General features: G+C 43.1%; 1 protein-coding gene across 1 annotated transcript; it reads left to right on the forward strand.

The window, feature by feature from the left end:
* The first annotated feature begins 1978 nt into the window (after positions 1–1978).
* Positions 1979–53480, forward strand: eif3c (eukaryotic translation initiation factor 3, subunit C). Its single transcript, XM_084323370.1, has 24 exons — positions 1979–2103; positions 3613–3730; positions 3831–3896; positions 10101–10290; positions 15652–15777; positions 16252–16303; positions 17410–17537; positions 19830–19957; positions 23550–23712; positions 24470–24573; positions 25194–25335; positions 28345–28470; positions 29594–29687; positions 32044–32231; positions 33483–33707; positions 34474–34665; positions 40586–40757; positions 41369–41528; positions 43571–43636; positions 45014–45101; positions 46020–46185; positions 49833–49877; positions 51474–51554; positions 52699–53480. Exons 2-24 carry the CDS (start codon positions 3633–3635, stop codon positions 53157–53159), a joined length of 3261 nt encoding a protein of 1086 aa, XP_084179496.1. The 5' UTR covers positions 1979–2103; positions 3613–3632; the 3' UTR covers positions 53160–53480.
* Positions 53481–72089: the final 18609 nt, after the last annotated feature.

A 72089-nucleotide genomic window follows, 5' to 3' on the forward strand; every position in this document is an offset into this window, starting at 1 on the left:
GAAGTGAAGTGCTTTGAGAAGCTAGTGAAGAGGGCTACATCTGTTCCTCCCTCCCCATCAACCTGGACCCCCTGCAATTTGCATATCGCCCCAACAGGTCCACGGAGGACGCCATAGCCCATGTGCTGCACACAGCAGCATCACACCTGGACAAGAGGCAAGGGAACTATGTGAGAATGCTGTTCATCGACTACAGCTCAGCATTCAATACCATAGTCCCCTCCAAACTCATAGCCAAGCTCAGGGACCTGGGCTTGAACTATGACCTCTGCCAGTGGGTCTTGGACTTCCTGACGGGTAGACCCCAGGTGGTGAGAGCAGGCAACTGCACCTCCTCATCCATCACGCTCAACATAGGGGCCCCCCAGGGCTGTGTTCTGAGTCCTCTCCTCTACTCCCTGTACACACATGACTGTGTGGCACAGCGGAACAATAACACAATCATCAAATTTGCTGATGACACAGTAGTGGTGGGCCTGATCTCTGCCAACGACGAGAGGGCCTACCTGGAAGAGGTAGAGAATCTGTCGCAGTGGTGTCAGGAGAACTCCCTCTCCCTGAACGTCAGCAAAACAAAAGAGATGATTGTGGACTTCAGGAGGTCGGGGGTCAGGGACTACAGCCCCCTCAGCATCTACGGGGCACCGGTTGAGAGAGTGAACAGTTTCAAGTACCTCGGAGTCCACATATCTGAAGACTTGACATGGACCACACACATTGACAGTGTTGTGAAGAAGGCACGGCAACGCCTCTACTTCCTCAGGCGCCTAAGGAAGTTCCAAGTCAGTCAGAAGATCCTTAAGAACTTCTACTCATGCACAATAGAGAGCATCCTGACTGGCAATATCACCTCCTGGTTTGGGAATAGCACCGCACAAGACCGTAGCAGACTACAGAGAGTGGCCCGTTCAGCCGAACGCACAATTGGAGGGGGGCTTCCCACTCTCCAGGACATTTACAACAAGCGGTGCATGGGTAAGGCTAAGAGAATTATCAAAGACTCCAGCCACCCAAACAACTGCCTGTTTGAACTGCTGCGGTCAGGCAAGCGATACCGGAGTCTCATGGCAAGCACAGAGAGACTCAGAAGAAGCTTCTATCCTCAGGCCATCAGAATGCTAAATGACAATAACACTATGTAACAACCATCGAATGCACTCACAGCACACACACCCACACGCACACACTCACTTTAAACAAGAAACTCACTGCAGCACCCACTTTAGAACACCTTTTCTTTTTTATCCAACAGGCGAGCCCAGCGTCTCCGCATTCGTGGCAAGCGCCTTGCCCACTACACCACGTAGCCGCAGCCCACTTTAGAACACCTAAACACACTTCATATTTATTGGTAAAGAATTTGCACTACAACCCATACCTCATTACACCTTACTGTAAATTGTACCTAAATTGTACCTCATCCCATTTCTGCTCTGTACTATAGTATATTGTATTGTAACTCAGGTACTTCTACTCTGCATTGTACATTGTATATACTGAACACTTTTGTCTACGTACTTGACTTCTATTTTATACTTGCTATACTTATTTTGTACTTATCTATTTTGTCTAGCACAGTCTCTGGAGCGTAACAGAAAGAAGCATTTTTTATAAAAGTATTCTGTACATCTGTATGACAACTAATAAAGAAACTTGAAGAAACTTGAGACTGTTTTGTTTATTATTTTATCTTACTTTATTTTTCTTCATTTACAGCACATTATCTTTGTATTTTTGTTTATTTTTTTTTATTTTTTTATTCCTTTATTATTATTTGAAATACACCAAGACATATCAATACTGTTGTGGTCTTTGTTTGTTTTTGAGAGGGTTATGTGAGCTTACACGTGTTCCGCCTCTGGGTGGCAGCACCGCGCAGAAGCCGCGCACCATCGCATCGCAGCAGCGCAGTGTGTTTGTAGATCTCCGCTGCCGGCCATCTTTATGATTCGTGAATCCCATCGTCACTTCCTTTTCCCGACGCGAGTGCCAGAAGAGAGGCTTTTGCACGCCTTTATTTGTGCCCGAAAAACAGCCAAACTGGATTATAAAGCCACCCAGAGTGAACGGATTCATCGCGGGATAGTTTTTACAAGGACATAGGTTAGTCCCGTCTGGTCGCTTAGATGTATGTTTGTTTGATTTCGGCTACGGGAGCGGTTAGAGTGTATTATGAGTCGACAAGGCCTCGGCCGCGCCATGCTAGCGGCAGCGGTCGCATGTGTCTCTGATCGAATGATGACACGAAGTGAAGTATTTAGCTTATTTTACTTTCATGTTTCATTTAATGTTTTTTTTTTATACCAAACTAACCGGTGTCTTTGGTTTAATAGACCACACTGTGTCTGTAACGTTTATGAGCCAATAGGTGATTCATCATCAAGTCATAAATGTATAGATGTAGCAGTACTGTCTATCTGTATGTCATGTATGTCATATGTCATGATGCATTGAAAATGGGGGACCCTGATGTAAAGAGGACGAAAGTCTTTCTCTGGTCTGCGTCCCCTTAACAATTGTGTGTATTGAGCCGTACTGTATTGTACCCATTCTGCAATCTGTTAAATAAAGTTTTCAATCAATCAATCAGCACTGGCCATTACTGCCGCCATCACCTGATTATATCTGATCAGCACTATTACTCAGTACTACTAATTTATATATCTTTTATACCCAGTTTAATCACCTGTACATTGTATATTACCATTGCAATTTACTGTAGTGTTAGATTTGCACTCTAGTTGGACACTAGTTGGACGCCAAACCTCTTTCCATTGTTTGTACTGTACTTTAATGTAATCTATTCAATTGCTGCCAGCTGTCATCGTTATACTTGTAATTTGGCTTAGAAGTTATAATAACTAGCTTGTTATATTAGTCTATGACATTGTATTTATGAAAGAAATGGAACAATACGCGACAACGACTTCTACCTCACAAAACAAGAAAAAACCCATCAAGACCATGCTTTTTTTAAGTACATTTATTGTCATACACTATTCTATTTTTTTTTTTACATTATATTTGTCGATTTGTTGCTTGACTGGTGTGTTCTTGATGCTGTCTGTAAGTTGACAAGTCTGAAATAAAGATAGAATAAAAGTGAACTAGCATTTACAACTTTATATAACATTAGTCCACGTCACTCCCAAGTAAATGTATTCGTTTGTTATTATAACGTGAATGTTATCTATAGCTTGACCAGGGATGCTGTGTGATGTGGTGGTTATTGTGTGGATTGTTGTTTGTTCAGAGTTTATTCTTATCAACACATTGTTGTAAAAACAATGGAACCTCCAGTGTGAGCGTCACATTGTCATTGTGTGGTGTGGGGGGGGGGGGGTGATTATGTGTGTGCGGTGATGGTTGTGTGTGTGTGGTGATGTGTATGTCATAAATGTCACTGAATGGAAAATGGGGGACCCTGATGTAAACGAGACGAAAGTCTTTCTCTGGTCTGCATCCCCTTAACAATTGTGTGTATTGAGCCGTACTGTATTGTACCCATTCTGCAATCTGTTAAATAAAGTTTTCAATCAATGATTGTCTGTGTGATGATGATGATGATTATGATGATGATGATGATGGTGATGATTGTGTTCTTCTTCACAGCTTAACAGCCCTCTTCAGAAATGTCTCGTTTCTTTGCGACCGGGTCAGACAGTGAGTCTGAGGAGTCCTCGTCTGCGGATGAGATCACTCCTAAAGCAGCCGGGGGAAACTTCAAGCAGTCAGTACCAAAGGCCTCTGCACATTCATGTTTCAGAAGTATCTCACCTCCATGTTGTCTCCTCAGAAGTATCTCACCTCCTCCATGTTGTCTCCTCCAGGTCTATGCTGCTGAGTGACGATGAGGAAGATACTAAGAGAGTGGTGCGCAGCGCCAAAGACAAGAGGTGATGCGGCACACGAGTACAAGACCTGATTAACTAACGCCTGCATATAACTCTTATAACTAACACCTGCATCTAACTCGTATAACTAACACCTGTATCTAACCCATATAACTAACACCTGCATCTAACTCATATAACTAACACCTGTATCTAACCCATATAACTAACACCTGCATCTAACCCATATAACTAACACCTGCATCTAACCCATATAACTAGAGTTGTTCCGATACCGATACCAGTATCGGAAATGCCGCCGATACTGCCTAAAATGCTGGTATCGGTATCGGCGAGTACCCTCTAATGTTGCGCTCCGATACCATGACGTAATTTATCAACAACACTGCGGACGTTGGGCTCTGTAGATACTTTATATACTCATACTTCGCTGGGTGAGCATTATAAAACAAACGTGTGCTTAATCGACCGTGAATTAAAGTGTCAATTGCCATTAACAGCAGAGCAGATACTTTCTTAAAATGCCATTGTCCCGACAGCGCTGTTGACGGGAGCTCTGATGAGTTCGCTTGGTGGCTGGTGTTATTAGCATTGAACAGCTAACCGAAAGCTAGCTTTGACGTTACCTTGGCTAAAGTTGGGGCTATTCACATAATCCAGCAATAATGGCTGCAGATCTGCAAGCAAAGTACAGCAAGTTGGCAAAGGAGTATTCCAAGTTAAATCACAATGTCACCGGCAGTAACGTTACAGTCTTTCCATATAGCGGTAGCTCATGCTAGCTAATATAGCTCACGGTAACGTTGTCATTGCACAATTGCACGTCGCGTACACAATTAATGACATGTTGCGGACAGCCATATCGGCGACAATGTTTAGCTTTTAGTGCCAAATGATAAGAGTCTGAGGCGGAGTCTCAAAAGAGAATGTTGAATATTTATTGTGCAAAAATCACAACAACAGAGCCTCTGGTACTAAACGGAGCCTTCTTGTGGAAGCAAGTGCAGCAACGAATAATGTCCGTGTGGAACTAATGTGCCAACAACCTTTCCGTGGGTGAACTCATTGGAGATAGTTTTCAATTACTGATACTAATACTAATCTATACAATCACCTGTTGTTGAATAAATAATACCATTACTTTATAGTTATTACTAAAAAACAGTATATATAAAACAGTAGCTGTATTAAAAAAAAAAACGTTTTATAATTTATATAATATTTTTTTATTTTTTTAATGTATGCACTGGTATCGGATAAGTATCGGTATCGGCCGATACCCAAAGCTTAGGTATCGGAATCGGATCGGAAAGGAAAAAATGGTATCGGAACATCTCTACATATAACTAACACCTGCATCAACCCATATAACTAACACCTGCATCTAACTCATATAACTAACACCTGCATCTAACCCATATAACTAACACCTGCATCTAACCCATATAACTAACACCTGCATATAACCCATATAACTAACACCTGCATCTAACCCATATAACTAACACCTAGGGATGGGTATCGTTAGGATTTTATCGATACTACTACTCTTATCGATACTGCTTACCCGTTCGGTACTTTATCGATACTCTTATCGGTTCTTTTTTATTTTGCAAAAAGAAAAAAAATTGTTAACAGAATCGACATTGCTTTATTATTCTTTTATATAACTATATTACTGCACATGGCTACTTTTTTTTTTATCAATTAATACAAGCAGTCAGATAAATTAACTATTTTGGGACTTTCTATTTTATTTAGAAAGTTCTTAAATCAGAATGTCCCACCCAATACCCAGCTGTTAAAAACGGTTCAATACTCCATGTTATTAGTAGAGGCTGTGACACTCGGTCATCCTTCCTCTAGCTGCTAGGGTGAAGGGACTTTGGGCTTGCTGGGACCCGGTGGTGGTAGAGGGAGGAGGGGTGGGCTGGGACACAGTGGCTGCAGCCTCAGCTTGAAGATCTTTCATCTTTCTAATATATTTGTAGCTAAACAATTAGCTAAGCAATTATATTTTATTTATTAGCCTATTGTAGTGACTACATTATGGTTCGTGTTCTCCTCTTACTGTGTTGTGTAGTGGGAGGGAACTACTGATCTGGCACCGCGGCCAGAGGGGACAGTTATTGCGGTTGCACTTGCTGTTTTGATCTTTACTGTTCTGGCGATATACATGTGCTCTTGTTCTGTATTGACTGAAGTTGTCTTGTGTATTAAACAAGCATTACGTTGCCTACGATTATTCCTTTTTCCTCCGGCACTACACTATTCATAATAATTAGTTATTAGCTTAGCTAACTCCGTATCTTGGCTTACCTGCAGTGGATGTGGATGCAGATGGAACACTGCGAGCAAAGCAGTCAAAAACGGCGCATTTCTGCAGACTAATGTTATGTTTTGACAACGGATGTTTTGACAAATTGCTTGTATTGCCACCCTTACTGGCAAATGTTTTATTGCACTTGTGGCAACGTGCAGTCGACTGTACCCAGCCTTTTGAGCGCTTTGCTCTCTCCGCCATGACGAGCGCAGAGCTCGGTCTGTGTGCTGCGCTTCAGCAGCACGGAGCCACTGACTGGCACCTCCCTTACCCGTGTGTGTATGTGTGAGCGGCTCGCGACGAGTGTGTAATAATGGCTCGCTGCGGCGCGCTTCTCGTGCAGAGACAGAGGAGAGATAGTTTGCAACGTTTAAATTCCTCGAAAAAAAAAAAAAAAATCATAGTAATAATAATTTCTAGAGTATCGATAGCAGTACCGATAACGTCGGAGCTTATAAATACTCTGTTTTTTTCTAATTTAGTACCGGTTCCCGTTTAGAACCGGGGTCCGGGGGGCATCCCTACTAACACCTGCATCTAACCCATATAACTAACACCTGCATATAACCCATATAACTAACACCTGCATCTAACCCATATAACTAACACCTGCATCTAACCCATATAACTAACACCTGCATATAACCCATATAACTAACACCTGCATCTAACCCATATAACTAACACCTGCATCTAACCCATATAACTAACACCTGCATCTAACCCATATAACTAACACCTGCATCTAACCCATATAACTAACACCTGCATCTAACCCATATAACTATGATGTACACTAATGCTGTATATACCATATATATATTTATTCTTATTGTATATATATATATATATATATATATGTGCACACATCTGTCTGTACATACCCGCATATAACTCTTTTTACATATCTGTAGATACTATATCTATCTGTACATATCCCTTACCTACTCTTACTAGTTACACTGCTGGCCAGTATGACTTACTACCATAGTGTGTCTATACCTGTATCACTGTAATACTACAACTCTGTACATACTAGGGTTGCACGGTATACCGGTATTGGTATAGTACCGCGGTACTAGAGTGTTTGAAATGATACTATACTGCGTTTGGGGGGAAAAACGGTACTTTTTTATTTATTTTATTTATTCATTTATGCATGCGAATGCCTTCCTATTGGAGCACAGCGCTGCTGTCAGTGGTGAAGTTGCGCTAGTTTACCGGAAGCAACCTTCTGGAATGAAGAACAACAAACTAGTTGGGACGGGAGCTGGCATGGCTCGTCCGGCGACTGTTGGCATCGGTGGCACGACTGCAGTGCTGATGGGGGCTGCTGTGGCGCGCAGCGTTGGTTGTCGTGGCCATCGGCAGTCGCGGTGAGGATCTTTGTTGATTGGCGTTGGCTAGCTGGCTTTGGCTAGAGTTGTGGTTCGCTAGCTGTGTGGGCTAACGTTGGCCGAGTTTACTCTGTGTGCTGGCTAGCTGGCGTTGGTCAATAAAGATCCTCACTGCAATTAGTTAGTTATCATAACCATCGGCAGTTGCAGTGGGGATCTTTGTTGATTGGCATTGGCTGGCTGGCACATTTTGCATAGGGGGAACTCGGCTGATGTTGGCTTGTGTAGCTGGCGAGCTGTAGTTCTAGTTGGGGCTGGCTAGCTGGCGTTGATCAGTGGGGATCCTCGCTGCGATTGTCGATGGTTGTGGTGGCTGACGTTGCGTGCTGCGGTGGCTCCTGTCGGTGCTGTGGTCGTGCCGTTGATGCCAACGTTCGTTGGATGGGCTATGCTAGCTCTCGTGACTACAGTTCCTTATACGAGCATTAGAAAATGTCCACAATGCTATTCGCAAGAATAGAAAATAAATTGAAAAGCCTAATAATAAGCTATACATAGCCTAAACCAGGGCTGTACGCAAAGCTTTTTCACTAGGGGCACACTTGCCCCTAAATGAGAAATTTAGGGGCAAAAAAAATTTTTTAGGGGCAAACTTTTAAATAACAATTTTACCATTATTTATATCGATTGTTTTTGATTTAAAAAAAAAAGAAAGAAAAATATTTTATATAATTATTTTTTTAATAAAATATATATATTATATAATCATACTTGTAGTTGTATTATCTGCGAGACATCGCCACCACGCAACAAGTCTAAATGCTCGCTATATGCAACCAGCTCCACTGTCTGTGTGTACTGAGTAGCCTCCAGCTACGGCCAGGATTCTCCGGAGCTGCAGCTGGGCCCTATACTGTAGCCTCCAGCTTACGGCCAGGATTTTCCGGCGCTGCAGCTGGTCCCTATTGACTATATTCAGCGTGCCCTCAGCTCGAATACGCATCGACTCAGTGTTATAAGACATTGATATCAGGACGGAGCTATCTGAACTATTTAGTTTAATGGGACGTTTAGTTTTGAACAGTAAGCTAACGCAAGCTATCATGCACTACTAGACTTACTGGAGCATTTGTTGATAGCTATCAGTAGCTAGCCGGCTGGCAGGCTCACCGAGGTCCCAGTGTTTACAACAGCCACGGGTGCGAGAGGGCTGGAGGAGCAGCAGACGCCGCAGCTCTCTCCGTGTGTCTGAGTTCAGTTCAGTTCGGCTCACTATAGGAGGTCGAACGCGTCGAAAATATGAAGCAATACTAACTTTACTTTTCTTCATAGCTAAATCAGACAGTCAGCCAGTCTATCAGAGTGAGTGCTCAGTCGATTGTTCCCGCTGATCATACCTGCTGAGTGCTCACTGCTCAGCTCGCGTGAGTGACGTCATCACACGCCTTGGATAATTTAGGAGTGAAATGCGAATCCAAGGCTTGAAAGCACTACTCGCAAGCCCGCCCCCAGATAATATTTACCAATCGCACCGGCCAATTAAAGGGGCAATTCGCGACGATATCATCGCAGTGTACAGCCCTGGCCTAAACTGCCATGCTGAAAGCTAGTAAACACAGCATCTCTATGGCTTAGTCACAAACGTGATTTATACAGAGACATTTGACAATTGCCCATTAATGGTTCATACATACTGTATAAAGACAACGGAAATCTATTTTATTTTTGTTAAACAGCCTACAATATGACATAACCTAGTTCTAGATTATGATAGGCTATATATAATCAGTCTCACTCATCAAAATGTTTTCTAGGTAACTTATGGTATCTCAAACTAATTAGGCCCTCTGCTATGACAAATGTATAATAATACAACCATACTTTTTCTACCCCTTGATTTTTTTTTAACTACAGAAGTCTGCTGCATTTGGCTCACAGACTGACTCCCCCCACTCAGAAGCAACCTAACCTCCGCTTTTTTTGAGCAGCATATTAAGTACACAAATTAGTCCAAAGATGATAAAAGGCTCAACAGGGCAGTCGCAGAGTTCATCTGTATGGACCAAGTTCCAATATATATACAGTTGAGAAAGCTGTGTTCAGAAACCTTTGCACTGTTTTGAGTGCAAAAAAAGTTCTCCAGCATTTTGAATGCCATTGCTTTTAATTAAATGTATTTATTCTTGTCATTGTTCATTGTTGTGTTTTAAAATAAAGAACAATAATGACATCTGAGAGTTTTTCCCTGATTTTGAGAAAGTATCGAAATTAATATTGGTATAGTATCGAAACTAAAATGTTGGTATCGTGACAACCCTACATACATACATCTTGATTACTCAGTAGTACTAATTTATATATGTTATACCCAGTTTAATCACCTGTACATTGTATATTACTGTTGCACTTTACTGTTACATTTGCACTCTGGTTGGATGCCAAACTTCTTTGGTTGTACTGTACTTGTGCTGCATGATGACAATACGTTTGAATCTAATCTAGATTCAAGGTTTTCCCCCGTCTGTTCATTTCAGTGTGATAGCTTTCCTACAAAAAAAAAAATCTAAACATATTTTGACGCTACAGGTTCGAGGAGCTGACCAACCTCATCAAGACCATCCGTAACGCCATGAAGATCCGAGACATGGCCAAGTGCCTGGAGGAGTTCGAGCAGCTCTGTCGGGCGTTCCTCAAGAGCAAGACTATAGTGGACAAGGAGGGCGTGCCGCCCTTCTACATCCGTCTGCTGGCCGACCTGGAGGACTACCTCAACCAGGTCAGCGCCCCGCTCCCCTCCTCCCTCCTCCTCTGACCTCAACCAGGTCAGCTCCCCTCCTCCCTCCTCCTCTGACCTCAACCAGGTCAGCTCCCCGCTCCCCTCCTCCCTCCTCCTCTGACCTCAACCAGGTCAGCTCCCCGCTCCCCTCCTCCCTCCTCATCTGACCTCAACCAGGTTAGCTCCCCTCCTCCCTCCTCATCTGACCTCAACCAGGTCAGCTCCCCGCTCCCCTCCGCCGTCATCCACCGCAAGAAACTAGTCAGGGTGTCCGCGGATCCTTAAAAAGTCTTAAAAGGTCTTAAATTTGTTTATCAATAATTAAGGCCTTAGTTTGTCTTAAAATGTCTTAAATCCATTTTCAGAGGTCTTAAAAATGTCATAGAAAGGAAAGATAAAATGCCATGTCATCTTGTTTTATTATGAAATCTGGGGGAAAACGGTTAACGGGAGATAAAGTTTGACTTTTCATTGACCGTGTTGTAGAATCACGCAGACCGAAATGGGGCGGAACCAACACAACTCCTTGTGTAATGTGTTGGCCGGGGAACCATTTCACCAACGGAGTCTAGCTAACGTTAGCAAGGCGAAGCGATAACGCTAACGTTACGTTTAGTTTAGTTTAGCATTTGCACTCGTTAATATGGGAAAGTGCCAATTTAACGAGAACTGGCTCGACAATCCACTGTTTGCGCGATGGTTGGTCCCAGTCAAAGACCATTACAAGCCCCGCTGCAACAAAAAAAAAAAGCAGTCGCGTCGCACATGCTGAGCGCTCTGCAAAAACCGCCTGCAAACTACTATTTCGCATTTATTTTCGGCCCCGCCTGCCTCCACACCAGCTGCGCCATCTCAGGTAGGACTATAACATCTGCACCAACAGAAGTCCGGATAACATTCGGCTCCACGCCAAAGCTTGAAGCTGAGGTCTTAACTTGAAAATAATCTATTCACGGATGTAAACAAGGACACGTTTGTGTTTATGTTCGATGAGAGCTTCACCCACTATGTATTTCTTCCTCCCACCCACCCCTCCTAATGTACAGTATCCTCCCATGTATGTTAGGATCTATGGGTAACAGTACTGTATATTTGTATATCGTATATGTCACAAATGTAACTGTACAGTACTATATACCTGTATGTCCCTATGCCATAAATGTCATGTATGTTGAGTATGTCATAAATGTCACTATGAATTGAAAATGGGGGACCCTGATGTAAACAAGACAAACGTCTTTCTCTGGTCTGCATCCCCTTAACAATTGTGTGTATTGAGCCGTACTGTATTGTACCCATTCTGCAATCTGTTAAACAAAGTATTCATTCATTCAACCAAAACCACAAAAACAAAACAACTGGATGAATGAATGAAAACTTTATTTAACAGATTGCAGAATGGGTACAATACAGTACGGCTCAATACACACAATTGTTAAGGGGATGCAGACCAGAGAAAGACGTGTGTCTTGTTTACATCAGGGTCCCCCATTTTCAATTATAGTGACATGACATTTATGACATACTCAACATACATGACATCATGACATTTATGGCATAGGGACATACATGACATACAGGTATACTATATAGTACTGTAGTGTTACAATTGTGACATATACGATATGCAAATATACAGTACTGTTACCCAGAGATCCTAACAGAAAATATATACATATGATGGGGAGGAGACTGTACATTAGGAGAGGGGGGGGGGGGGGGGTTGGACATTTACAGTGCCCAGTTTCTAATTGCAGCCTCCCGTAGGTGCTCTTTAAGAGCGGTTTTGAATGTGGGCAGGGGTAAAGTGGGTTTTAGGAGTGAGGTTAAGCAGTAGTCTGACCAGTTTGTTTTGTGATGTTTGTAATCTTGTTTTTAGTGCCTTTGAGGTGCTTTGGTACCATGAGGTGCAAGCATAGTCGTAGTACCCTTGAATGAGTGCTCCTGCCAGAGTCTTCAGGGTATTCTTGTTTACCAGTGAGGAGATCCGGTACAAGAATCTTGTTTGTTGGTTGACTTTTTTGATACCCTGGGGAGGGTGGTAATAGTTATGTGTTCTGACAGTGGCTGTTGCACTTGCTGCTTGGCCCCTGGTATATTTTGTATAGCTATATTTGCTATTTATGTTTGGTCACCCCTTTGTTGAAATTCATCCAATCCAATTACTCCTTTAAGTTCAAGATTTTTAAGTTTCCAAGTTATGTTTTAATAAACATCTTTGGACCAATGTGTCCCTAAACTTAAACTAATTGGTGTTGTTGCATGATTTTTGTTATTGTGAAATTGGTATTAAATTTAATTCTGAGTGGCATTAAAAAGTCTTAAAAAGCATTAAATCTGACTGGGCTAAACCTGCAGATACCCTGCTAGTGATGCACCGATGTGAAAATTGTGGCCGATACAGATAACCGATATTAATATTGCTGTTCTGGCCGATACCGATATTTACCGATGTCGACATATCTGTATAGAAAACACTTTTTTATGATAATCAAATAAAGAGCTATTTTCCAAACGCATATTTTTTTTTTCTTTTTTTTTTAAACTTATTTTCAGAAATTACTGATATTTTGAAACTATTTAAGGCCAAAACATATATATATTTTTTAATATCGGCCCTATCTTGATATCGGACCGATACCGGTGTAAAAAAACTGCCATATCGGCCGATATATCGTGCATCACTACAAGAAACGCTTGGTCGGCTAATAGTCGTGGTCGGCTAATATCAGTCGACTGATATTTAATGTAATCGACTGTAACATCTGTGTTTCCCGCGAGTCCCAATCGAAGCCCTGCTGCAGAGCAGTGACACTGTTGGGAGTTCATTCAGGATATGATGCAAGGAACATGTTCTCCAGATTCAACACATATTCTGACTCCGAGTCACGATTCAATTCCATTTTCGATTCTTTGTTAAAATGTATTCATGTTACAGAGCTCTAACTATATATATTGTACATCCTACTCCGGCTTGGTTTGGCTCAGAGAAATGTTAATTGCATGTGTGTAGTGTAACCCCCCCTCCTCTCTCTCACTCTACCATCTCCCCTCTCTCACTACCCTCTCACTCTATGCTCCCCCCTCTCTCGCTCTACGCTCCCCCCTCTCTCACTCTACGCTCCCCCCTCTCACTCTACGCTCCCTCTCGCTCTACGCTCTCCCCTCTCGCTCTACGCTCTCCCCCCCTCTCTCACTTTACGATCCCCCCTCTCTTGCTCTATGCTCTCGCTCTACGCTCCCCCCCCTCTCGCTCTACGCTGCCCCCCCCCCCCCCCCCCCCCCAGGTGCCTGAAATCTTTCCCCAATACATTTCCAGTTCCGCGTTCGCCTTCTGCGCTCTGATTGGCCACTGACGTTTCTGGTCACGCCAAACGTGTGACGGCAAGTTCTTTCGCCGGTTAAGCTTAGGCACTCTTTCGAAGTTGGTTAAGGTTAGAGTTTGTCTTAGAGCAGGGCGATAGACCGCCAGCCCTGATTCCAAACTCTAACCGTAACGAACTTCGAAAGAGTCGCCTAAGCTTAACCAGTGATAAACTAGGCGTGAGGTAGTTTGCAGGTTGTTAGAGCCGGAAATGGGCACGTCACGTGATTGGGTCCACATGTCACATGACCAGAAACGTCAGTGGCCAATCAGATCGCACCAGAAACGGCAGTGGCCAATCAGATCGCAGAACGTGAACGCGGAACTGGAAATGTATTGGGGAAAGAATAGACGCCTCCCAGGTGTGTCACTCCTACTAATTTTACCGTGTGAAAGAGAGAGGAAAGTTGGTTAATTTCCACAAACTACCAGTGAAAAAAACAGTGTTGTTGGCACGTTGGCTCAGGCTGGCTGCACTCAGGCGGCGCGATCATCCTGTTGGACAGGGAATGAAGATCTCCAGCGAACACTTCATTGCCTCGGATTATGTTGTTGGGGGTGGGAGGTTTGTCCAGAAGACCACTAATCAGCTGAAGCCTGATGCGCTTCCCTCGGTCTTCGACAGACAGACCGGCGCAGGCAGTTCAGCGTCGCAGAGCATTTAGCCTGCTGGCTACCTAGCTCCACCTAGCTCCTAGCACCACAGCGTCGGGAGCTCCAGCAGCTTGTCGATAGGCAACATTTGACTGACCCGACAGTCCATGTTTACTATGCAGCCAACTAGCAGTGTATACACCAAACCAACACCGTGACGTCAGCAACAAAATGGCGGCGCACATGTTCATAAATGGACATTACAAATAGTTTTTTCTTAGAAACGCCTTATTTTTATAACGTGATTTTTTTTCTGTGGTTTATCTAAATACTAATTTGATGCTATGACTATGTGTTTATCGCTATGCTTCATCTCCCCTTTAAGCTTAGGCGACTCTTTCGCAGTTGGTTAAGGTTAGAGTTTGGAATCAGGGCTGGCGTTCTATCGCCATGCTCTAAGACAAACTAACCTTAACCAACTTTGAAAGAGCGCCTAAGCTTAACCGTCCAAAGAACTTGCCGTCACACGATTGGGCGCACATGTCACATGACCAGAAACGTCAGTGGCCAATCAGATCACGCAAAAGGACAACTTGCTTGTGGGAAGTATACAGGCTTCCCCCCTCTCTCTCTACCATCCCATAATGTAGCCTTGCTGTTCTGTCCCTGCAGCTTTGGGTCTGAAACCATCCCATAATGTTAGGGATGCACCGAATGGGAAATTCTTGGCCGAAACTGATACCGAAAATAGAAAACAGTTGGCCAAAGGCCGAAAATGATTCATAGAATAGATTTTTTTTACCAATGTTGTGGAACATTATGATTATGGAAAAATATATGATTATGGCAAAACTTAACTTAAATAATAAATAATCACTATGGGTCCATAAAACATTTATTCAGCACTTCTGAATGCATACAGTACATTAATTCCATCTTTTCTCTGGCTGCGCAGCGGACATCTGTGCTCTACTGAGCACACCTTTCTAGTCCCCAGCTGAATGTGCTCGCTTGACTCGGCACAGTAGACGCGCGACAGACAGACAGCGTCAATGTGAGAAACACAATCCCCCCCCCCTCTCGCTTTGAATAATATGCATATTAGATCACTCAGTGATTAACCGCGACGGTAATATAGTAAATAAGGATATAAAAGCATGTTAAAGACTCATTTATTGGAGGCGTTGCGCGCAGAGTTTACATAGAAACAGCGCGACTCCCGATAGCGCAACATCATCACAACAACACGCGTTAGGTTACAGGTTGTTTCTGTTTCGGTGACATATTTTCGGTGAAAAAACTCTTTCGGCCGAAAGCCGAAAGGCCATTTTCGGCCGAAGGTTTTAGGCCACCGAAATTTCGGTGCATCCCTACATAATGTTCTTGCTGTTCTGTCCCTGCAGCTTTGGGAGGACAAGGAGGGGAAGAAGAAAATGAACAAGAACAACGCCAAGTCCCTGAGCACGCTGCGGCAGAAGATCCGCAAGCACAACCGGGACTATGAGACGGAGATCGCCTCCTATAAGGAGGTATGTAGGTGGCAGGGTCTCAACGGGGGGCCTTGAAGGGGGTTCCAGGGGGTCTCCAGAAAATGGGAGCTTTTAAAGGTGCTGAAGATAATGTTCAGCCACTAGATGTCGCACTAGAGCACCAACATTGTCATTTATCCAATCGGGCACCAAACTTCACTTAAAAACAAATAAAAGGTGCCTCTTGATCATCAAACAAGAATGAATTTCCCTATTGGGATTAATAAAGTGCAAATCTAACTTTCACCAAACATCACTTTTTGTAAAATAAAAGGTGACTCTTGGGGGGGGGGGGGGGGGGGGGGGATAAAAATAATTTCTTTTGTTTTGAAAATCGATTTTCATTCAAAGAAAATCACCCTAAATCATGAATTCGAATTAATCGATAAATCACCCAGCCCTAGCTCACCTTGACATGAAGATAATGTAGTGGAACACGGTCACGATGCTTCTGAACGTCCTTCTCTCTCTCAGAACCCACAGGAGTCTGCAGACGAGGAGGAGGAGAAGGAACCGGAGGAATCTGGTGAGTTTGATTAGTTCTTAGTACCAGGGACGTGCACAGGACTTTAGAGGGGCAGGTGCTCAAAGGCTGAAAAGGGCACTATACCTGTGTGAATTAGAACCAAGCGCGCAAGCCTGATTTTTGGGGGCCCTTTTTAGGCGGGCGCCCCCTTTTTATGTTTTTTGGGGATCAAATATTGAACTATAATAATCAGTGCAGGAACTCACTTATCCTTGAAAGACACTTTTATCACTGACTTAAAAGCCCATACATCTCCATAAATGTTCAGGGGGGAGGGAATAAGTGTTTACCCTACAGACCCCAAGAAGTGCTGTATATTCTGTATTATTTAATATAAATGCATTTTTTATTCCAATCCCGATTTGTATTTGAGATGACCAAATCCCATCGGACTTGACTTCTTCGTGTCCCTCAGTCAGTGTAATACCAGCATTCAACTGTATGCGCCACAGCAGTTTCTATCATCATCACCACCCACGCTATGCATAAAATATATAGGTCCGCGGAGAGACACGCTGAGGAGGCCGTGCAAACTGCAATGGAATATGGGGCATCTCTCTCTTTACCTAATATTTTGATTCTATCCTGAATTTCTTTGGGAAAAAATAATATATATATATATTTTTTTTAAGCGCACTTTTTTTATGACGCTCAAAAGGGCAGGTGCTCGAGCACCCCTTGGGCTCTATGTGTGCACGTGCCTGCTTAGTACAACTCTGAGTTTGATTAGTTCTTAGTACAACTCTGGTGAGTTTGGGTTTGTAGGGCTGTCGGAATGGATTTCAACATACACTTTTTAAATGAAATAAAAGTGAATTAGAATAAATGCATAAATAAATTAACATTATTGATATTAGATGATATTATCCCATTTTCCTGCAAATGTGCCTGTAATTCAAGCCAAAGTAATTGGTGTTACAAAGCACAGCCCAATACCTACGGCTGCTTCCCTGTTGGTAGCACCAATACAACAGATGAACACCCGCAGTGCCACCGGATGCTGCCGTCATGTGATTCAGTCTGAAAGGTCGGTGGCTGAACAGATCCCTGTCTCCTGCCCACCCTGACTGACCCCCCCCCCCCCCACCTGCGGTGTCCTACTGTAGGTTCGTCGTCGGACAGCGACGAGGAGGGAGACGAGGACGGAGTGTCCGCCAGTGCCTTCCTGAAGAAGAAGCCACCGCCCGAGCACATCCCGGACGCCAGCGAGTTCCTCAAGACAGCCAAGGGCTCAGTAAGTTCCTCAAGACAGCCAAGGGCTCAGTAAGTTCCTCAAGACAGCCAAGGGCTCAGTAAGTTCCTCAAGACAGCCAAGGGCTCAGTAAGTTCCTCAAGACAGCCATGGGTTCAGTAAGTTCCTCAAGACAGCCAAGGGCTCAGTAAGTTCCTCAAGACAGCCAAGGGCTCAGTAAGTTCCTCAAGACAGCCAAGGGTTCAGTAAGTTCCTCAAGACAGCCAAGGGCTCAGTAAGTTCTTCAAGACAGCCAAGGGCTCAGTAAGTTCCTCAAGACAGCCAAGGGTTCAGTAAGTTCCTCAAGACAGCCAAGGGCTCAGTAAGTTCCTCAAGACAGCCAAGGGCTCAGTAAGTTCCTCAAGACAGCCAAGGGCTCAGTAAGTTCCTCAAGTACAGCCAAGGGCTCAGTAAGTTCCTCAAGGTCAGCCAAGGGCTCAGTAAGTCAAGTTCTTCAAGACAGCCAAGGGTTCAGTAAGTTCCTCAAGTCAGCCAAGGGCTCAGTAAGTTCCTCAAGACAGCCAAGAGCTCAATAAGTCAAGTTCCTCAAGACCGCCAAGGGTTCAGTAAGTCAAGTTCTTCAAGACAGCCAAGGGTTCAGTAAGTCAAGTTCTTCAAGACAGCCAAGGGCTCAGTAAGTCATGTTCTTCAAGACAGCCAAGGGCTCAGTAAGTTCCTCAAGACAGCCAAGGGCTCAGTAAGTCAAGTTCTTCAAGACAGCCAAGGGCTCAGTAAGTCATGTTCTTCAAGACAGCCAAGGGCTCAGTAAGTCAAGTTCTTTAAGACAGCCAAGGGCTCAGTAAGTCATGTTCTTCAAGACAGCCAAGGGCTCAGTAAGTCATGTTCTTCAAGACAGCCAAGGGCTCAGTAAGTCATGTTCGTCAAGACAGCCAAGGGCTCAGGTAAGTCATGTTCTTCAAGACAGCCAAGGGTTCAGTAAGTCATGTTCTTCAAGACAGCCAAGGGCTCAGTAAGTCATGTTCTTCAAGACAGCCAAGGGTTCAGTAAGTCATGTTCTTCAAGACAGCCAAGGGCTCAGTAAGTCATGTTCTTCAAGACAGCCAAGAGCTCAGTAAGTCATGTTCTTCAAGACAGCCAAGGGCTCAGTAAGTTTAAAGTGTAATTGCTTTCGCTTGACTTGCTTTAAAGTGTAATTAGTCGAAGCATAATGTTTGGCACAGTCTGAAGAATGCCGTCTGGACTGAAGGAACCACATCATCATTCTTCTGCATGAGGCTCTTACTTCAGTGGTTCCCAAAGTGCTGTTATGGTCAAGAATTCTGACCATACGTTTCCATGTCCCCACTGATATCTCCCAACCTACACTATACTGCCCTGTCAAGGCAGACCGCAGTAACTCAAAAAAAGTCAGAATTGAGTTATGAGTGAAATTGAACTTGTCAATAAATGTTTTATCTTGTGACCAAGTTTCAGATGTTAATGTCGCTCAGTTTTGGAGATATGGGGTTTTAAAAACTGCAGTAACTACAAAATCACACTCAAAAACCAGGCAGACCGCAGTAACTTCCAAACAGTGAAAAATGGCTTTAAAGTGTTTTGACTTGCCATCCAAAATGTGTTATAGGTAGATAGATGATAGTACCCAGATTTAACATGTATTAATGAAGTAATCTTTAGGCATACAAAAATATGACATAATTATTTTAATTAACCCCCAAAAAGCAGATACTGCACTCTGCTGCACAGTTCCCTTAAATAATTATACAGGTAATGTACAGGCAAAGTGCAGTAACTTCAAATACAATGTTGTTTTCCCTCCAGCTTTCATAACTTAACCTAGCCATTTTGAAAATGAAATTTAACACCTGAATATATTGGAATGATGATGATCTAAATAAAATGGCTAGGTTAAGTTATGAAAGCTGGAGGGAAAACAACATTGTATTTGAAGTTACTGCACTTTGCCTGTACATTACCTGTATAATTATTTAATGGAACTGTGCAGCAGAGTGCAGTATCTGCTTTTTGGGGGTTAATTAAAATAATTATGTCATATTTTTGTATGCCTAAAGATTACTTCATTAATACATGTTAAATCTGGGTACTATCATCTATCTACCTATAACACATTTTGGATGGCAAGTCAAAAAACTTTAAAGCCATTTTTCTCAGTTTCACTTTTTTGAAGTTACTGCGGTCTGCCTTGACAGGGCAGTATAGATAGAGTAGACTGTTTTACAGTATCATACTAAATCATATCTACTAGCAACCAAAGTCTTCTCAGATTACGGTCCCTTTGGGCAAAACTTGATCAAATTCTTCTCTCTTTGACAGGATGAGTCGTCCTCCAGCAGCGATGAGGACGATGAAGATTGGGGCGCGGAGTCCGTGGGCAGCGGCAGCGAGAGCTCTGATGATGCGGAGGGGAAGAGCACTTCCATGGCTGTAGTCTTCCTCAAAAAGTGAGTCCCTCTCTCCATGGTCTAGACCAGTGCTTCCCAAACCTCTCCTCGAGGCACCCCAGCCGTTCCATGTATTTGTTAAATTCCACCACCAGCACACCTGATTCAACTTAGGCCTAAAAAAAATAATGGTTTGGTTCCGGTTGCCGACCGACCCTGCCGATTTAGGTGCGACCCAATTTATTTTATGAGTTAAAAAAATAATAATAATAAAAATCTTAGTCAAACCTTTAGTATTATGGATATTAAACATGCTGGCAGAGTACATGCATCCATGTTGTTGTGAACATTTTAATTAAATAAAGACATACCTATCCATAGTCGCCGTGGGAAAAAATATAATAAAATAAATTCCCTACCTACCCATGGCCTTAACTGACAACCAACGGGAACCAAACAATATTTTCTTTTATGCCTTAACAAGCCCTTTATTAGTTGAATCAGGTGTGCTGGTGGTGGAATTTAACAAATACATGGAACGGCTGGGGTGCCTCGAGGAGAGGTTTGGGAACCACTGGTCTAGATGTAAGGTGATCTCCTTGGTCTAGAAGGTGATCTCCTTGCTCTAGAATCTAGATGTAAGGTGATCTCCTTGCTCTAGAATCTAGATGTAAGGTGATCTCCTTGGTCTAGAAGGTGATCTTCATGGTCTAGATGTAAGGTGATCTCCTTGGTCTAGATTAAGGTGATTTCCTTGCTCTAGATGTAAGGTCATCTCCTTGGTCTAGAAGGTGATTTCCTTGCTCTAGATGTAAGGTCATGCATTAACCTGTTCCCCCCCACGGGGTCGGTACCGACCCCTTTTTGACATTATTATCATATATTAATATTTTTATGAGTGATGCAATAAATTTGCGTTTTTAAAATCAAACGTTTTCAAGTATTATTATCACTACTATGTCACAAATACATGTAGAATGTAAAACGTTAGGTTGGCAATAGTTTAGCAATAGGTTAAAAGTGAGTTTTTATCATTTTAAGGTTTTATTTTTCAGTCGCGTTTTTGACGCGGAACCGGAAATGGAAATGTTGAACCATGGGAATTGTAGTTTTTTTTGCGGCCATTTTGAAGATTGCCTCGCCAGCTATCTGCCAGTGTCGGAATTTCTCAGAACTACACTTCCTGTGGTCGGCTATGGACGTTCAAAGTTCGGCGTTCTGAAGAAATCATATCAATAATTGTTATGATTCGCGATAATAAGCTACAAAAGGTAACGTTTTTGACAAATATTGAAACGCAGTCAGTTTCTCCACACTATTGTAATCATGTAGGAAGAATTAGATCTGAAATTAGTTACAGAATGATTACACTGTGGGAGAAATAAAAAAGTACAGTCGATTACATTAAATATCTGTATATGTTATTACGCATGCCTGGTGATACTATATCCAAATTGAACTCGGCCATTTGAAAGATACTATATGTATATATATATATATATAAATGTGCGAATTGGCTATAATAAGGTAATGTATAAGCATATATTCTATATTCTATAATAATATTTCAAATTGCATTGGTCCGGATGGGAGAATTCAGTACTGTATATACAAAACCTTCAATTTTATCATCTTCCCTTTATTAATTTCCTTAGATCTTTTGTACACATGATCTCAAGAGGGTACTGAATTAGCTCAGTGGCAGTTTTTTAAGTTTGGTCATTATTATCATGGTTTTATTCACTGTCAAAGATGAAAAGAAAAATCATAATTCATATTTTCCTTTGTTTCATCAGAATTTAAGCTAGCCTAGTAATAGACACAATATTTCTGACACTGAGAATACATTCATTGAGGTCCATAGATGTTCCTAGATACCAAGAATATGCAAATAGCCCTTGTAGAAGTGGAGCAATATTCCATTTACCTAGGTATACATTTTATGCAGATTTTCACCTGGGGTGGAACAGGTTAAAGCATTCCGTCTCCAGACGGATTTCCGTCAATTTGATTGGGGAGATCCGTCCATTTGATTCGCAGTCTGACGGAAGTATTTGCATGATTTGTAGATGCATACAGATTGAAACAAAATTGAGCCAATCAGAGGCGCCAAATATGGAAAAGGGCTTTTTTTTCCTATCGCGCCAAGCAGTCATCATCACTCAGCGACTCGAGAGACGGGTCGCCTTTTTTGCAGCCTCACGCGTCAACTGCTTGTTTACCAACGTCACAGCCACCACGCTGCTTGCACTCGCTGCTATATACCGATTAGCTAACGTTAGCTTAATAGCGTCTGTTAAATGGAAGGAGTAAGCCGGCCACTAAAAAGAGAACCCACCGCGGGGTTCTCAGATGAAAAGGATCAGCGGGACCACCTAACAAAAAGTTTCGAGAGGAGAGGACGTTTGAAGAGACTGGCTAGGCAGCGCTACTGGGGGCTGTAGTGGTGAGTTAACTTGTTCAGTGTGCCGCAACGATGTCAAAAAGAAAAACAGAAACAACACGTTTGTCATTGTCGTGTTACTTCACAGTACAATATGTGAGTCCCCTGCTGTGGTTGTGAGTATACGTTTATTAGCTTAACTCCGTAGCAACATCACACAGGTGTATCTGTAGACAGTCTCCTCCCCACCGTATATATTCTCTCTGTCAGGATCTATGGGTAACATTACTGTATATTTGCATATCGTATATGTCACAAATGTAACAGTACTATATACCTGTAGTATGTCCCTATGCCATAAATGTCATGATGTCAATGTCATGAATGTCATAAATGTCACTGAATTGAAAATGGGGGACCCTGATGATGTAAACAAGACAAACGTCTTTCTCTGGTCTGCATCCCCTTAACAATTGTGTGTATTGAGCCATACTGTATTGTACCCATTCTGCAATCGGTTAAATATTGATTGATTGTTATAACGGATTGCAGAATGGGTACAATACAGTACAGCTCAATACACACAATTGTCAAGGGGTTGCAGACCAGAGAAAGACTTTCCTCTTTACATCAGGGTCCCCCATTTTCAATTCATCATAACATATATGACATACATGACATACAGATAGATAATACTGCTACATCTATACATTTATGACGTACCAGATTTACACAGTATTGTTTGTGATACAATAAGAGTCTAAAAAAGAGAGCATATACATTTGACGAAGAAACTGTACATTGGAGGAGGTTGGGTGGAGGGGGGGGGGGGACTGTACATTGGAGGTGGTTGGGGAGGGAAGGGTTGGGTAGGCGGGGTGGGGGGGTAACTGTACATTGGATTATCGACGAAACCGAAACAAGTAGGCTCCCTTAAAACGCCAACGCTATTAAAAAGAAATACAGTGGAGGTTAAAATAAGAATATGACTTGGCCTGAAAAAAAATTCAGTCAGGAGATTTTTTTTTGCTTTAATCCCTGTGTAAGGTGATCTCCTTGGTCTAGAAGGTGATCTTCATGTTCTGTAAGGTGACTCCTTGGTCTAGAAGGTGATTTCCTTGCTCTAGATGTAAGGTGATCTCCTTGGTCTAGAAGGTGATCTTCATGTTCTGTAAGGTGATCTCCTTGGTCTAGAAGGTGATCTCCTTGGTCTAGATGTAAGGTGATCTCCTTGGTCTAGAAGGTGATCTCATGGTTTGTCTCCCCCAGGGCCCACGAGGGAGAGAAGTCCGACAAGAGGAGGGAGGTGAAGAAGAGGAAGCCCAAGAAGGAGCATCGTCTGGAGGAGGAGGAGGGGGAGGAGGGAGGAGAGGGCGAGGGAGAGGGCGAGGGAGGCTGGGAGAAGGTGAAGGGAGGAGTGCCCCTGATGAAGGTGAGGAAGAGGAGGGTGAACAAAGTCAAAAGTCCATTTCACAGGGTCACAGTTAACCCTTTCACTGCCACACTACCGACGGTTAACCAGTGAAAGGGTTAACCTTCTGCGTATTGTCGCAGTGAAAGGGTTAACCGTTTGGTAGTGCGGCAGTGAAAGGGTTAAGGGGGTTAAATATTATCAGTGCATCATAGGATGTGGAAATCCAAATGCAACGATCGATGAAGTTAATTATATTTAAATTAATAGAAATTCTTACATGCATTAATAATTAATTAGTTGAGAAGACATGTCTAGCTTAATGAGGAAGGGGCTAAATGTCACTTGAAGGTCACTGTTTCTTTACCGTTTCTCTACCGTGTGAATATAGCCCCCTTTTCAGGGTAATTTGCTTTATGATCTAGTTTATTTACTTTGTGTATTTGATTCACTCCCTTGAGCTAGTTTCTCTTAAATCCTTGCATCTTTGAAACACGCCTCGCCAGTATTTCTGAAAATTTGTCATCTGTTGTGATTATTATCCTCCATCCATGGTGATGTCATACATTTTGATTATTATCCTCAATCCATGGTGATGTCATCCGTTCTGATTATTATCCTCAATCCATGGTGATGTCATACATTCTGATTATTATCTGCTCAGAAAACCTTCCAACGGCTCCAAAACATTGTTGTATTTATTTAATACAGTTTTCTTTCAACATCTTTCGGCGGGGACATAAATCGGTGCTGTTGCTCTTTGACTCATACCCAACAGGAGAAGCCCAAGATGTTCGCTAAAGGCACGGAGATCAACACGGTGGTGGTGGTGAAGAAGCTGAATGAGATCCTGCAGGCCAGAGGCAAGAAGGGAACAGACAGGTGAGCACTGGGTCAGAGAACGGTCTGTACTGAGCCCATGGCTGTCTTGAGGAACATGACTTACTGTGCATTACCAATGGACGGAACAAATAAACATGAAATTAAATTATCTCCTATCATCCCTCTCTCTCTCCCCTCTCATCTCTCTCCCTCTCTCTCCCCCCTCTCATTCATCTCTCTTCTCTCTCTCCCCTTCTCTCCTCCCCCTCATTCCTTTCTCTCCCTCCACCTCTCCTCTCTCTCATCCCTCTCCTCTCTCTCTCTCCCTCTCCTCTCTCTCCCCCTCCCTCTCATCTCTCCCTCCCCTCTCTCTCCCCCCTCCCTCTCTCCCTCCCCTCTCTCCCTCCCCCCTCTCTCTCCTCTCCCCTCTCCTCTCTCCCCCCTCTCATCCCTCTCCTCTCCCCCCCTCCCTCTCTCCTCTCTCCCTCCTCCCCTCCCCCCTCTCTCCTCTCCCTCCCTCTGTTCTCTCTCCCTGCCTCTCCTCTCTCCCTCTCCTCTCCCCCCTCTCCTCTCTCCCCCCCCCTCCCTCTCTCCTCTCTCTCCCTGCCTCTCCTCTCTCCCTCTCTCCCCCCTCTCCTCTCTCCCCCCCCCCCTCCCTCTCTCCTCTCTCTCCCTGACAGAGCTGCTCAGATAGAGCTGCTCCATGCGCTGGCAGCCATCTCTAATGAGAACACCCTGGGAGAAGGAATCCTGGTGAAGATCAAGTTCAACATCATCGCCTCCTTGTACGACTACAACCCCAACCTGGCTGCCTTCATGAAGGTGGGCTCCTCACACTCTGAGACACACACACACGGAGACACACACACACACAGAGACACGCACACAGAGACACTCTGAGACACACACACAGAGACGCACACAGAGACACACACGGAGACGCACACACAGACACCCTCAGAGACACACAGACACTCGGAGACACACGCACACACACAGAGACACACGCACACACACAGACACAGAGACACACACACACACACACAGAGACACTCAGAGACACACACACAGAGACACACACACACAGAGACACACAGACATTCAGAGACACACAGGTAGTTGTTATACATTAGAGCTAACGGGTATACATTAGACAAAATACAAACTGGTTGGGCAAATACTTGTTTGTTTTTGGAACATTACATTATATTAGATTGAAATGTATTGTCGTCAAACAGCACAAGTACCGTACAATGAAAATAAGTTTGGTGTCCAACCAGAGTGCAAATGTAACAGTAAAGTGCCATAGTAATACACAATGTACAGGTGATTAAACTGGGTATAAAATATATACATTGGTACTACTGAGTAATAGTGCTAATCATATGCATGTACAGAGTTGTAGTATTAATATGTACAGTGATACAGGTATAAAGACACTGGTAGTAAGTGGTACTGGTAGTATTAATATGTACAGTGATACAGGTATAAAGACACTGGTAGTAAGTGGTACTGGTAGTATTCATATGTACAGGTATAAAGACATGCATGCATAAATGAATATAAAAAAGTACCCTTTTTCCCCAAACACAGTATAGTATCATTTCAAACACTCTAGTACCGCGGTACTATACCAATACCGGTATACCGTGCAACCCTAGTATGTACAGAGTTGTAGTATTACAGTGATACAGGTATAGACACACTATGGTAGTAAGTCATACTGGTCAGCAGCGTAACTAGTAAGAGTAGGTAAGGGATATGTACAGATATAGTATCTACAGATATGTAACAACTCAAGGATTATATGCTGGTATGTACAAATGGATGTGGATAAATATATATACGGTAGGTATAGGGCTGTCTTAAAGGCCAACTTGCAGGTTAAACCCTACTCTGCAATTATGGGTAGTTTACATCATTGGTATCTAATTTAATTTTTTTTCTTCATTTGATGCCGGAAATGCCACTCAGAAAGGGTTAAAAAGGTCCATGCACGAATAACATGCACGGAGCAAGTCAAAAAGCTTATCAGACTCTAGCACGGCCGTGACGTCACTTCAGGCAACTTATGCCTTATGCCCGTCCGGGTCATAGTACTACTGGCTATATGGCGCTGGCTAACGTTAGCATTATGTCTACTGTCGTGAACCATTTTAGATCGGGGCATGTAGAGGAGTTTGGGGAACGAGTAAAATCATGTGCAGGTCCTCTTCTCAGACCTGTGGGGCAGAGCACTGCACACGCATCATGCAAGATGCACCGAGTGGGCTACTATTGTGCTAACAACATGCCGCGACGTCTATCTTGTTAGCCGGCATGAATGCCAGATTTAAAATGGTTCTCTCCTCTTTGTATACCTTTGTTCTCGCAAGTATTCTGCCAGGGAACTTATGGACACGACAATAGTAGTAGTTATAAGGTGTTTGAGCTTGTAACGTTAGTTAGCTCATAGCTATCGTGGTAGCCAGTTTCGACGAAGTGTCCTTGCAGTAGTTTGTTTGACATGGTGTCCTTGCAGTAGTTTGTTTGACGTGGTGTCCTTGCAGTAGTTTGTTTGACACGAGACATGGTAACTAGTGATGCACCGATGTGAAAATTGTGGCCGATACCGATAACCGATATTATTACATGGCGTTTTAACATTCGCAGAAATGCTTGATTGTGATTGGTCAATAGCGCTCGTCAGAGGTCCGTTATTACTCTATAACGGACCTCTGCCGAGCAATAATGACCGCTGTTCGCAATCAAGCCCACTGACACACTGCAGCAGTGCAATCAGTCCACACACCTGCCGGCGATAATAATAACTTTATTTGGGCTGACAGCGGACGGAGCCACAGAACAACTGCGTCTGCATTTGATCTCGTCTTGTCGATGGTGTAAAATGAATTGGGTATATTGTTGGTAAGTTAGCCATGTAATAAGCGGGATAATGTATAGCTATAGTCGGTCATTGTCGCAAAATAATTGACCTTCACTACGTTTAAAACACCTCGGTGAGGCGCCTCGGTATTCTAAACTCTGTCGGTCAATTATTTTGCGACAATGACCTCGTAGCTATACCATTATCCCTTACTTAATATTGCTGTTCTGGCCGATACCGATATTTACCGATGTCGATATCTCTGTATAGAAAACACTTTTTTATGATAATCAAATAAAGAGCTATTTTCCAAAACGCATTTTTATTTTTATTTTTTACTTCTGTAACTTATTTTCAGAAATTACTGATATTTTGAAACTATTTAAGGCCAAAACATGTATATAAAAAAAAAAATATATATATATATATATACCGTACTTTTCGCACTATAAGCCGCACTGGACTATAAGCCGCAGGTGTTTTAATGTTTAATTACCATATGTAATTAGCATTGGGACACAATACTGTCGGACAAATAACAAGAATTAACTCATTTACAAGTTGCATTAAGTTTACCAAATAAGGGAACAGATAAATAACATTTCAATGCAGTCAAAAAAGCAATATTTATATTTTTACATTTTCGGGTTTGGTCACGTCGAGTCACATATAAGCCGCACCGTTATATAAGCCGCAGGGTCGAAAAATGGGGGAAAAAGCCACGGCTTATAGTCCGAAAAGTACGGTATATATATATTTTTTTTTTAAATATCGGCCCTATCTTGATATCGGACCGATACCGATGTGTAAAAAAACTGCCATATCGGCAGCCGATATATCGTGCATCACTAATGGTAACCCTTGCATCTGTCCCCCCTCTCTCATCCCTCTCTCTCATCCCTCTCTCTCCTCTCTCTCTCACCCCTCTCTCTCCCTCTCATCCCTCTCTCTCTCTCCTCCCCCAGGCCGACATGTGGAAGAAGTGTCTGGAGTGTCTCGACGAGCTGCTGGACATCCTGTTCAACAACACCAACATCTTCATCGGAGAAAACATCGCAGAGGACAGCGAGAGCCTGGCCGTCTCAGACCAGGTACCATCTAGACCACCTCAGACCAGGTACCACCTAGACCACCTAGAGCCTGGCAGTCTGAGACCAGGTAGACCACCATGTAGACTGTTTCAGACCAGGTAGACTGCCTCAGACCAGGTAGACTGTCTCAGACCAGGTATACTGCCAGTTAGACTGTCTCAGACCAGGTAGACTGTCTCAGACCAGGTAGACTGTCTCAGACCAGGTAGTGTCTCAGACCAGATATACTGCCAGTTAGACTGTCTCAGACCAGGTAGACTGCCTCAGACCAGGTAGACTGTCTCAGACCAGGTATACTGCCAGTTAGACTGTCTCAGACCAGGTAGACTGCCTCAGACCAGGTAGACTGTCTCAGACCAGGTAGACTGTCAGTTAGACTGTCTCAGACCAGGTAGACTGCCTCAGACCAGGTAGACTGCCTCAGACCAGGTAGACTGCCTCAGACCAGGTAGACTGCCTCAGACCAGGTAGACTGTCAGTTACTGTCTCAGACCAGGTAGACTGTCTCAGACCAGGTAGACTGTCAGTTACTGTCTCAGACCAGGTAGACTGTCTCAGACCCGGTAGACTGCCTCAGACCCGGTAGACTGCCTCAGACCCGGTAGACTGCCTCAGACCTGGTAGACTGTCTCAGACCCGGTAGACTGCCTCAGACCTGGTAGACTGTCTCAGACCAGGTAGACTGTCTCAGACCCGGTAGACTGCCTCAGACCTGGTAGACTGTCTCAGACCAGGTAGAGTGTCTCAGACTAGGTAGACTGTCTCTGACCAGGTAGAGTGTCTCAGACCAGGTAGAGTGTCTCAGACCAGGTAGAGTGTCTCAGACCAGGTAGAGTGTCTCAGACCAGGTAGACTGTCTCAGACCAGGTAGAGTGTCTCAGACCAGGTAGACTGTCTCGGACCAGGTAGAGTGTCTCAGACCAGGTAGACTGCCTCAGACCAGGTAGAGTGTCTCAGACCAGGTAGACTGTCTCGGACCAGGTAGAGTGTCTCGGACCAGGTAGAGTGTCTCGGACCAGGTAGACTGTCTCGGACCAGGTAGAGTGTCTCAGACCAGGTAGACTGTCTCAGACCAGGTAGATGATGGGTCTCTAACTCTGCTCTGTGTTGGACGTGTGTTCAGCCCTTCAGGGTGCGCGGCTGCATCCTCACGCTGGTGGAGAGGATGGACGAGGAGTTCACCAAGATCATGCAGAACACAGACCCTCACTCTCAAGGTGAGACACAGACCCTCACTCTCAAGGTGAGACACAGACCCTCACTCTCAAGGTGAGTCACAGACCCTCACTCTCGAGGTGAGACAGAACACAGACCCTCACGCTCAAGGTCATCTGACTCATGTTTACAACCCAGTGCAGAACATTATCTGGTCTTTGGTCACAAATTACTCAAAGTTCATAATATGCTCCAAATACTGGTATGGCTCCAAAAATATACATATATATATATAATAAGCACATATATAATGTGTGTGAATCTCTTTTGAAACTAATTATTTTGATTAATATCCCTATAAATGCTGAGAAATGCCCCTTAACTCTTTGACCGCCACCCTGTTTTTCCATCTTTACTCCCTGGAGCCAGCTTTTTTGACCATTTTCACAATGTTTGCAGTAGGGCTGGGCGATATGGCCTAAATATGATATCACGATATTTTCTGACCTTTCGGCGACACGCATCACGATGTTTTTCTTTTTTTCCCCAAACAATTCATTATGAGGCTTACCAAGACAGTATTTGAGTTTGCAAGCTAACATTAAAGACAAAATAAAATACCCATGCATTTAGCATTTTTATATTATATATTAGATTTAGATTATTGGATTATTAGATTATATATTGCATATATTTAGCAATGAGATATTATATGATTTAGATATGAAATATGATGAATTGAAAATGGGGGACCCTGATGTAAACAAGACGAAAGTCTTTCTCTGGTCTGCATCCTCCAGTCCACTGTTGTTGTATTGAGCTGTACTGTATTGTACCCATGCTGCAATCTGTTAATAACGTTTTCATTCATTCAGACGGCAAACAGAATCATTTTGATTGACAGTCGAGTCTGCCAATTACGTCACACCGCTTGCACCCGCCCTGCTGTTCTTAGCACCAATCGGCAAGCGCGTATTCATTTTTTACTTCCGCCATTGGAGAGCTCAATGACAACAACAATGGTAGCGGTAGCTCCCTGCGGCCGACGTTTAGCTTTTAGCTCCGCAGGATGACTAAACGACTTGAGGCATAATGATTTTACTGCAACGGATGTTATAATAAAAGCCTTTCCATACATCTGTCTGATTGAAAACTTTATTAACAGACCGCAGAATGGGCACAACTGAGTCAGCACGGGCTGAGATATGAACGACTAATGCTTGCTATATCTAGGTCGACCTCGGACGTTGCTATGTAAATACGCGGATGTTATTGAACGTGTAACTATATAACGTTAATGCCACAAAACGAATGCCTTTGTTATCATAAGTAGTAACTTTGATGCAGTAGTGTGTGTGTGGGGCGGCGCTGTTCAAAAGTTTCAACGTGTGGACCAGATTGACGCGACACAATCCTCTTGGGCAAAACATCACGATATCCACGATACGTTTAAAAAGTGTATCGTTAATGAACTGTACCCGATATTTATATAATATCGCCCAGCCCTAGTTTGCAGACCCATCGTATATTCTAAAATCTATATTATAGCTATGGAGACGATTAGGCCTGCCGCGATAAGCAATAAATCGATTAATTGCCGCGATAATTAAAATGAATGCAATGATTTTGACGGGCGCGATTAATTGCTATTTGCGCGTTTGTTTTAATGAGGCGGAACCAGTGCCCCTTGTCAGTCACTCTCCGTGTGGGTTGGCCGCTGGCGTTACTACAGAGCACAGCACGGGAGCTCCGTGGGGCAGTAGCAACGCCACATATTTAGCTTACCTACATTTCTCAATAGTGTTGCTCCTTTTAACCAAGTAGCGTTATTTGTAGTGTAACGTTAGAATAACACAGAATAACGTTAATACAATTACATGCATCATTGTTTACAATGAACGGGTGGGGCTAGTCAAAGCACTGGAGACGGGGACAAGTTAAACATGAATTAATTTATTATAACGGGTCGTTTTCGAGTCGTGCTGCAGTGCCTACGCACCACAGCTATTCTATTATATACGGCTTTGACGCGTCCTCCTCATCGTTGATTGCCTGTAGTAGCTGCATCTAACGTTAGTAGCTAACGTTAAAACTAAAAAACACAACCAGACGAGACAAGTTGTCGGCTAGGATAATCGCAACAATACTTCCGGTCCGGTCGGTGGGCTTCAAAATAAAAGTCTTAAACTGGAAAAGACGGAGCGGTGGGCTTCAAAATAAAAGTTTTGGGAAATACATTTCTCAATTTTTTTTTTAACCGGTCGCAATAATATCGCTTATCGCGATATTTTCGGGGGCAATTAATCGCCCAGCAAAATTTGTTATCGTGGCAGGCCTAGAGACGATAGTATGGTAGCTCATTTGACGGGCACTATTTATACTCCAACTCCTCCCTCTCCCCCCCCTCCCCCCTCCTAGAGTACGTGGACAACCTGAAGGACGAGGGTCATGTGTGTGGCATCATCGACCGCCTGCTGGGCTACCTGGAGACCAAGGGCAGCACGGAGGAGGTCTGCCGCATCTACCTGCGGCGCATCATGCACACCTACTACAAGTTCGACTACAAGGCTCACCGCCGCAGCCTGGGCCTCCAGGGAGAGACTAAGGTGAGGCTGCCTTTAGAGCCTGTTAGGTTATGTTAGGTTCTGTTTACATCCCTGTTAGGTTCTGTTTAGATCCTGTTAGGTTCTGTTTAGATCCCTGTTGGATTCTGTTTAGATCCTGTTAGGTTCTGTTTACATCCCTGTTAGGTTCTGTTTAGATCCTGTTAGGTTCTGTTTAGATCCCTGTTGGATTCTGTTTAGATCCTGTTAGGTTCTGTTTAGATCCCGTTAGGTTCTGTTTAGACCCAGTTAGGTTCTGTTTAGATCCCGTTAGGTTCTGTTTACCCGTACATCCCTGTTAGGTTCTGTTTAGACCCTGTTAGGTTCCGTTTAGACCCTGTTAGGTTCCGTTTAGATCCTGTTAGGTTCTGTTTAGATCCTGTTAGGTTCTGTTTAGTTTAGATCCCGTTAGGTTCTGTTTAGATCCTGTTAGGTTCTGTTTAGTTTAGATCCTGTTAGGTTCTGTTTAGATCCTGTTAGGTTCTGTTTAGTTTAGATCCTGTTGGGTTCTGTTTAGTTTAGATCCTGTTGGGTTCTGTTTAGTTTAGATCCTGTTAGGTTCGGTTTAGTTTAGATCCTGTTAGGTTCTGTTTAGATCCCGTTAGGTTCTGTTTAGTTTAGATCCTGTTAGGTTCTGTTTAGTTTAGATCCTGTTAGGTTCTGTTTAGATCCCGTTAGGTTCTGTTTAGATCCCGTTAGGTTCCGTTTAGATCCCGTTAGGTTCTGTTTAGTTTAGATCCTGTTAGGTTCTGTTTAGTTTAGATCCTGTTAGGTTCTGTTTAGTTTAGATCCTGTTAGGTTCTGTTTAGATCCCGTTAGGTTCTGTTTAGTTTAGATCCTGTTAGGTTCTGTTTAGTTTAGATCCTGTTAGGTTCTATTTAGATCCTGTTAGGTTCTGTTTAGATCCCGTTAGGTTCTGTTTAGTTTAGATCCCGTTAGGTTCTGTTTAGTTTAGATCCTGTTAGGTTCTATTTAGATCCTGTTAGGTTCTGTTTAGATCCCATTAGGTTCTGTTTAGTTTAGATCCTGTTAGGTTCTGTTTAGATCCTGTTAGGTTCTATTTACATCCCGTTAGATTCTGTTTACATCCCGTTAGATTCTGTTTAGATCCTGTTAGGTTCTGTTTACATCCCGTTAGGTTTCAGCACTGTTTGATGAACATGTTACTCAGGTCTCTGGCTGCAGGGGTCAAGGGTCAGGTCACCGGCTACTGGTGGAGGTCGTTCTGCATGTAATATGTCTCTGTGTCTCCAGTCGGAGCAGGACCAGGAGGAGAGCGAGGGCGAGGACAGTGCCGTCATCATGGACCGCCTCTGCAAGTTCATCTACTCCAAGGACCGAACGGACCGCATCCGCACGTGCGCCATCCTCTGCCACATCTACCACCACGCGCTGCACTCGCGCTGGTACCAGGCCCGCGACCTCATGCTCATGAGCCACCTGCAGGACAACATCCAGCACGCAGACCCCCCCGTACAGGTAGGCAGTATTAGGGATTAGGGGTGGGAATCGCCAGAGACCTCACGATACGATACTATCGCGATACTTGCGTCGCAATATGATAGTGTCGCGATACTAAATATATCGCGATACGCTGAGTATTGCAGAATTTATTTTTATTTTTTATTGATTTTTTGGATCACATTTAATTTATTACCTTTTTTCAACTGCAAAGTAAAACTGTCAACATGTTTTATCTAATTTCAGTCTGTTCATCTCACTTCAATCATTTTTATTGCAGAACATGGTATTTTCTCAAGCAGACAGATGTAAACACTGTAATCTGTGTTGCATGTACCTGACAAACTGAACTGTTTGTATTAGTCATATTCCAACTTAACTGAATGTGTGTGTGGACTACTGTACTATTACAGGTATTGAAATGAACAATGCAACTTCCTTATAAAAAAAAAATAAATAAAAAATTAAAGGTTTTATTTTTTTATGAATAATTAAATATCGATACTTGGCGTCCCTGTATCGATACAGTATCGCCACGCAAAGTATCGTGATGCTACTACGTATCGATTTCCCCCCCCCCACCCCTATTAGGGATGCACCGATCCGACTTTGTAAGTCCCGATAGCTGAGAGAGATACCGATACCGATCACCCTGTTGTCAGGCAGCAGCATCACCCTGTTGTCAGGCAGCATCACCCTATTTTATTTCACGCAGTAGGTATGGGAGTTTTGAGTTATTTTCCATGTTTTCAAAGTCTCCCCCCTCTCTCCCCCCCCCCTCTAGATCCTGTACAACAGGACCATGGTGCAGCTGGGTATCTGTGCGTTCCGCCAGGGGATGATCAAAGACGCCCACAATGCCCTGCTGGACATCCAGTCGTCGGGCCGCGCCAAGGAGCTGCTGGGGCAGGGTCTCCTGATGAGGAACATGCAGGAGAGGAACGCGGAGCAGGAGAAGATCGAGAAGAGGAGACAGGTGGGGCTGCATATATAACCCTATATATATACCCTATATATACATCTACATTGAATTGAATTGAATACTTTATTTTGACACAAATCGTATGACAAAAAAAACATTTTTAAAAGACAAGACAATAACAGTGTCAATAACACAGGTCAAAAATGGATAAAACACAATAAAGCCAAGGCTTGTTTCCATTGTGGTCCATACATGGAACATAAAAAGGCACAGAAACACAAATGGACATGTACACTGACAGGACACATTCTAATTTTTTTTTTATAAAAACACCTAACCTGACAACTCATACAGTTAACTAATGTTAAAAGAAAATCCGCAAACCCTTAAAAGCAACTCATGATAAAAGATAAAAGAAATAAAAGCCAAGTTATGATAAAAGAGATAAAAAAAACATTTTAAGACCAATTTGAGTTGCTGCTGAGCCATGTTTTTAGGGCGGATTTAAATCCGAGAGGGGAGTTCAGGAGTTTTAAAAATGTTGGCAGGGCATTCCACATTACCGTAGCAGAGTAAAAAAAAAATGCATCTTTCCCCATGCATGTCCTGACTCTCGGCGGGACCAGGTCCGTGGGGCTTCCTCTTGTGGCGTGTTTGTGGACATCTCCTACTTTATTAAAATAATTGACTAGGTACTTGGGGACCGGTTCTTTTAGTACTTTAAAAACCAGTAGCATTTTAAGCTGGTGTACTCTTTCTTCAACCCTAAGCCATCCCAGCCTGCTAAAGTGGGCTGGCGTTAGGTGAGTCCTAAAGTGAAGGTTGTGCAGGAGTCTCACTAGTTTGTTTTGGGAGGTCTGGAGCTTTGTCTTCATTTGTTTTGATATGTTGCTGTACCATGAAGTGCAAGCATAGTCAAAGTGACATTGGATGAGGGCTCCAGCTAGGGTCCTCAGAGCGTTCCTATTTATGAACGAGGAAATTCTAAATAAAAATTTGGTTTTTTGATTGACCTTAGTAATAACTTTTTGTGCCATTTTTTTCGTTAGAAAGTTTGTTATTTAAAATAAAGCCCAGGTAGGTGACCTCCTCTTTATCCTCAATAATGTTTTCACCTACTCTAATTTTAAAACCCTGGGATTTCTTTAGGTTGGCGTTTGACCCAAAGAGTATGGCCTCTGTTTTTCCCAGATGTAGAGACAATTTATTGTCACTGAGTCAGGAGCAGATTTTTTTCATTTCACTGCTCAGGACACTTTCCACTTTAGACTTATCCCTGTCTGAGACCAGGAGTGCATCAGTCTGTACATACCTGCATATACCCTATATATATATACATCTGTCTGTAGTACATACCTATATATATACATCTACATCTGTCTACATACCTCCATATACCCTATATATATAATCTACCGGTCTGTACATACCTGCATACCCTATATATATATCTACCTGTCTGTACATACCTGCATATAATGATCTGTAGATACTATATATATATCTGTACATATCCCTTACCTACTCTTACTAGTTACTATATATATATATCTGTACATATCCTCTACCTACTCTTACTAGTTACTATATATATATCTGTACATATCCCTTACCTACTCTTACTAGTTACTATATATATATATATATATCTGTACATATCCCTTACCTACTCTTACTAGTTACGCTGCTGGCCAGTATGACTTACTACCATAGTGTCTTTATACCTGTATCACTGTACATATTAATACTACAACTCTGTACATACATCTGATTAGCACTATTACTCAGTAGTACTATTTTATATATTTTATACCCAGTTTAATCTCCTGTACATTGTATATCACTATTACACTTTACTGTTACATTGTCACTCTGGTTGGATGTCAAACTTTTCCTTGTGTGTGACTGTCATACGGAGGTCTTGACTGTCATAAGTAGGGTTGGGTACATTTCACATTTGTACAGGTACCTGTGAATCGATACCGGTACCCAACGGTACCTTTTTCCGGTACTTTAGTCTACCTACCTCGGTTGTAAAAAATTTAAATAAAATTCCAAACTTCAAATAATTTATTATCATTATTTATTTAGAACAAACAAGTTGTTAACACACTCACGGCCTTTGATTTCCCCATCTAGCTATAGCTGGGCCAGCTTTCCATTACACACTTTCACTGTGCGTCACGTTGTTTGTAGAGCTAAATCTATATTTTATATTATAGCTATGGACACAATATCATGGTCATTTGACCATAAGAACCTTCCGTTCAAGATGCAAAAAAGAAATAATTGTTTCATCCATACGTTCCCGTTTTATACCGTGGTGAATATGAGTGTTATTTCTGAATGATCAGGGCTAATTCCTGGGAGGCTGTTTATAAGCCGTGACGTGTATTATCAAGAGTCAAGTCAAGAGTTTTAATTGTCACGGCATACAAGTATACAATGAAATGCGGGTGGTCTTGTATACCAAATCCATAGGCGTTTCATCCCTACAGACACTACAATAAAAAAATCAAATGCATATGATGGGTATTATGTTTCATCATGAATGCATGAAAGGGGGGGGGGGGGGGGGGGGGTCATTTCTGATTAATTGATTGCCAATAACGGCATTCGTTATTACCACAACGAGATGGCTATGAAAACCTTGCACGATCAAGCTGATATTTACGTCAAATTGTTCTTACCTGTGGCCAGTGGGATTCCAAAAAGAATATTCCAATTATTTGATCGCCATCTGGTTGATCATATGTCCATTTGGTCGATGACATAACTCACCACAGCATAATGAATCGGGGGTCCCGAAAACTATTCAATGCGATCGGGTGAAGCCCTAGGTTCAGGTTAGTAGAAAAGAGCACCCGGAGCGTTTTCAGTGTGGCACCCGGTCTGGAACAGGGGTTACTGCATTCTCGATACAGCGCCACTAGCAGGATCTGGCCGGTACTGCACCTTCGGAGTCCCGGTAGCCTTTTCCTTAATGATAAGCAAGCAGTGCAAGAATGCGGAAGCATTCTACCGTAGTGGCGTGCGGTAATGCGCCTTTCATTTTCCGCCGCCCAGCGCCCGTGCGTGCACCGGCGTGCTCGCTCAGGTGCGTGCGTGCGCCGGCGTGCTCGCGCGAGGTGCCCGCGCATGCGCATGAGATCCCGCCTTGGTTCGACACGAGCGGAGCTCAATATATATAAGTCACCGCCCCTTATTCAGTATCTAGAAATAGCTCAATTGGCAAGACTACATGGCTGTGGATCCTATGGCTCGTTTGCTGGCGAGTTCGAATCCCATCAAATATTTTTTTTTTTAACGTGATTTTTTTTTAACGTGTATTCTTTCGCCGGTTAAGGTTAGGCATGGTTAAGGTTAAGGTTAAGGTTAGGCATTGTTTCGGAGTTGGTTAAGGTTAGAACGGTTAAGTTTAGGCGCTGTTAAGGAGCTGGTTAAGGTTAGAGTTTGTCAAAGAGAATGGCAATATAATTTCTATGGTTAAGGTTAGGCATGGTTAAGGTTAAGGTTAGGCATTGTTTCGGAGTTGGTTAAGGTTAGAACGGTTAAGTTTAGGCGCTGTTAAGGAGCTGGTTAAGGTTAGAGTTTGTCAAAGAGAATGGCAATAGATAGCCTATTTCCGCGCGACAGCTCCCAAAGCGGGCCTGAAAAGAAAGGCGCTTTACCGTAGTGGCGTGCGGTGACGAATGCTTCCGCATTTTTGCACTGCTTGCTTATCATTAAGGTAGACGCGTCCCGGTATGCCTTTTACAGGCAAAATACTGCTCCCTGACATTGAATAGGGTATTCAAATAGAATAAAAGGGAAAACGAGTCCGTCAACCGCTGGCTTTTCGGCTTGCCATTGCCCTAACTGCTTTGTTGTTGAATCAAGTCGAATCCTAGGTAGGCGTGTGACATTTTTATTTATTCTTTTACAGTACCGAAATGTGGCACTGGCGGATCTCACGTGAATCGGTACTCTGTAGTACCGACGTGATTTGGTCGGTACCCTTAAAAGTACCAGATTCGGTACCCATCCTGTGTGTCATAAGGAGGTCTTGTCTGTGTCATAAGTAGGGTTGGGCACAGAGAACCGGTTCTAATAGGAACCGGTTCCTAACTTCCGGTTCTGGAACCGGAAGTAACATATTTGCAATTCGATTCTTAATTTAGGGCTCAAAATATATATTTTTTTTACTTTTGTTAATTAATACCCTAGTTACAGTACAGCAACCAAATTAAACTGTATCAAGTCAACAATGTGAATAGTATGAAAAAAATGTAAGATAAAAAAAAGAAAACTCCTGCGAAATAAGCTATGACCTGTTTTGACCTGCACCTCAAAGAATCGGAATCGAGAATCGTTTAGAACAGGAATCGAAGGGCGGTCAGGTGGCGTAACGGAGATTGCGTTCGTCACCAAACCCCGGAGCGGCTAGATTCGCCTGTTCGAATCCAGCTCACAGCTCCGGGGTTGTCACCAGCTTGGCTGGCCGTTCACACTAATACAATTGGCAGTATTAGAGGGTGGGAGAAGCTGGCGGGGTGGGTCCGGGTCATTGTAAACAGCGACTCCTACAGTTCTGTCGGGGCGCCTGCTAAGCGCGGATAGGACTTGAGTGGGATAGTGTGATCCTTCCACACGCTACGCCCTCTCAATGAGAATCCGCACTGCCAGGTGAAAAGAAGCGGTTGATTGGCTGGACGTGTGTCGGAGGAAGCACGTGATAGCCTCCACTCTCCCAGACCGACTGTGGGGGGTAAGTGCGCAGCGACCAGGAAGGGGATTGGGAATTGGCATAACGACTAACATTGGGATGGGAGAAAATCGGAGGAAAATGTAGGGGGAAAAAGATCAATATATTAAAAAAAAAAAAAAAAAAAAAAAAAACAGGAATCGAAATGGAGAATCAGAACCGGAATCGTTCAAATCCAAACGATGCCCAACCCTAGTCATAAGGAGTAGGGATGCACCGAATGGGAAATTCTTGGTCGAAACCGATACCGAAAATAGGAAACAGTTGGCCGAATGCCGAAAGGCCGAAAATGATTAATATAAATATATATATAATGTATTTTTTTTTTCAGCTACCTGTTTATGGCAAAATATATGATTATGGCAAAACTTAACTTAAATAATATTAATAATCACTATTATGGGCCCATAAAACATTTATTCAGCACTTTTGTTGAATTAATTCCAGACTGACTGCTGAAAGATTGTACAATTTAAACATTTTCTCTTTGCATACATCAAAATGTGCATTAAAGTCGAGTGCATTTTCTTTTCTCTGTAGGATAACTACAACAAAGTGCATTCAGAACAAAGCCACGGTGCTTTAAAACTGCATAACGATCTGCATAAAGACACACACATTATTGGATGCGTTGCTCCCGGAGTTTACATAGAAACAGCGCGACTCCCAAGAGGAATTAGGCTGCAGAACGCAGGAAGAGCTGTCAAGCTGCTCATGTTACACGTTGCACGTTTTGATTACGTCATCACAACAACACTTTAGGTTACGAACGCTACGTAACCCTGTTCTTTGACATTCTGTGATATCTTTTCGGTCCTAAAACCCTTTCGGCCGAAAGAGCCTTTTTAACCATTTTCGTCCGATAATTTTCGATGGCACAATTTTCGGCGCATCCCTAATAAGGAGGTCTTCACTGTGTGTCATAAGGAGGTCTTCACTGTGTCATAAGGAGGTCTTGACTGTGTGTCATAAGGAGGTCTTCACTGTCATAAGGAGGTCTTGACTGTGTCATAAGGAGGTCTTCACTGTCATAAGGAGGTCTTGACTGTGTCATAAGGAGGTCTTCACTGTCATAAGGAGGTCTTGACTGTGTCATAAGGAGGTCTTGACTGTGTCATAAGGAGGTCTTCACTGTGTCATAAGGAGGTCTTGACTGTGTCATAAGGAGGTCTTGACTGTCACAAGGAGGTCTTCACTGTGTCATAAGGAGGTCTTGTGTCCGTCGTCCAGGTTCCGTTCCACATGCACATCAACCTGGAGCTGCTGGAGTGCGTGTACCTGGTCTCCGCCATGCTGCTGGAGATCCCCTACATGGCGGCGCACGAGTTCGACGCCCGGCGCAGGATGATCAGCAAGCAGTTCCACCACCAGCTGAGGGTGGGAGAGAGGCAGCCCCTGCTAGGTATGTACACACCCTGTAATACTACAAATAATAATTCATTTTATTTGTATAGCGCTTCTCAGGAACCCGAAGTCGCTGATGGTAGAAAGAGAAACAAAGAAAAACAAAGAAACAAAAGGAACATAAGACCACGGGGGAAACGGGGAAAACAGCATGAGATACACAGAAACATAAAGCCACAGTAACAAACATCAAGGAGGGGGGGGGGTTAAGGTTGAAGGCTAGGGAGAACAGGTGGGTTTTGAGGTGGGATTTGAAGGTGGAGAGTGTGGGGGAGTCTCTGATGGTCTGAGGGAGGGAGTTCCAGAGGTGCAGTGCGTGAGAAAGCCTGATCACCAAAGTGTCTGTAGAGAGAGGCAGCCCCTGCTAGGTACACACCCTGTAGAGAGACACACTGCTAGCTACACACCCTGTAGAGAGACACACTGCTAGCTACACACCCTGTAGAGACCCCCTGCACCACCACCCCCTGCTAAGATCCCCTGCTAACGGTGCTTTAAGCATGAGAGCCGATCATTGGAACTTGTACCAGAGGGTCCAGACCTCCACTCCAACAGAGAAGTGAGATAATGAAGATGATGATGGTGATGATGATGTTCTCTCTCCACCAGGACCCCCAGAGAGCATGAGGGAGCACGTGGTGGCGGCCAGTAAGTCCATGAAGATGGGAGACTGGCGCACCTGCCACTCCTTCATCATCAACGAGAAGATGAACAGCAAGGTGTGGGACCTGTTCCCCGAGACGCAGAGGGTCCGCGAGATGCTCGTCAGGTTAGCCCTCCCTACATCCTCCCTTCATCCTCCCTTCATCCTCCTACATCCTGACACCCTCCTACATCCTGACACCCTCCTACATCCTGACATCCTGACACCCTCCTATATCCTGACACCCTCCTACATCCTGACACCCTCCTACATCCTGACACCCTCCTACATCCTGACACCCTCCTACATCCTGACACCCTCCTACATCCTGACACCCTCCTACATCCTGACACCCTGACACCCTCCTACATCCTGACACCCTGACACCCTCCTACATCCTGACACCCTCCTACATCCTGACACCCTCCTACATCCTGACACCCTACTACATCCTGACACCCTCCTACATCCTGACACCCTCCTACATCCTGACACCCTCCTACATCCTGACACCCTCCTACATCCTGACATCCTGACACCCTCCTACATCCTGACATCCTGACACCCTCCTACATCCTGACATCCTGACACCCTCCTACATCCTGACACCCTCCTACATCCTGACATCCTGACACCCTCCTACATCCTGACACCCTCCTACATCCTGACATCCTGACACCCTCCTACATCCTGACATCCTGACACCCTCCTACATCCTGACACCCTCCTACATCCTGACACCCTCCTACATCCTGACACCCTCCTACATCCTGACACCCTCCTACATCCTGACACCCTACATCCTGACACCCTCCTACATCCTGACATCCTGACACCCTCCTACATCCTGACATCCTGACACCCTCCTACATCCTGACATCCTCCTACATCCTGACACCCTCCTACATCCTGCCACCCTCCTACATCCTGACACCCTCCTACATCCTGACACCCTCCTACATCCTGACACCCTCCTACATCCTGACACCCTCCTACATCCTGACACCCTCCTACATCCTGACACCCTCCTACATCCTGACACCCTCCTACATCCTGACACCCTCCTACATCCTGACACCCTCCTACATCCTGACATCCTGACACCCTCCTACATCCTGACACCCTCCTACATCCTGACACCCTCCTACATCCTGACATCCTGACACCCTCCTACATCCTGACACCCTCCTACATCCTGACATCCTGACACCCTCCTACATCCTGACACCCTCCTACATCCTGACATCCTGACACCCTCCTACATCTTGACACCCTCCTACATCCTGACACCCTCCTACATCCTGACACCCTCAGATTCAGATTACTTTATTCGCCATTTCATACAGGTACAAAATGGAACGTGTTTTGGCATTACAGTGCATACTTTTTTCACAAGTAAGAACAATACAACAGTAAATAAATAATTTTAAGTAAAGTGCAAGACAGGACATAACAGTGAGACAACAATAAGACTGTGAAAGTGCGGTGGTTGGGGACATGGATACAGTGCAACACAAAGTTCAAGTCCAGAAGTCCAGCCCTAGCAGCTTGCCATAGAGGGGGGGGGGGGGGGAGCAGGGGGACACCTGACTCGTTTACCAGGTGAGCTGCTGAGGGGAAGAAACTCAGTCTGTGGCGGGACTTTAGTGTCTTGGGCAGCCGTAGCCGCCTGCCGTGGGGGAGCATGTTGAAGAGGTTGTGACCCGGGTGGGCGGGGTCTGCCATGATCTTCCTCGCCCTCCTCAAGGCCCTGGTGGAGTGTAGGGACTCGAGGGAGGGAAGGGGGCAGCCGATCACCCTCTCCGCCGAGCGTATCACCCGCTGCAGCTTGGCCTTGTCTCTGACCGTGGCTGCAGGGAACCAGGTGATGATGGAGAGGGTGAGGATGGACTGGATGATGGCGGTGTAAAACTGGACCATCATGGTCCTCTGCAGCCTGAACTTCCTCAGCTGACGTAGGAAGTACATCCTCTTCCGGGCCTTTTTATTGAGAGCGATGGTGTTCAGCTCTCATTTCAGGGTGTTCAGCTCCCATCCTAACATCCTCCTACATCCTCCTACATCCTAACATCCTTCTACATCCTCCCTCCTTCCTTCATCCCCCCTACACATCCCCCACACACATTGGTTGTGACGTTTTTATTAAATTTTTTTTTTTTTTTTTTTAGAAAAATTCAGGAGGAATCTCTGAGGACTTACCTGTTCACGTACAGCAGCGTGTACGACTCCATCAGGTGAGCTCCCTGCAATATCCATCCTGAGAAACCTACTACATTGAAATATATACGTTTATAGAACAACATTTAGACCATTAATTTCATTCATTTGATATCTGTATTGCCTGTTCAATACAGGTATCACCTATACTATGCTAATAATGTGTGAAAAATGATCTCTCGACATGTCACATGTGGCTAACGGATATTATATTTATTATATTTTTGTTTTATTTCTCAAATACCTGAAACATATGATGGTATTTCAGCCTGGTATCGTCTAGGGGTGGGAATCACCAGAAGCCTCACGATACGATATTATCACGATACTTAAGTCACGATACGATAGTATTGCGATACAAAATATATTGCGATATGCTGAGTATTGCGATATTAATATTGCAATATGTTGCGATTTATTACCTTTTTTCAACTGCAAAGTAAAACTTTGTCCACAGTTTTATCTAATAAAATAAAGTTTTCAGTCTGTTCATCTCGCTTCAATAATTTTTATTGCAGCAAATTCGTTTTTCTCAAGCAGACGGATGTCAACACTAATCTGTGTTGCATTTACCTGACAAACTGAACTGTTTGTATTACAGTCATATTCCAACTTAACTGAATGCACACGTGTGTGTGTGTGTGTGGACTGTACTATTACAGGTATTGAAATGAACAATGCAACTTCCTTCAAATAAATAAAAAAATATTTGCATAATAAAATATCGATACTTGGCGTCCTTGTATCAATACAGTATCGCCACACAAAGTATCATGATACTATACTACCGTAATTCCTCTAATAGTAACCCCGGCTTGTATTTGTTTCAACTGTAGCGGGTACCAGGCTTGTATTAGGAGGAGGCCTGTATAAGAGGGAGGCCTATATTTCAAATTTTCAAACGGATCATAATGAATAAATCAACATTTTGTGTCAGTTTGAACCCAGTAAAATGTACTGGGTTCATTTATTGAAACCAAGTACTGTATGAAATAGTAAACAGTGCAATTACAGGTGGTCACTGGTCATTTCAACATTTTCAAAGTGAAATCAAGTAACTAGCTCAGTATGCAGCTCAGTATATTAGTAACCCAGCTTGTATTAGGAGGCCGGCTTATAATTGCTTAGCTCAAGAGCGCACCCGGCCATTAATAGAGACCCAGCTTGTATTTGAGACCCGGTTACTATTAGAGGAATTACGGTATATCGATATTTCCCCCCACCACTAGATATTATAATATGTATTATTTTTGTTTAATTCAAATACCTGAAACATATGATAGTATTTCAGCCTCGTATCGCCCCAGTGGCCGCTAGTGGTGTTGCTGCGAGACGAGAGATATGAAGCAGCACTTTGACAGCTGTCAATCATGTGACCTCTGCCCCGCCCCCAGCATGTCTACGCTGTCGGAGATGTTTGAGCTGGAGCTGCCCACCGTGCACAGCATCATCAGCAAGATGATCATCAACGAGGAGCTCATGGTGAGAAGCTGGCACTCATTTTAAGCCCCAAGGCACATTACTGGCACTCATTTTGAGCCCTAAGCAACATTACTGGAACTCATTTTGAGCCCTAAGCAACATTACTGGAACTCATTTTGAGCCCTAAGCAACATTACTCGAACTCATTTTGAGCCCTAAGCAACATTACTGGAACTCATTTAGAGTCCTAAGGAACATTACTGGAACTCATTTTGAGCCCTAAGGAACATTACTGGAACTCATTTAGAGTCCTAAGGAACATTACTGGAACTCATTTTGAGCCGTAAGCAACATTACTGGAACTCATTTAGAGCTCTAAGCAACATTACTGGAACTCATTTAGAGCTCTAAGCAACATTACTGGAACTCATTTAGAGCCCTAAGCAACATTACTGGAACTAATTTTGAGCCCTACGGAACATTACTGGAACTCATTTAGGCCTTGTCCAGACTAAAACGATTTTGATCTGTTGCTGTGAGCAGATTTACTTGGAGACTGTAAACATACACATTGCATTTCTGCTCCGTCTTCAACATGTCAATACTTGTGTTTCTCTGTGGATCTGCTGGTCTGTCTTGGTGGGTCTGGCGGTTGTGTGTTTGAATCCTCTTGGTCTGATGGTTGTGTTTGAATCCTCTTGGTCTGATGGTTGCGTGTTTGAATCCTCTTGGTCTGATGGTTGTGTGTTTGAATCCTCTTGGTCTGACGGTTGTGTGTTTGAATCCTCTCGGTCTGATGGTTGTGTGTTTGAATCCTCTTGGTCTGATGGTTGTGTGTTTGAATCCTCTTGGTCTGATGGTTGTGTGTTTGAATCCTCTCGGTCTGACGGTTGTGTGTTTGAATCCTCTTGGTCTGATGGTTGCTTGTTTGAATCCTCTTGGTCTGACGGTTGCGTGTTTGAATCCCTGCCCTCTCAGGCGTCTCTGGACCAGCCCACCCAGACGGTCGTGATGCACCGCACAGAACCCACCTCCCTGCAGAACATGGCTCTCCAGCTGGCAGAGAAGCTGGGTGGCCTGGTGGAGAATAACGAGCGTGTGTTCGACCTCAAGCAGGGCGTCTATGGAGGCTACTTCAACAGAGGTACTTCATTAACACTATAGATAGATAGACAACTTTATTGCCATTTCAACACATGGTTGATTGGGATTTGTCTTGGTGCCAGCACATACAGTACATACATTATAAAAACATACAATATAAAAACACAAGAATACATGCAATACAATCCCCACAATAAAAGTTTTACACAAACAATTAAAAAGAAAAAATGCTACAGTACCTAAAATAAGTAGCTCAGTGTTCCAGTTTAAAGTGCCTGTCGGCTGGTGCTAGCCCTTGTGGTGCAAAGTGCCTGTACATTTGTACTTGAGTTCAGGTGACGGACAGCCTCGGGATATGTACTGTTTTTAAAACGGGATGTCCTGCACCTGAGACTTTGGAGTCTTCTGCCAGAGGGAAGGGGGTTAAAGAGGTCGTAAGCAGGGTGAGAAGGGTCCCTGATCACCTTCTCCCCTTTCCGCCTGATTTGTGTGGCATAAATGGAGGCCACAGAGGGGAGATCACAGCCGATGATTTTTTACGCTGTGCGTACAGTTCTTTCTAGATGTCCCCTATCATGGACGGTGGTGTTTCCGTACCACACAGTCATTGAGAAGGTAAGGACACTCTCCACAGTGGCTCTGTAAAAGCTGAACATCCCCTCCCTGGACACACCAAACTTTGTAAGCTGGCGCAGGGAGTGGAGCCTCTGGTGGGCTTTGCTAATTATGAAGCTGGTGTTAACTTCCCATTTATAATTATCACATATGGTGATGCAGAGGAATTTAAAACTGTCTACCCTCTCCACCTGCTGGCCGTTTATGTACAGAGGAGGGTGGACTGCCTCCCCGCGCTGGAAGTCAACTATCATTTCCTTTGTCTTGGAGATGTTTAAAAGCAGGTTGTTCTCCTTGCACCATACAGCAAAGCTATCAACTTCAGCTCTATAGGCCGATTCATCCCCGTTCTTAATTAGTCCCACTACTGTTGTGTCATCCGCGTATTTAAAAAATTGGACAGAATCAGAGTGGGAGGCACAGTCATTAGTGTATAGACAGTAGAGCAGAGGAGAGAGGACACAGCCCTGGGGGGCCCCGGTTTTCAAGGTCCTGGATCTAGAGAACAAATTACCTACCTATTTTAACCACTTGTTCTCTGTCTGAGAGAAAATCTAGAATAAAATGGCACAGAGACTCATCAATTCCTAGCAATTTAAGTTTTTCAAATAGTTTAAAAGGCACAATCGTGTTAAACGCTGAACTGAAATCAATAAACACAATTCGTACATAAGTGGCAGAGGCCTCCAGGTGCTGCAGGATGGTGTGTAAACACATAGATACAGCATCCCCTACAGACCTGTTGGGCTGATAAGCAAACTGATGCATGTCTAATTTAACAATACTAGATAAATGATCACAGACGAGCTGCTCGAACACCTTCATAATGACAGAGGTCAGAGCGACGGGCCTGTAATCATTCAGACAAGCAGTGCTAGATTTCTTGGGCACAGGTATGACTATGGCAGATTTATAGCATGCCGGGACTTTAAGTGTGCTGAGAGACCATTTAAAAAGATCTGTAAAAACAGTAGCAAGTTGGTCAGCACCATTTTTCAGGGTAAAAGTAGACACATTGTCTGGCCCTGCGGCCTTCCTAACATTTTGTTTGCGGAGTAAGGCTCTAACTTGGTGCTCCTCGACTACAAAGGGGGGGGGTTACAGTTTATATCTACGTCCAAAATTGAGATCACTGTCGCAATTTACAAAAGGTGATGGTAAAACAAAAAAATGCAGCTTCTACACTCTACTTTTGAACATTCCGCCATTCATTCTTCCTATGGACCAAATTGCCCGTTTAGAGTCGATTTGTAGCCAAAGGGTGCTCGAGTTGGACCAAGTCGGTCGTTTTTGATACCTTACACTTGTATGTGGTGCGAAAGCTCTGGGACGAGTTAGCGGACAAAAATTGGCGGAATAATAAAGATATAGTATAGATTACAAGAGTGTGGGTGCACTGGTGTGACTGGCTTCGCCAGGTCACCCACACTAATAAATGGACAAGAGAAAAATAAATCTCAATTTGGTCAGTATTGTCATTTGGACAAGCAAAGCCATTACTTTAAGTTGCAGGCAAGAAAGACAAGTCTGTCCACTGTCCAGCTGCCCTGTTGCAGGTCAAAAAAAATATATAAATAAACGTTTGAAATCTTTCGATATTTGTATTATCGATTATTAACTCATTCTCTGCCACGCTGGCCGCACATCCTGCGGTTAGCAGGCCGGCTTTTCATGACTGTTTTCGCGATAATTCATGATCTTTGCGGAGCTATTTGTATATTCTATATTCTATATATGGGGAAAATGGTAAGGTTCATTTGACAAACTATTTGCAGTACAACATGTAAAAAGGCGTTCGTTTCTACACACTGTAGTTTGTAGTTTATTACACGCTGAACATCGCCCATTTCCGAAATAATCCAGTCTTTTTCCATAGATCGCGAGATAGGGCGCTTTATGTGCAATAAGCCCGAATCGTTCTGGTTTATTCCCTGAACCCAAATCAAAGGTATATAACTAGGGATGGGTACCTTTCACATTTGAACCGGTACCGGTATCAGTACCTGTGAATCGATACCGGTACCCAACGGTACCTTTTTTCGGTACTTTAGTCTCAAGAAATTTAATTTACCTACCTCAGTCGTGAAGAAAGAAAATCCAAACTTCAAATAACTACAATTTCGACAGTTTTCGGCTTGCCATTGCTCCGACTGCTTTGTTGTTGAATCAAGTCAAATCCTAGGTAAGCATATATTGTGCGTGTGAACGTTGACATGAAAAAAAAAAAAAAGTTAAAAAATTAAATAAAATAAAAAATTTAATTTTATTTAATTTTTTCGGTATCACTTGATTCGATATTCGGTAGTACCGGCGTGTTTCGGTTCGGTACCTCAAAAGTACCGAATTCGGTACCCATCCCTATATATAACATGTACATATGTACTTTCACAAAATCATCAATGGGGGGGGGATCCGATCGTTAGAAAAAGCCTTGTTTATGACCGGTACAGTAAGCCACTGTGATAGTTACATAAACATATTCCACATTCGGTAAAATAGACAGGGGGTCCTTACCGTAGCCAGAAGGTAATCCAAAAAGAATCATTCCAATGATCCCATCGGCGATCACGATTACAAGTTTATATGTAATTACACATGTTTACTCGACACTAGGTTTTGAGGCGAGTGGATCTGTTTGCGATCGCTTTGGAAGAGCTCCTCCCCCACAGAGCCAGTCTCGATGCCTCGATGCATTCAATGTCAATAATGCTGCCTTCCTATCTGAGTTAAAATGGTAGACGATACTGGCATCTGGTGATATTCGATCGACATTGCAGTTCAAGCGTATGTGGCTGTGCCAAAATGATTCAGATACCTCCGGGCGAGTCTGTAGCGCGGGGATCAAAGAAAAAATATCAAACATAACGTATATATACGTGATTGGCGTTCAACGCATGGCGAGCAAACACGTATATATACGTGGATGGCGCAGATGAGTTAAAATATAACGTGATAATTATCGTTATCGTTTTATCACCCAGCCCTAGGACACCTTGTCACTGCATGCCCGTTACCCTGGGCCTCCCCACAGCTTGGGGAAGATGCTGACTGGATGATGTTTTGTGTTTTCAGATCAGAAGGGTGGCTACCAACAGAAGCAGGGTGGCTACCAGAGGGGTGAGTGAAGCACACTGTTGGTCTGTTGTTCCCTGGTGTGTGTTGTTGGTCTGTTGTTCCCCAGGAGTGTGTTGTTGTTCCCTGGGAGTGTGTTGTTGGTCTGTTGTTCCCTAGGCGTGTGTTGTTGGTCTGATGTTCCCCACAAGTGTGTTGTTGCAAAGTGAACAACAGAATAACAACCATCATCTATTAAATCGGTTCCAGTTGATTTTAATTGGCAGGCTTGTTTGTTTGTTTTAACCCCCATGATACCATTTGATTATATGAAGGTAGCTATGTCTGAAAATCTTAAAGATATTTATTTTTATGGTTGACTCTTCTTGGAGGTACAGCTTTGGCTATACAGATTGTTTATGGCTTTAACTATACAGATTTGTTATGGCTTTAACTATACAGATTATTTATGGCTTTAACTACAGATTATTTATGGTTTTAACTACAGATTATTTATGGTTTTGGCTATACAGATTATTTATGGCTTTAACTACAGATTATTTATGGCTTTAACTACAGATTATTTATGGCTTTAACTATACAGATTATTTATGGCTTTAACTACAAATTATTTATAGTTTTGGCTATACATATTATTTATGGCTTTAACTACAGATTATTTATGGTTTTGGCTATACAGATTATTTATGGCTTTAACTACAGATTATGTATGGATTTAACTACAGATTATTTATGGCTTTAACTATACAGATTATTTGTGGTTTTGGCTATACATATTATTTATGGCTTTGGCTATACAGATTATTTATGGCTTTAACCTCTTAAACCCGGAGCCATATTTTCTGAAAATCTACCTAAAATACATACTTAAGTAAATGGAAGATTGCTCCACTTCTACAAGGTCCATTTGCATGTTCTTGGTATCTAGGGACATCTATGGACTCAGTGAATGTATTACCAGTGTCAGAAATATTGTCTATTAGTAGGCGTGCTTAAATTGTGATGAAACAAAGGAGAATATGAATTATGATTTTTCTTTGCATCTTTGACAGTGAATAACACCATGCTAAAAATGACCAGACATGAAAAACTAAATGTGTATCTAAAACAGTAATGGTGTCTAAGAGTAAAAGCCTACCCGTTTGTATTCAATGTCTCTTTAAACCAAGAGAAGGAAAGTATAATTTAAGAGGGTTATGTATTCTTAAAACATGTAAAAAGGTAAGAACTAATGTAAAAGCTAGACGTGTTTAAATTTTGGGAGTTAAATTATGGAATAGCCTTAGTGACGGGCTGAAGTTGTGTACCGGTACTTCTCAGGGGAGAATTAAAAAAGCCTTAAAGGATAAAATAATTCAGGAGTACAGTTGAGTAAAACATCAAACATTTTATTTTTTTTCAAACATTTATATCTTGCAGCATATTTTAAGTATTTTTTTTCTTATATTAAAATATATTTAATTTGTAAAGGATAGGCAAAAATAAGCATGTGCTTCAGCCTATTCCTTTTTTTCGGTCGTTGATTTTGGATTTTGTGTTCGAGTTTACCTTGCATATGTACATTTGCCACACAGGTGTGTTTTTGATTTGTCTGTAAACAAGACCGAAAAATAAACTTCCTTCATTCATTCTCCTCCACAGAACAGAGAGGAGGCTACCAACAGAGGCAAGGAGGCTACCAGCGAGGGAGAGCCAACAATGCACTTGGTTATCATGCCCAAGGTTTGTTTGTTTGTTACGGGCGTTTGTTCTCTACACTCACGGCACCACTGGAGTCTCTGAAGGCAGCCATGTTCACACACAAAAAACGGGGTTATTTTAAAGGTTAAAGGGACACTTCACCAAAAGCAAAACAGTGATTTATTTTGCACATAATCTCACACGTCCAAAAACTCTAAAACCGTTTTGTACACATTCATTTAGTTTATTGAAAGTAAATTAGTTTGAATGTGGCCACCAGTGATGTCATCAGGGACATTAAATCCTTGTGTTGTATCAATTACAGCTCCATGAAATTATGAGAAAATAGCAATACCTTTGTCTTAGACTCTAAGACTTAGAGGAACTGCTACCTTATAATTGAATTGAGCTGTAATTAATGCAACACAAGGATTTAATGTCCCCGATGACCATATTCAAACTCATTTACTTTCAATAACTGTCAAACTAAATGCATGTTCAAAACTGTTTTGTGTGAGATTATGTGCAAAATAAATCTGTTTTTTTTTGTGTGAGTGTCCCTTTAAAGTAGTGTCACTGTCTGCACAGGACCTAGGGGCTTCATAGGATGTTTGTGAGGCATGACAACAACAACAACAACACATTTATATATATATATGTATTTATATATGTACCAGTTAGGGTACAGACCCTCACTTCACCTTGTTTACACTGTTTATTCTTCTCATATTTTTATATTCAGAGTTAAATAATAGTCTTAATACTATTACCCTGCCTGTACCTCCCCTCCCCATTACACTGCCCATACCTCTACCCCCCCCCCCCCCATTACCCTGCCCATACCTGTACCCCCCCCCCCTACCCTGCCCATACCTGTACCTCCCCCCTCCCCATTACCCTGCCCATACCTGTACCTCCCCTCCCCCATGCTGCTATGATGCCCGAATGGCCCAGAGGGATCAATAAAGGAACATCTTATCTGATTCAATATAGAACATTTTAAGGGTTTAAATCTGGACCCTTTGTGTTTTTCTTCCTGCATTTGGACTGAAGTTTCGACAGTGTTTGAGCCAGTAGACCTGGGGAGAATTTAAACGTCTCCTCTACCACCTCCTCTTCTATCCTCCTCTCCTCCTATCCTCCCTCCTCTTCTACTTCGTCTTCTCTTCCTCTCCTCCGTCCACAGAACAGAAACCCAACCAGGGAGGCGGAGGCTACCAGGGGGGCGGTGGCTACCAGGGAGGCGGAGGCTACCAGGGAGGTGGTGGCTATCAAGGGGGCGGGGGCTACCAGGGGGGCGGTGGCTACCAGGGGAAACAAGGAGGCTACCAGGGGGGCGGTGGCTACCAGGGAGGCGGCGGTGGCTACCACGGAGGTGGAGGCTACCAGGGTGGCGGTGGAGGCTACCAGGGTGGCGGCGGTGGCTACCAGGGTGGTGGCGGTGGGTACCAGGGGGGCGGTGGTGGAGGCTACCAGGGGGGCGGTGGTGGAGGCTACCAGGGGGGCGGTGGTGGCGGCTACCAGGGGGGCGGCGGTGGCGGCGGCTACCAGGGGGGTGGCGGTGGCGGCGGCTACCAGGGGGGCGGTGGCTACCATCGCGGCGGCTACCAGGGGGGGGGAGGCTACAGAAACCAGAGCAACTACTAACAACCTGGAGCTCCATCCCGTCAAGCGGACTAGTCTTCATTCCAAAACGACATCGTGGGTGACGCCTCGCTGTGACCTGCTCCTCCGGTTAAAGGGGTACCTCACTTCTCTGTCGGGGGGGAAAGTTTAACCTTTATTTCATTTAAAATTTTGATATTACTGAAATAAAAAATGTCGAGGTATCCCTTTTCAGTGTGAATGTTTTTTTTTAGGATATAATCCTGTTGGATTATTTTATGTCTGCAGTGTGACTGGCTGATGCCCGGACATCAAGAAAGTGGATTATTTTCAATTGTAATCTATAAAATAAACATTGGTCAATATTAACGTGTCTACAGGATTCTTTGAAATGTCTGAATTATGTTGTTTCACTACTTTGCTCTACCATGCGGGTTAAGCGATCATTATATGATATTCTGTACCCGCAAAAAGCTAAAACAAAAGGTAGACTGTCACAAAACAGTCACATCTAGAGACCTTAAAACCTACTCTGGCGAGGCCTTTAACCTAGAACTGGAGAGCCTGGACTGGTCAGAAGAGCTCAATGGTACACTAGTTGAAGAAACATGGCTTGGTTTCAAAACCAAATTCTCAACAATACTAAACGACTTGGCCCCCCTAAGAACCACCAGAGTAAAAAATCGCGCTGAGCCGTGGATGCACACTGAAATACTGACCGCTATGAAAACCATTTCATAAAAGTCAGTCAAAGCTTACCAAAAGCTCGAGCAGTGAACTCCAAGCCCACGTGACTGAACTCAAACTGCAAAGAAACAGACTAAGAAATGAAGTAAACTTAATGATCAAAACTGCAAAAAAGAATTATCAATGACAAAACTGAGAAACAAAAATAAACCCAGTGAACTTTGGAAATTACTCAATAATCAACTAGGCTGCAGTAAAAAACTTAAAACCAGATTTTCAAACAAACGTAAAGACGGACAACATGCTCATCACAGACAAGCTGGATGTGGCCAATTACTTAAAAATGTTCTTCACAAACATAGCCACAACACTGGTAAATAAACTACCCACCCACTCAGGGCATTTTGGGGTAGAACACATCATAGCCTACTACAATAAACTAGGGGTCCGCAAAGACTATTTCAAGCTAGAAATGGTAACAACAGCTGAGGTACTCAAAAAACTGAGCGCCCTCCAACCTAACAAGGCCACTGGCCATGACAATATCCCCTCCAAATTCCTCAGAGACTCAGCAGCCGCCATCACCCCAGTCATCATCACACACATAATAAACCTCTCCATAAGACAGGGACACGTACCCAAAGACTTCAAAATTGCGAGAGTAACCCCCCTGCACAAAAAGGGCAGCAAATTAGACCCAGGCAACTACCGCCCTGTTTCTATTCTTACCTCCATCTCGAAAGAGATTTCTCTTGGCTGGCACTCAGTGTTAATGTACAGTGATACCGGTATAAAGACTGGTAGTAAGTCATACTGGCTAGCAAGAGTAGGTAAGGGACATGTACAGATATAGATGCCCATATTACAAGAAATGAATCGGCCCAACCAGAAAATTCATTATTATAATATTAATTTACATAATTCTTGAGTTTTATGAATAAAAACGGTATTAGTCGAAGCAAGGGTCTTCTCAGGTTGGGGTCCAAATAGAGGGAGTTGTACACATTATGTACTACAACCTTCAATCTGTGGAACGTGTTTTAAGTCTTTAAAATAAACTAAATTATTTATTTATTAAAGAAACATCAAATTGTAATCATTTAATTAAAGAAACTAGTCTTAATTTTAATTTATTTTCCAGCACCCCTTTCTGCCTTTATATTGAATGCATAGTCTTCTGGTAAAACACTCTGCCTGGTGACCCAGAGGGCAGTACATTACTGGAGGAGGTAGGCAGCATCCCTGACCCAAAGGGCAGTACATTACTGGAGGAGGTAGGCAGCATCCCTGACCCAAAGGGCAGTACATTACTGGAGGAGGTAGGCAGCATCCCTGACCCAAAGGGCAGTACATTACTGGAGGAGGTAGGCAGCGTCCCTGACCCAAAGGGCAGTACATTACTGGAGGAGGTAGGCAGCATCCCTGCCTGGTGACTCAAAGGGCAGTACATTACTGGAGGAGGTAGGCAGCGTCCCTGACCCAGAGGGCAGTACATTACTGGAGGAGGTAGGCAGCGTCCCTGACCCAGAGGGCAGTACATTACTGGCGGAGGTAGGCAGCGTCCCTGACCCAGAGGGCAGTACATTACTGGAGGAGGTAGGCAGCGTCCCTGCCTGGTGGCCCAGAGGGCAGTACATTACTGGAGGAGGTAGGCAGCGTCCCTGCCTGGTGACCCAGAGGGCAGTACATTACTGGAGGAGGTAGGCAGTGTCCCTGCCTGGTGACCCAGAGGGCAGTACATTACTGGAGGAGGTAGGCAGCGACCCTGCCTGGTGACCCAGAGGGCAGTACATTACTGGAGGAGGTAGGCAGCGTCCCTGCCTGGTGACCCAGAGGGCAGTACATTACTGGAGGAGGTAGGCAGCATCCCTGCCTGGTGACCCAGAGGGAAGTACATTACTGGAGGAAGTAGGCAGCGTTCCTGCCTGGTGACAACAACAATCAGTAAGTAGTATGTTTTATTTCTAGATTTAGAAAGTGCTGTACATATACACGTCACTATAATAAAACACAGTAAAAACGTGGTAAAGAAAGCAATGCAAATACGACAAATATAACAAGTAAGATTTCAAAATTATAAATAGAAAAATACACAGACTGGAGGACCTAAGATCTAGGAGCAAAGTGGAGAGGAGATCTAGGACAGGAGAGGATGATGAGAGGGATGAGGATCAGGAGAGGGTGATGAGAGGGATGAGGATCAGGAGAGATGATGACAGGAGAGGGTGATGAGAGGGATGATGACAGGAGAGGGTGATGAGAGGGATGATGACAGGAGAGGGATGATGACAGGAGAGGGATGGACATCACACAACAGCATGTGTTTTCAGAAGCAGACCAGCAGGGGGCAGCGTTGGGTTTGCTGGGAGCCATCTCCTCACTCAGTACAGTTCAGGACTGGTACTCCAAGACAGAATGTCCCTGTAAAGACAGAGTTTGTTCACAGATCATACAGATACAAGAGAGAAGTCGCTCTCTATGAAATGATTACCAGAGCAGAGAAGGTTCCAACATATACAAGTTAGTAGAAGGTTCAAATAAATATATCAATGGAGGTATATTTTTCATTTTTCACACTATTTTTATTACATTAATGGGAAGGCGCAAGACCAAAAGTGACATTCTATTAAGGCGAGACACTGCAGGTGAATAGTCAAATATACTTTTTTTGTTGATTTTGAGATTTTGTTATATTTTGCTTCCTAAACATGTCTTCTATGAAACTAGTGACAATAAAACGTCAATAACACACATTTAGTTGTTTATTTTACATCATTTTGCCTTATTGCATCCATAAATGTGCACATATTTAATGGAGAAGTGCCTCATTTGCATATATAAACATAAATTTCAGAAAACTTGCAATATATTTTTTCTTAGTTTATATGTACATAACAAATTGGGAAAGTTTCATAGTGATATCTATTCAAATATGTTTTGCCTATTAGGGGGTACTACACTGTACTACACTGTTTGTAGCCTGTGTGTAGTTCTGTTCAGTTCAATAACATCATTATTATTATTATTCAGTTATCAGGCATGTGTTTAGGTTGTCTATTACTAATGGTTTGATTAGGTATTGTGTTTGTAAATATCTGTTTAAAAAAAAAAGTATGGCATTTTACAATACAGAACTTTGAAGGCGTTTTCCCAAAAATGAGTTTTAAGAGTTTTTCCTCATACTCTGAGCCAGAAATCTCCACTTCAGTAGCACTCACATACAACAAACCTTCCAGTTCTATTCATATCTATGTTCTGAAGGTATTTACAGAAGGGTTTGTTGATATCGCATTCATACCCTGATTTATATCACATTTTATTCCTAAAAACATGGCGAAATATGGAATTTTACCATAAAAATGGACTGAATGGAATATTTTTTGATTTATGGAGTGATAAAAAGAGATATCCAAAATCCCCTCTGTAATAACCTTTGGCTCTAATATGTCAACAAAATGAAACTATAATTTTGAAAATGGCTTTATCCAATGTTCAGATTTCTGTCCTGGAATTATATGCAAATTAGTGCATATTTAAGTAGATCATGCCTCATTTGCATATTTAAACATACAATTTCAGAACTTGTAATACAAAAAAGTCTTGTCTTAATATAAGTAATCAACTGGGGAAGTTTCATTGTGATATCTATTAGTTAATTTTTTTACCCTATTCACCTGCAGTGTCTCCCCTTAAATTAGAATGAAAGTTTTAGATCCTATGGCAATTAGCATAGGAAGATTAGGGTTAGAAAGCTCATTTTGGGCAACCCGGTGGCTTAAGGGAGGGAGTCATACGCGTAGGATGTGTCTATGGAACACAGTCCTGTACGACTCTCGGAGGGAGGGGGACTTAGGGGATTATTATTTGTATATATGTATGTTTTTAAGCTCGGATCTCAACGGGACCTCAATAGTTGGATGTATATCTATTGTAGATTCGCACTCCAGAAGCATTACCAACAACTACACAACAACATGTATAGATTATGGCTAGTTTGAATATAATGATCTGGAATACTGGGGGAATAAATAATCAACACAAACGCAAAAGCGTGCTCACACTGACAGGTTGACGTGGCTCTGCTAAGCGAAACGCACATTTTAGGGGAAGACATAGCCACGTTAGCGGACAACATATACCATAACATTAGTCACTCTTCCTTTGGAACGAGAACCCGTGGAGTTGCCATAGTCGTTAAACGGAAGTTGAATATTGAATTGAAGGGAGTATGGTCTGATGCAGATGGTCGGATAACTATAGCTAAGATTGTACACAAGAACAGGAAAATAGCGTTGGTAGCGGTATACGCCCCAAATTTGTACGAAGCTAATTTCTTCACTACACTTACCAGAACAATGTTAGACCTTCCCGAATACTCATTTATAATTGGTGCGGATTTTAATGCCATTTGGGATCCAGGGATGGATAAATCTTATCCCTCCTTTTCCAACGAACAGAAAAATTCATCTAATGCGTTAAAGGATTGGTCGAAGAATACAGGTGTAAATGATCTATGGCGATCACTCAACCCCACGACCCAGAAGTACTCTTGTCGATCTGCAAGACATAACACACTATCCAGAATAGATTATGTTTTTGCATCCCCGAGACTATTTGATAACTATGATGTGGAAATGGTACCCAATGCATTATCAGATCACTGTTATTTACTCCTAAAAGGATCATTTGGTATACTGTCATCCCGAGCCCCAAGATGGCGATTTAACTCGATGCTGCTTAATAACAAGGAATTCATTACACAACTCAAAGAAGCTCTCTCAGTATTCCTATTGGAGAATGCGAATTCGGTGCAGGACCCCAGAATGTTATGGATGTCGGTAAAGGGAATGATCAAGGATTTCACCGATAGCTTTTCCTCCAAAATACGCAAGAATCGATGCTCAAAACTGGCGGAACTGGAAACGCTTTACTCTACGTTATTTACTTCTTTACAATACAACGACTCGGTTCGACTGGAAACTCAAGTTAATGTACTAAAAAAAGAGATTAACGCCATTTATAAACAACAATCTGAAGTACAAATACGTAGCACAAGACAACAGCATTACTCTCAAGGTTCTAAACCAAGTCACCTACTAGCTATGCGAGTTAACGCAAAATTTGCAAATATACATACAGATATAACTACCATTAAAGCACAACAAGGACTTGTTACAGACCCTAAAAAAATAAACGCGACATTCAAAGAGTTCTACTCCAACTTGTATAAATCAGAAACGACCTTCGATCAAAACAAAATGGACACATATCTTAATCAAATTAACCTCCCCAAACTTTCAGAGGATGACGCTAAACCGTTAGAAACACCTATCACACTAGAGGAACTCAGGAAGGCCATATCCGAAATGCAAAGTGGTAGGGCTCCTGGAAGAGACGGTATCCCACCAGAAATGTACCTCTCATGTTGGGACATAATTGGACCCCTATTACTTAATATGATTTTATACTCAGTCAAGGAGGGAAACTTCCATAAGAATGACAATATTGCACTCATAACAGTCCTCCTTAAAAAAGACAAAGACCCCACCGAGTGCGGTAGTTATAGATCCTTAAGCCTCCTCGGAACCGATATCAAACTGTACTCTAAGGTATTAGTCTTTAGTTCATCCGGATAAAACTGGCTTCATAAGAGGCCGCTTGATCACTGATAACATAAGACGATTACTACACGTACTAGATGCCAGCAAGGACGACACCACACCTAAGGCGATGCTGTCCCTGGATGCAATGAAAGCTTTTGATAGGTTGGAATGGTCGTATCTATGGGCAGTATTAGAAAGGATGGGGTTAGGAAAAGGATTCATTGATATGATTAAAGTATTATACAAAGACCCATCGGCCATGATTACAACAGGTATAATCACCTCCGAAATCTTTCCGGTATCACGCTCTTCTAGACAGGGTTGCCCTCTTAGTCCCGGACTATTCGATTTATCACTAGAGCCTTTAGCACAATATATAAGACAATCCCAATCCATAGAACCAATCGTAATCAAGGGCACACAACATAAAATTTGTTTATATGCGGACGACGTAATACTGTTCATGCAAAACCCCAACACCGCAATGCCTCATCTTCTCAAGTTGATTGATGACTTTGGCGATCTATCGGATTTAAGATAAATTGGCCGAAGTCGGCTTTCCTTCCACTTAACGCCCCTGCTAAAAAAATATACACCTTCCAGAAGAGATACCAATGGTTAAACACTTTAGATGTTTGGGAGTTGAAGTATTCCCTACCATAAGCCAAACGGTGAAGCACAATTACATAAAAATCCAAAATAAAATCAAATACGACTTTGACAGGTGGTCAAAACTTAAAAACTCAGTACAGGCACGGGTATCAATAGTTAAGATGGATGTCCTACCTAGAATCAACTTCATCAGCTCAATGCTACCGTTACCCCCTCCAGATGGTTACTGGAAAATATTACACTCTTCCGCATACAAATTTATTTGGAATAACAAACCACCACGTATAAAAAGATCCACCGCACAGAGAAACAAAGCCGACGGAGGTTTGGCATTTCCAGATTTTTTCCACAATTTTAAGGCGTACACTTTAAGACCAGTGACAACCTGGTTTGATCCCCAAGCATCAGTATCCAGGAGACATTTAGAAGTAAATATAGTAGCACCACATAGACTGCAGGACATAGTATACACCAAATGATCAATTAAGCAATGCGAACTGAAATTTGGCCCCATTATTACTCATGCGATCCGGATATGGCGTGAAACACAAAAAAAATATTCTAACACACATAAATGGCATAATCATACTCCCTTATTCAATAACAATGCACTCCTGATTGGAAAACGACCTATAAGATTCCCTAGATGGGAAAAGCAGGGCATACACACATTGGGAGATGTTTTCAACAAACAGGGTTTTTGTAGTTATGAGGAAATACACAAAACATTTAATCTCACCGGTTCCACATATTATTTTTACGCACAGTTATTGTTATGTTTGAAGGCTCACGGTGTCCCATTAAGGATACCAATTGTACACCACAGACACCACAAATTCTTCTATGAAAGAGAGACATCGAGAGGTTTTGTATCAGATTTTTATCATCAATTACTAATGTCCTCGTATGAAATCCTCCACCTAGACTCAGTCTGGAGGAGGGATATACCAGACCTGGAAATAGATTTTGATTGGCAAGAAGCTTGGGCAAATGTTCGACTTGCATCACGGAACCCGGACCATCAACAAATCAATCTTAACTATATTCATAGGACATACTTGACTCCTATAAGGCTGAACAGAATGGGTCTTAAACAAGACTCCAAATGCTCCTTATGTACAAATGGGGACGAGGGTACATTTATGCACATGTACTGGGACTGCCCACCAGTCAAGATATTCTGGAAAGAAGTGACCCAGCAATTATCAAATCTCTTAACTCTGAATATACCTGTACACCCCTCTGTATTACTGTTGAATGATGTTTTTGAGTGTGCAGTACCTATACAGCTAAAGAGATTGGTTTTATCTGGTATCACAGCGGCTAAAAAGCTGATAGCATCACGATGGTTTCAACCGGAAAAAATGTGCCGGAAGGTCTGGATTCTCACATATCTCGATGTGATTTATCTAGAAATATCTACAGCAAGAATTTTGGGTCTCAGTGAATCCAAAATTACAATGTGGTTAGAAGTGGTGGAGAGAATAAAAGCTAGCATATAATTGTAGTGCCTGGTTAGGAGCGAATGATAACGGATGGATTATCCAAGGGGGGCCCGGGGGGGGGGGGGGGGGGGGGGGGGGGGGGAGCGAGCGAGAGCATAATGTGTGTAGGGTATTAGATAGCAGGTATTAGGTGTATATCTTGTATAAGACATTTATTTAAATGGTGATTTCATTGGATGTGCACTGTTAATTAATGCTTGTATATCTAATTTTATGTTGTCATGTTTGTTTATGTGTTTGTTTAAAAAAGAATAAAAAAAATAAAATACAAAAGTCATTTTTTTTTTAAATAAATCAAATAAATGCAACACTCCCAGACATACCCCACGCAAAGGTAAGGAAAAACTCACTAAAACCTAGCAATAGGAAAAAATGCACCACAGGCAATGTGGAGGGGAGAAACCTTAGAATGGCCGTTCAAGGGGGGATCTCCCTTCTTAGATGTCGGTGATAATAGAGTTGCAATAAAACAGGCGAACAGTTGGTAAGCATGCAGCCCTAGTGAACTGGTTCCATCATCAGCCCTAGTGAACTGGTTCCATCATCAGCCCTAGTGAACTGGTTTCATCATCAGCCCTAGTGAACTGGTTCCATCAGCCCTAGTGAACTGGTTTCATCAGCCCTAGTGAACTGGTTCCATCATCAGCCCTAGTGAACTGGTTTCATCATCAGCCCTAGTGAACTGGTTTCATCATCAGCCCTAGTGAACTGGTTTCATCAGCCCTAGTGAACTGGTTTCATCATCAGCCCTAGTGAACTGGTTCCATCATCAGCCCTAGTGAACTGGTTTCATCATCAGCCCTAGTGAACTGGTTCCATCAGCCCTAGTGAACTGGTTTCATCAGCCCTAGTGAACTGGTTTGTTCAGCCCTAGTGAACTGGTTCCATCATCAGCCCTAGTGAACTGGTTTCATCATCAGCCCTAGTGAACTGGTTTGTTCAGCCCTAGTGGACTGGTTTCATCAGCCCTAGTGAACTGGTTCCATCAGCCCTAGTGAACTGGTTTCATCAGCCCTAGTGAACTGGTTTGTTCAGCCCTAGTGAACTGGTTCCATCATCAGCCCTAGTGAACTGGTTTCATCAGCCCTAGTGAACTGGTTTGTTCAGCCCTAGTGAACTGGTTTCATCAGCCCTAGTGAACTGGTTTGTTCAGCCCTAGTGAACTGGTTCCATCATCAGCCCTAGTGAACTGGTTTGTTCAGCCCTAGTGAACTGGTTTCATCATCAGCCCTAGTGAACTGGTTTCATCAGCCCTAGTGAACTGGTTCCATCAGCCCTAGTGAACTGGTTTGTTCAGCCCTAGTGAACTGGTTCCATCATCAGCCCTAGTGAACTGGTTTGTTCAGCCCTAGTGAACTGGTTTCATCATCAGCCCTAGTGAACTGGTTTCATCAGCCCTAGTGAACTGGTTCCATCAGCCCTAGTGAACTGGTTTCATCATCAGCCCTAGTGAACTGGTTCCATCATCAGCCCTAGTGAACTGGTTCCATCAGCCCTAGTGAACTGGTTCCATCAGCCCTAGTGAACTGGTTCCATCAGCCCTAGTGAACAGTTTTCATGAGTCCTATGGTGACTTTGGAATAGGTTTTATTCCCAGGGTGATGGAACTTAGGCTCCTCCACAAATAAATGAACCAGAGGCAGAATCAGAAACTCTTCATGACCAAGTATGAGGAACAAACCCCTTGTCATGATACAGTGACCTAGACTCCAAGAGGACAGACACAGATTCAGACAGTAGACTTTATGTTGGAGGACAGACACGGATTCAGACAGTAGACTTTATGTTGGAGGACAGACATGGATTCAGACAGTAGACTTTATGTTGGAGGACAGACATGGATTCAGACAGTAGACTTTATGTTGGAGGACAATGAGGGACATGGATTCAGACAGTAGACTTTATGTTGGAGGACAGACATGGATTCAGACAGTAGACTTTATGTTGGAGGACAATGAGGGACATGGATTCAGACAGTAGACTTTATGTTGGAGGACAGACATGGATTCAGACAGTAGACTTTATGTTGGAGGACAGACATGGATTCAGACAGTAGACTTTATGTTGGAGGACAGACATGGATTCAGACAGTAGACTTTATGTTGGAGGACAATGAGGGACATGGATTCAGACAGTAGACTTTATGTTGGAGGACAATGAGGGACATGGATTCAGACAGTAGACTTTATGTTGTTTATACACCGGCAGTCTTTTAACTGTTCTGCTTCATGTTGTTTACACACCTGTAGTCTTTTAACACATTTGGGTCCATTGGGGGCCGTCTAATCTCACGCTAAACGGCCAGCATTTCAAAACAGACTTGCATTGTATGTGAGGCTGTTTGTAGAGCTAAATCTATACTTTATAGTATTGCTATCTGTCCATTCTCATTGTCAATTGAGACCATAAACCGTCCCTTCAAAATGGCTTAAAGAAATAATTTTTTCATCAATACGTTCTCATTTTATAGCCTTGTGAATATAAGCGTTATATGGGATTTGGACTAGTATATTTCCTGGAACGCAAGATACAGGGCACTAAGCTAATAACCTTAAATCGAACAGCGTTTCGGCACTACAGAAGATAGAGCTAAAACGCAAAATGCATATTGTCGGTATTCATGGTCCAAAGGGGGGGGGGGGGGGGGGGGGGGACATAGTTTCTGATTATTGATTACCAATAACCGCGTTAGCCTCAGTAGCCACATTCGCTGATCGGCTGGTTGGCTATCAAAGCAAGGCCTGATCAGCGTGTAATTTACGTGAAAAAGATCTTACCGTGGGCCGGTTGGATCCCCAAAAGGATTTCCCAGTTATCGATCGCCATCTGGTAGGTCGATATGTCCATTGGCTAATGATATATTCCTTTACTGCAGGGGTCTCAAACTCGCGGCCCGCGGGCCATTTGCGGCCTGCGGGATGATATTTTGCGGCCCCTTACTTGACGTCAAAGTGTAGTGTTAATGCGGCCCGCACGCAACTGTTTGCTGAGTCGTTGTGCGAGAGTTGGACGTTTTATGGGGCTGCGGCACTGCAGATATACCCTACTCCAATGATCCGCACGGACATTAGACGGTGTTGCACTGCACTCGCTACCCAGTCTGTAGCAGTCGCAGAGACTCTGGCTAGTAGTGACGTTCGAATGTTGTGATTTTCGATGCAAAATAAATATTCAACATTCTCTTTTGAGACTCCGCCTCAGAGACTCTTATCCTTTGGCACTTGGAACTTGCTGTACTTTGCTTGCAGGTCTGCAGCCATTATTGCTGGATTATGAATAGCACCAACTTTAGCCACGGGACCGTTGTCAAGCTAAGCTAGCTGACCTAGCTCGTCTTCCCCGCAAGGTTTTCACATTGACATTTGATAACATTAGTCAGCTAACGCTAGTCAGTAGCTACTTGACTTAAATACGATTCACCGTGGGTGCATTATTGTTGATAGACGGACAGAGTGTCAGATCCTGGAGAAAGGACAGGCCATCATCTGATTTGATGTAACGTAGCTAATGCTAGCTTTTCAGCTAATGCTATAATAACACCAAGCAAAACACATCCCGTCCGAGCTCCCCGTCACACGCTCTGTCGGGGACAATGGAATTTAAGAAAGTGTATCTGCTGTTAAAATGACAAACAGCATCACACTTTAAAACACGTTCATTTTATAATCCTCACTCCGCAGGAGATAAATGACGTCATGAGATCGGAGGCTAGAATTGACGTGTATTGATTGATTGAAAACTGTATTAACAGATTGCAGAATGGGTACAATACAGTACAGCTCAATACACACAATTGTTAAGGGGATGCAGACCAGAGAAAGACTTTCGTCTTGTTTACATCAGGGTCCCCCATTTTCAATTAATCAGGACATATATGACATACAGATACCAAGTCCTCACTCAGTGGCAAGAAGCCATTCTCTCTCTCTGATGCATACATAATAAAATAATGTATGACTGAAGTGATGGAGACCATGTTTGAAGGCAAACAAAAGCAAATCCCCCTCAGATCGCACAGCAACCAGAATAAACAGCTTTGTGATAGAATAAAAAAAATGCACAGTGCATTTCCATAGCTGTGGATGAGTCCACTGACACCACTGAGAAGCCTATGTTCTGAAGAACCGTTCATGTTCTGAAGAACTGTTCATGTTCTGAATTGTTATTGCTAAAGATGTTCTGAATTGTTATTGCTAAAGATTGAGACGAGATTTGGACATAGAAATCACAGATGCAGACTGGCAGGATACGTGGACCTACGCGAAAAAAATCTCGGTTTGTAACCGCACCAAGGCCATCCAAATTAGAATATTGCATCGCATTCATATTACCCCCGCCCGTAAAAGTAAAATGGATCCCAATACGTCCCCACTTTGCTTTAAATGCAAGATAGAGATTGGAAATCACGTCCACTGTTTTTGGACCTGTGTAAAACTACAGAGCTACTGGTACGACGTTGTAGAAGAACTGTCTGACATATTTCACACCCCCATCGAGCTGGATCCCCTCTGCCTTTTGCTGGGCCTCCCAGATATTCATGTTACCAATTCCAAACATAAGAGACTGTTCAATTTGTTGACATTTGCTGCTAGAAAGAACATCCTGTTGTTTTGGATCAAGGACGAGGTCCCGTCAATGAGGTCATGGCACAATATCATAATGGAATGTATCCCCTGTGAGTATATTACGTGTATGCTGCATTCCAAGTTGGACACTTTTTATGAGATCTGGGACCCCTATCTGTCGCATATTGGGCCTGCACTATCCACCACTGTACTCGCCGGATTTCCCCATTACCAGTAACCTCCCACTGCTGCCTTGTTTTGTCTACGGTACTGGCATTGTAAATACTGTACATGTCCTATTGACTACAGTGGCACTGTACATGTTCTCTTGACTGCGGTAATGCTGTACATGTTCTCTTGACTACAGTAGTGCTGTACAGGTACCCTTGACTACAGTAACACTGTACATGTCCACTTGACTACAGCAGTACTGTACATGCCCACTTGACCACATTGATACTGTACATGTCCTCTTGGCTACAGTAGTACGGTACATGTTCTCTTGACTACAGTAATGCTGTACATATACCTTTGACTACAGTGATACTGTACATGCCCTCTTGACTATAATAATACTGTACAAACCCACTTGACTACATTGATACTGTACGTGTCCTCTTGGCTGCAGTAGTACTGTACAGGCACTCTGGGCTACTAGGGTATACACGGTCATATGCACACGTTCACAACACACATATATGCATGTACACATAAAACATATACATAGGTAAAGCACACGCACATATGGGTAGGTAGAACACACGTATATATAGCACACGAGATAAGGCACACACGTGAAAGCCACACTTATTTTATTTTGTTTTATTTATTTTATTTTCTATTGTCATTTCCTTATTTAATTTTTATTGTCTTTTTTCTTTTCTGTTTGCTTGTCTTGTAATGTTATTACTGTTGTTAGTGTCATTATTTTTATTATTATTGACGGTAGGGCTGCAACTAATGACTAATTTGGTAGTCGACTAATCTGCCGATTATTTTTTCGATTAGTCGACTAATCGAAAACCAATGTAAACAACAACAAATTTTTTTTTTTTTTTTTTTTTTTTATTACCTATCTTTGTGAAAGTGGCTTCTCAGCTCTGGTCCAGCTGAAGACAGAGCAGAGGAACAGATTGGACATTGAGCATGACCTCAGAGTTGCTTGTCTACCATCACCCCAGACTTTGAGACTCTTGTCAGGACCAAACAACAACATCATAACATGATGATCCCATAGCAAATTAAAATAATGACTCATGAAACATTTGAATTTGGATCTTTAAGCCACTTTAAATGAAAATGTATTTGAAGAACAATACAGCCATCACTCATAACAAGATAAATAAATTAAATAATACAAATTAAAGTGGAAGTGTACTTTAAATAACTTTTGTTTGCTGTGTGTGAGAGGAGTCCGTATGTGTGTGTGTCTTACTCTGATCGCTGTGTGAGTGAGAGGAGTGTGTGTACTGTGTAATTTGTGTGTGTGTCTTACTCTGATCGCTGTGTGAGTGAGAGGTGTGTACTGTGTAATTTGTGTATGTGTGTGTGTCTTACTCTGATCGCTGTGTGTGAGTGAGAGGAGTGTGAACGTGTGTGTGTCTTACTCTGATTGCTGTGTGTGAGAGAGAGGAGTGTGAATGTGTGTGTGTCTTACTCTGATCGCTGTGTGTGAGTGAGAGGAGTGTGTATGTGTGTGTGTCTTACTCTGATTGCTGTGTGTGAGTGAGAGGAGTGTGTATGTGTGTGTCTTACTCTGATCGCTGTGTGTGAGTGAGAGGAGTGCGTGTGTAATGTATTGTGTCTAGTCTGATCACCATCTCCTGCAGGGGAACAATGTTTTCAATGTCCAAAATTTGCTATGGGATCATCATGTTATGATGTTGTCTGGAACCCTGAGAAGCCACTCTCACAAAGATAGGTAGTGCACAAAAAAAAAAAAAAAAAAAAAAAAAATGAAATAAAGTTTTTTTTTTTCTTTTTTTTTAATGACTAATCGACGCAACAATTTCTCGTCAACGATTTTTTATAATCGACGTCGTCGATTATGTCGACTAATCGTTGCAGCCCTAATTGACGGTATTGTATTGTGATGTCTTGTTCTTTGTTGAAAATTGAAAATAAAAACATTTATAAAAAAAAAAAAGATTGAGACGATTGGATCAGTTGTACTTTTTTTTGGAATACTTGAAACCCTTTTTTTGTGGAATATTTGATGCAGCCCAGCCTCACCCAGACTCTACCTCCAGCGGCCCCCAGGTAAATTGAGTTTGAGACCCCTGCTTTACTGCATAGTGAATTCGGCATCGCAAAAGGTATTCCAAGCTACAGGCTACACATATAGAATCCAGCTAACTGGAAACTCCATTGAAAGTAAAAAAAAAAGAGAGCACCGTTCTGCCACAGGGCACACTGCATTATCGAGACAGCGCCCCTATGAGGATCTGGCCGGTAATGCACCTTTCAGAATTCGAAGAGTGGGGTAAATCTGCAGTGCCGCTCGGTGACATTGAGTAGGTTATTAAAATGGAATCAAAGCCAAAACAACCTTGCCACGGACATGTCCGTGGTTGGCCCTTTAAGCATGGCGCCGAAACACGGACATGTCCGTGGCTGGGCGCCAATGTGTTAACTGTTCTGCTTCATGTTGTTTACACACCTGCAGTCTTTTAACCCTTTGGAGGCCAAACCCGAGATAAGTTGGGTTAACTCGCCATGCTCTGGGCGCCAAGACCCGAGATATCTCGGGTTTTAATCGATATTTCTTTTATTCGCTATATCCATTAATTTTCCATCCATCCATCCAGCCTGACGTTATCATTGGGAATGGGTCTGAGCTCGCAAAGGGCAAATACTGCCGCCTAACGTCTCCCGGATGGTATTGCACATCATTTGATTCCCTCTGGCTAGGGCTGTGCATCAATCTAAGAAGTCCGGTCCAGATTTTCCTTCTCGGGCATGCAGTATCGTTATAACACATTGACTGGGGACACTCGGAGCAGCGTGGATTATGTGTTTTCGACATATAACGTTGGATCAATAAACGGGATCAATATTTGGAATGGCGATCAGGAATCGGATTAATCTTTTTGCAGGACATCAGATGTGAGGTAAGGACTCTAATGTTACTAATCTTGGGTTGATCAGATGTTCCTTTCACCGCCATCGGAGCGTGTGTGTGTGTGTGTGAGGTTTGCCAAAGTACGGAGAAGCGACTTTTCAGACCCCGCTTCTGTTCGCCCATGATGACACATATAATATCGATAATCTAGCGTTTATTTGAAAACGATTCATAAATCAAGTGACAAATGGCACGATTTCTAACGAAATACATTGAAGCTCGATTTGCTGGAGTTTATTGATGAGACAGAACGCTCTAGAAATATATTCATATTCATCACGGTATAAAACGGAAATGTATGTATGAAAAAAATTATCTGTTTCGTGCATGTTGACTGGAAGCAACTCATTGACGATCACCGTGTTATTTAGATCTATTGCTATTATATTTGATATATTCTAAGCATTCGCAAATAAGTCCTATCCTACATTGGATAAAGCACTGGCACTGAAGGGCCATCAGCGCCCTCTGCTGTTGGCGCCGGAAGTGTTAACTGTTCTGCTTCATGTTGTTTACACACCTGCAGTCTTTTAACTGTTCTGCTTCATGTTGTTTACACACCTGCAGTCTTTTAACTGTTCTGCTTCATTTTTACACACCTGCAGTCTTTTAACTGTTCTTCTGCTTCATGTTGTTTACACACCTGCAACATCACCCAGCCTTGACTGAATTTGTTGTTTTGGGGTCAATAGTATAGATCTAGTTTGGGGTCAATAGTATAGACCTAGTTTGGGTCACTGGACAAAAACAATTGAAACATAATACATTTCTCTCCGCTAGAGAGATCTAACAAAGATGCAGCAAATCACTTTGCTTTTATTTCTGACTTCACATGTACATGTTTATATAGGAATCCTTGTGTATCTGTGTGTATCTGTGTGTGTCTGTGTGTGTCTGTGTGTGTCTGTGTGTGTTTGTGTGTGTCTGTGTGTGTATGTGTGTGTGTGTCTGTGTGTGTTTGTGTGTGCGTGTCTGTGCGTGTCTGTGTGTGTGTCTGTGTGTGTATGTATGTGTCTGTGTGTGTCTGTGTGTGTCCGTGTGTGTGTGTGTCTGTATGTGTCTGTATGTGTTGTGTGTCTGTGTGTATGTGTGTGTCTGTGTGTGTATGTGTGTGTCTGTGTGTGTGTGTGTGTTTGTGTGTATGTGTGTGTTTGTGTGTGTCTGTGTGTGTGTGTCTGTATGTGTTTGTGTGTGTTTGTGTGTCTGTATGTGTATGTGTGTGTGTTTGTGTGTGTCTGTGTGTCTGTGTCTGTTTGTGTGTCTGTGTGTCTATGTGTCTGTGTGTGTCTGTGTGTGTCTCTGTGTGTGTGTGTGTGTGTGTCTGTGTGTCTGTGTGTGTACGTGTGTGTGTGTGTCTGTGTGTGCGTGTGTGTGTGTGTGTGTCTGTATGTGTCTGTGTGTGTGTCTGTCTGTGTGTGTCTGTATGTGTGTGTGTCTGTGTGTGTCTGTGTGTGTGACTGTGTGTATGTATGTGTCTGTGTGTCTCTGTGTGTGTCCGTGTGTGTGTGTGTCTGTATGTGTCTGTATGTGTCTGTGTGTATGTGTGTGTCTGTGTGTGTGTGTGTGTGTGTTTGTGTGTATGTGTGTGTCTGTGTTTGTGTGTATGTGTGTGTTTGTGTGTGTCTGTGTGTGTGTCTGTATGTGTCTGTGTGTGTTTGTGTGTCTGTGTATGTGTGTTTGTGTGTGTGTCTGTTTGTGTGTCTGTGTGTGTCTGTGTGTCTATGTGTCTATGTGTCTGTGTGTGTGTGTGTCTGTGTGTCTGTGTGTCTGTGTGTGTGTCTGTCTGTGTGTGTCTGTGTGTGTGTCTGTGTGTGTGTGTCTGTGTGTGTGTGTGTCTGTGTGTGTGTGTCTGTGTGTGTGTGTATCTGTGTGTGTGTGTATGTTTGTCTGTGTGTGTGTCTGTGTGTGTGTGTGTGTGTGTGTGTGTGTGTGTGTGTGTGTGTGTGTGTGTGTGTGTGTGTGTGTGTGTGTCTGGCTGTGTGTCTGGTGTGTGTGTGTCTGTGTGTGTGTGTGTCTGTGTGTGTCTGTGTGTGTGTATGTGGCCCTGATGCTCATCTTAATACCAATGTGTTAAACTGAACGTCGAGGCCAGAATCCCATCAATGAAAATGACTGTTTGGCCAAAAAGCAGCCGCTTCATCGACATGGTTTGAGGTCAAGAGGTCAAGAGGTCAAGAGGTCAAACACTTCAAGTCCAAAGCACTCAGTCGCACTGGACTCTGTGGAGAAAGAAACCTTGTCTTGTCTGTAGACACACTTGGACCATCTACAGGCCTCTGTGTGGACAATGTTGACAATGTGTGTGTGTGTGTGTGTGTGTGTGTGTGTGTGTGTGTGTGTGTGTGTGTGTGTGCGTGTGTGTGTGTGTGTGTGTGTGTGTGTGAGTGTGTGTGTGTGTGAGTGTGAGTGTGAGCGTGTGTGCGTGTGTGTGTGTGTGTGTGTGTGTGTGTGTGTGTGTGTGTGTGAGTGTGAGCGTGTGTGAGTGTGAGTGTGAGTGTGAGCGTGTGTGTGTGAGCGTGCGTGCATGCATGCATGCATATGTGTGTGTGTGTGTGAGATTCAGACTGTGACCTGAGCTGAACCTAGAAATGTCTCTGTGGTTCTGTACTGCCTATGTGATGTCACAGTTGAATAATGTGCGTGTGTGTACTGTGTATGTGTCTATGTGTGTGTGTGTGTGTGTATGTCTAGATGTGTGTGTGTGTGTGTGTGTGTGCATGTGCGCACATAACCAGTACACACATGAACACACACACATTATTCCGCTGTGACAGTATGGAACCTCAGTTAGAGACTTGTCTGGGTTCAGCTCAGGTCAAGGGTCACGCAGCAGAAGCGCTGGAAGAGAAAGCTGTGCCAGTCCTATATACCCCGTTGAG

This window comes from Notolepis coatsorum (assembly GCF_963971535.1).
Source record: "Notolepis coatsorum genome assembly, chromosome: 10".
Taxonomy (NCBI): Eukaryota; Metazoa; Chordata; class Actinopteri; order Aulopiformes; family Paralepididae; genus Notolepis; species Notolepis coatsorum.

What these genes read in the sequence shown, in the direction of transcription:
- eif3c (XM_084323370.1), top strand. Translation starts at nt 3,633, where the DNA reads ATGTCTCGTTTCTTTGCGACCGGGTCAGACAGTGAGTCTGAGGAGTCC. An exon ending in CACAGACCCTCACTCTCAAG is followed by an intron (nt 29,688 to 32,043) that starts GTGAGACACAGA and finishes CCCCCCTCCTAG; the next exon opens with AGTACGTGGACAACCTGAAG. An exon ending in AGAGAGGCAGCCCCTGCTAG is followed by an intron (nt 40,758 to 41,368) that starts GTATGTACACAC and finishes TCTCTCCACCAG; the next exon opens with GACCCCCAGAGAGCATGAGG.